The sequence below is a fragment of the Lynx rufus genome, unplaced genomic scaffold (genome assembly GCF_022079265.1).
Source record: "Lynx rufus isolate CCGP_SWC_20201006 ecotype Redwood Valley unplaced genomic scaffold, mLynRuf1.p SCAF_6, whole genome shotgun sequence".
Classification (NCBI taxonomy): Eukaryota; Metazoa; Chordata; class Mammalia; order Carnivora; family Felidae; genus Lynx; species Lynx rufus.
The window spans coordinates 144,177,590-144,249,678 of NW_025814878.1; the positions used below are offsets into that span (position 1 = coordinate 144,177,590).

Here is a 72,089-nt window from a genome sequence, read left to right on the forward strand (position 1 = left end):
ATCCTGTAGTGTGTCACTGTCTGTGAGCTGTCCCCACCATGTTCCCCAGACAGCCTGGCAATTTGGCTCCCTTTCAGCTGAGGGCAATTCTGTCACGAAGGGAATGGCTGTGAACCTTGGAGCCCACACTCATACCAACTAGGGTTTGGATTGGAGCCCCAGCAGGTAAAGAGCGTCTGGGCAGGTCACCAACAGCGTTCATACAAGAGTCCGTTCATGATCGTGTGCAAGGATAGAAGGATGGGACCTAGTGTACTTTACACACCACTGTGCAATCACACACACACACACACACACACACACACATATACACATGCACACCCAACTTTTCATTTCTCTAATTCATCAATTAAGTAAACATTCAGGTTTCTTACTATCTTTTTCTTCATCATATTGCTATTTGTACTCACTTAAAAGGATCAGCTTTTCTTGCTAACAATAAAGTCAAAACATTTGGGATGAGCACTGGGTGTTGTATGGAAACCAATTTGTCAATAAATTTCATATATAAAAAAAAATAAAAATAAAGTCAAAACATAGATGCATTGACATGATATTCACAAAATGAAAATATTCAGAAAGCTTCCCTGTTGTAATTTTCAACATAGCAATTTTAAAACTCCATGCATATTTTAGATATTTTGGTAACTGTTAAGGGAGAAATTAAATATTTAAGATGACAAATACTGACAATAATTTTTAGCATAGAGAGGAAATATAATCTAATTACACAGACAACATGGAACAATGGAAAAACATAGATGCATATATCTAATAGTTTTACATATATGCATACTGTATTATTCTATTTTTGAAGGGAATATTTTATTCCCAGTACACAGCCATATTTAATTATATTCCACATGTGTATACACAGGTGCGATGCATGTACTACATAGAATCAAATGTCTAGGAATGACTTGCTGGCATTCATAATGAACAATTACATTTAATTCTTATATTTGGTGAACTTCCACAGTTTGTTACTTTAGGCAATTGATCATATATGCAAACTATTTAGCTTTTTTGTTTCAAGAACAATAGTAACTGGAAATAAACTAACTTGACAATTCCTAGAGTAACACAGACACCAAATTATATTTCACTCACCTTTATTGACTTTCCCTGTGGATTCAAAGCTATCTCCCTAACTCCATTCCAAGTTACTGCCTAAATACACTTCTGGGGATAGGAACATGGACATGGAGAATCAGTATCTGCAGTAAATGCAAAGGCTGACTATACCAGCACTGAGTCATCCATACATTTTTCTTAAGCAAAAGGACACTTTCTCGGGATGACTTCACAGATCCTCATGTGGTACCAGAGATCTGCACGTTGGCTTTCAGAGGTAGAAGATGAAGGCAGTCACAAACTCTCAGTATCGTTCCTGAATACAATGACCTGCCCATGTGACTGTGAGACCCTTATGAGCAGGCGAGAGGGTGCTTTGACTCTGACCTGGGGCTGGGCTGGCACACAGAACCAAGTCCCTTCCCCTGCTGACATCTCTGGGGAACGGATGCCCCACACTCTTAATGAGCCCTTGTCACTGAGCTGCCCAGACATGGCAATCCTCAGGGACAATGACTATGGAGGACAAAGTCAGAGGAGACCTAATCTGTCTCTTCTATTAGTTCACATATCTCACAGAGGACAAGTATCTCGCTAGACCTCCCAGCTACCTTAGCTCCCATCTGTGAATGACCTAGTAGTTTTACAAAACACTTAAGATTTTTTCCTCACAACTGCCCAAAATATTTACATATAAATACATAAGGAAGAATCCATTCACTTACTTAATTCCAAATGTAAATATGTAAATAAATTCCTCATTTAATTTCATTCATACCAAATTATATGGATCACAAAGCTATTAACTAGGCACATTCTAACTTTTAGCACGAATATAAAAGAGGGCAACAAAATTCTACCAAACTTCTATTGTGGTTAAAGGGGAAAAAAATCTCAAATCTTCTAAACCACTATTGAGTCTATAGCTATAGGTTTTAATGATGTACTCAAACAATTTTAAAAATTACCTGTGTTTTTAATGAAATGCATATGGTTTATTTAAACTCAGCTAGTCTTTGCATTTAAGTTCAAATCGATTCTGAGTTTATCAGGAGACTTCTAAATAAACAACAAGAGACATGGAAGGAAGTAGACGGGTACTCTGTGGCTATTTCTCAAAGATCTATAACTTAGTTTCCTTTATCATTTTCAGCCTAAAGAGATACACTACCTCCTGTTAGAAACATGCTTAGATTTGAATTATCTGTTATTTCCATACCCAATAGATTCCATCTTCAAAGTTAAGGGGGGAGAACTGACAAAGACAACACCCTCTGGGTGTCCTGGAGTGGGAGGGAATTACAGATCTGCTATTAATGCTCTTCTCCCCAGGCCTCACTCGAGAAGCAAGAAAGGTCCCAAATATGCAATCTAATGTTACACCTAAAGGAGCTAGAAAAGGAACAGCAAATAAAGCCTAAGAGCAGCAGAGGAAGGGAAATAATAAAGATTAGAGAAAAATAAACTATATAGAAACAAACAACAAAAAACAGTAGAACAGACCAACCAAACTGAGGGCTGGTTCTTTGTAAGAATAAACAAAATTGATAAACTTCTAGCCAGACTTCTCAAAAAGGAGAGAGAGGAACCAAATAAATAAAATCACGAATGAAAGAGGAGAGATCACAACAAACATCAAAGAAATACAAACAATTATAAGGGAACACTTTGAAAAATTATATGCCAACAAACAGGCCATCTAGAAGATATTGACAAATTTCTAGAAACTCACAAACTACCAAAACAAAAACAGTAAGACGTAGAAAATGTGAACATACCCATAACCAGCAAAAAAACAAAAAACAAAAAAATGGAATTAGTAACCAAGAGTCCTGGGTCAGATGGCCTCCCACAGGAATTCCACCCAACATTTAAGGAAGAGTTAATACCTAGTCATCTCAAACTTTTGCAAAAAAACAAAAATGGAAGGAAAGCTTCCAATCTCATCCTATGAAGCCAGCATTACCTTGATACCAAAATCAGACAATTATCCCACTAAAAAGGAGAATTATAAGCCAGTCCCTGATGAACATGGATGCAAAAATGCTCAACAAGACATAGCAAATCAAATTCAACAGCACAATAAAGGAATTATTCATCACAACCAAGTGTGATTTATTCCTGGGCTGCAGGGCTGATTCAATATTCACATATCAATCCACTGTTCACTTAGCAATCAACGTGATATACTACATTAATCAAGAAAGGATAAGAAGCATAAGATCCTGTCAAGAGATGCATAAAAAGCATTTGACAAAATGCAGCATCCATTCTTGGTAAACACCCTCAACCACATGGGAATAGATGGGACATACCTCAACATCATAAAGACCGTATATGAAAGACCCACAGGTAATATCATCCTCTATGGGGTAAAACTGAGAGCTTTTCTTCTACACTCAGGAATAAGACAAGGATGCCCAGTCTCACCAATACTAGTTAACATAGGACAGGAAGTTTTAGCATCAACCACATACATCACAAAGAAATAAAGGGCATACAAATCGGCAAGGAAGGAGTCAAACTTTCCCTATTTGCAGATGACATGATGCTCTATGTCAAAACCTGAAAGACTCTACCAAAAACCCACTGGAACTAATACACGAATTCAGCAAAGTCACAGGGTATAAAATGAACATACAAACATCTGTTCCATTTTCATACACCAATAATGAAGCAGCAGAAAAATAAATCAAGGAATGGATCCTATTTACAATTGCACAAAAAAACCATAATTTCACCTAGAAACTAACTTAACTAAAGAGGTAAAAGATCTGTACCTTGAAAACTATAGAACACGTATGAAAGAAACTAAAGAGGACACAAAGAAAGCGATCAACCTTCCAAGCTCATGGATTAGAAGAACAAATGTTGCTAAATATCTATACCACCCAAAGCAACCTAACATTTAATGCAACCCTACCAAAATATCACCAACATTTTTCACAGAGCTAGACCAAAATATCACCAACATTTTTCACAGAGCTAGACCAACAATCCTAAAATTTCTATGGAACAATAAAGACTCAAATGTGCCAAAGCAATCCTGAGAAAGAAAAGCAAAGCTGGAGGTATCATGATTCCAGAATCAAACTCTATTACAAAGCTGTAGTCACCAAGGCAGTATGGTACTGGCATAATAAACAGACATGTAGATCAATGTAACAGAATAGAAAACCCAGAAGTGGACCCACAAGAGTATGGCCAACTAATCTTTGACAATGCAAGAAAGAATATCCAATGGGAAAAAGGCAGTCTCTTCAGCAAATGGTGCTGGGCAAACTGGACGGTGACATGCAGAAGGATGAACCTGGATCACTTCCTTACACCATACACAAAAATAAACTCAAAATGGATGAAAGAACTAAATGTAAGACAGGGAGCCATCAAAATCCTCTGGGAGAAAGCAGGCAAAAACCTCTTTGATTTTGACCTCAGCAACTTCTTACTAGACATGCCTCGGAGTCAAGGGAAACAAAAGCAAAAACAAACTATTGGGACCTCATCAGGATAAAAAGCTTCTGGAGAGTGAAGGAAACAATCAACAAAATTAAAAGGCATCCAACAAATGGGAGAGATAGTTGCAAAACATATCAGATAAAGGGATAGTATCTAAAATCTCTAAAGAACTTATGAAACTCAAATAAACCCCCCAAAAAACAAATAAACCAGGGAAGAAGTTGGCAGAAGACATGAATAGACACTTTGCCAAAGAAGACATCCAGATGACTAACAGACACATGAAAAGATGCTCAACATCACATCAAGGAAATACAAATCCAAACCACAATGAGATACCACCTCACACCTGTCAGAATGGCTAAAATGAACAACTCAGAAAATAATAGATGTTGTTGAGGACAGGGAGAAAGGGAACCCTCTTGCACTGTTGGTAGAAATACAAACTGGCACAACCACTCTGGAAAACAATATGTATGTTCCTCAAAAAATTAAAAATAGTACTACACTATGACCCAGCAATTGCACTACTGGGTATATATGCAAAAGATAAAAAAATGCTGATTTGAAGGGGCACGTGCACCCCAATGTTTATAGCAGCATTATGCACAATAGCCAAATTATAAAAAGAGCCCAAATGCCCACCGACAGATGAAGTGATAAAGAAGATGTTGTATATTGTTAGAAGGGAATACTACTCGAGATAGAAAAGAATGAAATCTTTCCATTTGCAACAACAAATGTGGATAGAACTAGAGTGTATCATGCTAAAAATAAGTCATGCAGAGAAAGACAAATACATGATTCTACTCATATGTGGAATTTAAGAAACACAACAGATGAACACAGGGGAAGGGAAGGAAAAATAAGATAAAAACAGAGAAGGAGACAAACCATAAGAGACTCTTAAATACAGAGTTAAAACTGAGAGTTACTGGAGGGGAGGTGCGTGGAGAGATGGGCTCAATGGGTGATGGGCATAATACGGCACTTGTCAGGATGAGCACTGGGTATCATACGCAAGTGATGTATCATATGTAAGTGGGTTCTACTCCTGAAATCAATACTACACTATAAGTTAACTAACATGAACTTAAATAATAAATTAAACGAAGAAGATGTGGCATATATATCTAAAGGATTATTATTCGGCCATGAGAAAGAAGGAAATCCTGCCTTTTGCAACAAAATGGATGGGTCTTGAGGGCATTATCCTAAGTGAAACCAGTCAGAAGAGAAAGACAAGGACTGTGTGATCTCACATATTTGTGGAAACCAGGAAAGCATAGCTTGTATATACAGGCAGTAGAATGGTGGTTACCAGAGACTAAGGGGTATGGGAAGTGGGAGATGTTGGACAAAAGGTACAAACACCAGTCAAAAGATGAATAAGTCCTGAGCATCTAATGTCCAGCATGGTGATTATGATTAATATTATTGTATTATCAACTTGAAAGTGGCTAGAAGAGTATATCTCAAATGTTCTCACCATGAGGAACAAATGGTAATTGTGGGGGATAAAATTAGGAATCCCCCGGGGCTACACCGATGGGTTAACAAGGCATAAAGAAACACAAAGTCATAAAATGCTCACACCTGAGTTTGGGGAAAACAGATTGGCACTCTAAGAATAGGGAGGCACAAAGGTGCCAAGAATAGGGAGGTACAAAGGCACTCCCAGATAGAGTGCCGAACCCCCAAAAGTAGAGAGAGAGAAGCAATGGCCTGAAATGGAATCGGAACACAGGTGCACAATACACAGGAATAACAAGATTAGATATTCAGGGTGAAAGCACCCCAAGTTTAGTACTACAGCAGAAAGCTGCTTTCACAGGAGGATAGGGCCAGGTTAGGTAAATTGGTGAATTGGACTATGGACCGCTGCGCTGCAGGCAAAGCAGCCTGGAATGGAGATGGTTACCAAAAGAAAAGGTGTCTTGTCAACCCTGAGGTTATTCCCCCTATTTGTCTCATCCCCTAGGCTGGCAAAGATAAACAGGCACGGCGCCTCCTGTCTGCTGTTAACAACCATCTATCTATCTGCCTGGTGCCTGGATTTTGTTTTATATTGACCCAAACCCCAAACACCGTGTATCTTCAAGACCCCCTTTTCCCCCTCACGTCCTCAAGTTAGTGTTCACAGTTTCTTTGTCTCTTTGTACATGCCCATCACATTTGTAAGCCTTCTGATCTGAACAAATATGGGGCAAGGACCCTTATTCAGGGCTCTTGTCCTTTTCCCCAGACATCAGCCATCTCTCCTTTTAATCCTGCATCCTCTCTTTTGCTAGCCAAAAGAGAACTTTAGACTTAGAGTCTATGGCAGGTAATAACGTAATGTGATAGAGGTGTTAGCTAACACAATGGTGGCAATAATTTCATTTTATATATATATATACATATATATATATATATTCACATTTGTACTTCTTAAGTTTGCTGAGTGTTCTGCATCTGTCGTATCTTAGTTTATCTAAGAAAAAATAAATAACCACAAGAGATATCATTCATTTCTTTTATCACACTTAAACTTCCTCTCCTAAGGTCATATTTTATAGCTATTTAATACAAAAATCTCCCTACAAAGTTGCTAAATGAACATGTTCTTTCATTATCCCATCTACAAACGCAGCCCTCTCATTTGTGATCCAAATTTCAATGCAGACACTGAAAGATGGCATTTCTAAATGTTTACCTTGTGTGTATGTATAATGACATCAAAATGGGGTGACTCTGTTCCATGGAGCTCTTGAGTGGTTCAAGATTCCATCAGGTACTCAAATTCTGGGTGTTTTTCTCCTTTTACTTCCTCATGTCACTTTAATTCCAAAACAGCTAGAAGAACCTTGGGGAAGAAAGGAAATGTCTCCTAACCAAAACCAGTGTCCGGTCCCTAAGGTCACCTCAGGGACCCCTTCCCCTGATCCTCTGACCTCCAGTCATTTACCCTCTCTTTTCTGCATTTACACCCAGCCCCCCTTCCCGGTGAACCACGTATCCATGCAAAGTGGTTCCCAGTCTGCACCATCAGATCTCAAACATTCCATAACACCACAAAGTGAGAGAAATCTCACCTGTGCCACAAAACAAGCATCCAAAAAGCAGTCACCTGCAAGGTGGGGAGTTGCCAGGGGTCTGTGACCTGCTCCTGCCTCCTCCGTGAGCCTGGTCAGAGCAGGACTCTGGCAAACAGTAGCTGCGAAATGTGCAGACTAGGAGGTACAGGAGGGTCTTACGGGGGTGACTGCACTCTGATGACTGATCCAGGAGTGAGTTTAGCAGGATGCAGAGGGCGTGTTCAGAGTGCAGCCACCCTACACTGCACACCCTGCCGTTATGCTAACGTGTGACAGCCCTAAGGCCAGGACAGGGCTACGAAGGTAGGGACGAATGTAACTGAGAATCTCCCTTCCCATCTTTGGGGTCACTGGTGCCACAGGGGAGGGCCTGGGGGGATGGGTTTAAATAGGTGATGGAGATTAAAGAGAGTACATGTGATGATGGAAATGTGGAATCACTATATTGTACACCAGAAAGGAATATAACACTGTAGGTTAACTCTAATGGCATTCCATTAATAATTTTAACAATAATTAATAAATAAAACAATAAAAAATTAATAAAACAATAAAAATAAATAATGTTATTCCATTAATAATTTTAACAATAAAAATTTAATTGAAAACTAAAATAATAAAAAGCAATTCTAGAGATAAAATTTTTTTGAAAAACAAAGAATTGTGTTTCAAAACGAAAACAGTATCACAATGGCAACATTACACCATGGCTTGATATCTGAATAGCTCTATCAGGATAGATGTTGGCATGTTTTCTCTTAGCAAAAATTTGTTTTTCCCCACAGTTGTCCTCCTACTTCGCGGAAAAAGATGTGATCCAGTCAGGCCACAGACGTTGTAATAGAGCAGTGATCTGACTGCGAGAAGAAGCAACAGCCTCCAGCAATTCCTAGAATCTGCTGCAATATAAATATTGAATACCGTGTTCTGGTGGTTTTTATTCTTATATTGGTATGCTTTCATGGTGTGTGTGTCACTGTCTTGCAATTAGAAACGGAACAGTGTTCCCAAATGGGGGTGAACTAAGAAAATCATGTGGAACTTTTTACACTATTAATATGCTGCAGATGGTCTAGGTACACTAACTCAGCATCTCTGAAGGCTGCACTGCGTCCATGAACTTAGAGTTTGAACACTCACTTGCATGAAAGAAGGAATTAAGGAAGCTCCCTTCAGAGTTGTCAGGGGAAATGTTGAGGACACAGAAATCATAAAGACTCTGGCATTCAAAGTCTTCCATGAAAGGGTCTTCCCCTCAGTCATCTGGAGTCATAGCCCCTACACACACCTTCCTCATTGCTCCTGTCACATCCTTGTTCCGCAGGGTATATATAAAGGGGTTGACCATAGGGGTGACGATGGTGTAGAAGAGAGAAATGAACTTGCCCTGATCCTGGGAGTACTTGTTGCTGAGCTGAAGGTAAATGTAGATGCCTGTGCCATAGAACAGGGAGACCACGGTGAGGTGGGACCCACATGTCCCAAAAGCTTTCCTCTGCCCCAAAACTGACTTTATTCTTAACATTGCCCTGACAATCTGACCATAGGAGAATGTGATTAATGCCATAGGTATGAGGACAATGATCACACTGACAGAGAAGAACTCAGACTCATTCACAGTGGTGTCAACACAGGCAAGCTTGAGCAGTGGGGGGATCTCACAAAAGAAGTGCTCTATTTTATTTCTCCCACATAGTGGTACAAGGAAGGTGAGCACCGTGTGCAATGAGGAGTTGACAAAACCAATGAACCATGATGCAGAAGCCATCAGGGCACAGAGGTGGGGGTGCATGATCACTGTGTAGTGCAGGGGCATACAGGTGGCTGCGTAGTGGTCAAATGCCATCACCCCTAACAGAATACATTCTGTGCCTCCCAACCCTAGATAGACAAACAGTTGAGCTACACAGACAGTGAAGGAGATAGACTTGTCTGCTCCCCTGAGATGTACCAGCAGCTGAGGAACAGTGCTGGTCGTGTAACACAGGTCCAGAAAGCTTAGGTTGGACAGGAAAAAGTACATGGGAGTCTGCAGGTGTGGGTCTAGGCGGGACAACGCAATGATGGTTGTGTTTCCCAGCAGGGTGAGCAGATAGAAGATCAGAAGAACCACAAGGAGGACTCGCTCCAGCTGAGGCCGGTCAGAGAAACCCAGCAGGATAAAGCCAGTGAAAGAACTTCCATTTTTCTGGTCCATTCTTTCTTACTACATGTTTCCTGTCAAGACCAAGCATTTAGCAATTTATACAATCTCTAAAAAAAAAAAAAAAAACTGTTGGTGGGTGTATATTGATCATATAAAAAGACATGGCCAAGACATTTTATCAAAACTATTTGAATAAATGATGTACCCATGAAATTTCCATAGTTTTATCAATTTAGTTCCACACTGTCACAAAAAGTAAATCATTAGTTTTTTTTTTCAGCGTTTATTTATTTTTGGGACAGAGAGAGACAGAGAATGAACGGGGGAGGGGCAGAGAGAGAGGGAGACACAGAATCGGAAACAGGCTCCAGGCTCTGAGCCATCAGCCCAGAGCCCGACACGGGGCTCGAACTCACAGACCGCGAGATCGTGACCTGGCTGAAGTCGGACGCTTAACCGACTGCGCCACCCAGGTGCCCCTCATTAGTTTTTAAGATAAAAAAAAATCAAATAATGGACCTGTGTTTGTATCAGTCATAGGAAATACAGTCTTTCAGTCTTTGCTTACTAGTACTGTAAAATGTACATACATCTCACTAAATGTAAATGGAGTGAATTCTCCAATGAAAAGACTTAGGGTATCAGAATGGATAAGAAAACAATTCCCATCATATGCTGCTTACAAAGACTCATTTTACATCTAAAGACACCTATGAATTGAAAGGAAGGGGATGGAGAACCATCTATCATGCTACTGGATGTCAAAAGAAAGCTGGTATAGCCATAGTTGTATCAGACAAACTAGATTTTAAAACAAAGACTGTCACAGGGGATGAAAGAAGGGCATTATATTATAATTAAGGGGTCTATCCATCACAAAGACCTAACGATTATAAATATTTATGCCCCCAACATTAGACACCCAAATATATAAATCACTTAATCACAAACAAAAAGAAACTCATTGATAATAATGTCATAATACTAGGGGCTTCAGTACCCCAATTACAGCAAAGGACAGATCATCTAAACATAACATCAACAAGGAAACAATGGCTTTGAGTGACACACTGGACCAGATGGAGTTAATAGATATGTTCAGAACATTTCATCCTACAGCAGCAGAATATGCATTCTTCTCCAGTGCACATGAATCATTCTCTGGAATTGATCAGATGCTGGGTCACATCAGCCCTCAACAAATACAAAAATATCAAGATCATACCATACATATTTTTGAAGTACAATGCTATGAAACTTGAAACCAACCAGAAGGAAAAATTTGCAAAGACCAAGCATACTTGGGGATTAAAGAACATCCTACTAAAGAATGAAAGGGGTAACCAAGAATTTAAGGAGGAAATTAAAAAGTATATGGTACACAATGAAGGTGAAAACATGACTGTCCAATCCTCTGGGATGCAGCAAGGGTGGTCATAAGAGGGAATATATAGCAATCTAGGCCTTCCTAAAGAAGGAAGAAAGACCTCAAATACACAACCTAATCTTACACCTAAGCGAGTTGGAAGAAGAACAGAAAATAAAGCCTCAAACCACCAGAAGACAGGAAATAATAAAGATGAAAGCAGAAATCAATGATATCAAAAGAAGAAAACCAGTAGAACAGATCAATGAGATGAGGACCTCGTTATGTGAAAGAATTAATGAAATCAATAAGCCCCTAGACAGACTGAGGGAAAAAAAAAAAGGAAAGGACTCAACTAAATCATGAATGAAAGAGGAGAGGTCACAACCAACACAGCATAAACACAAACAATAATAAGAGAATATGATGAGCAATTATACCCCAATAAAATGGGCAATCTGGAAGAAATGGACAAATTCCTAGGAACCTTATCAACTACCAAAACTGAACCAGGAGGAAATAGAAAATGTGAACACACCCATAATCTGTAAAACAATTGAATCAGTAATCAAAAATCTTCCCAAACAAGTCTAGGGTGGGATGGCTTTCCTAGGGAATTCTAGCAAACATTTAAGGAAGAGTTAACACCTACTTTTTTGAAGCTGCCCCAAAAAATAGAAATGGAAGGAAAACTTCCAAATTCATTATATGAGGTAAGCAGTACCTTGATTCCAAAACCAGATAAAGGCCCCACTAAAAAGGAGAATTACAGACGAATTTCCCTAATGAACATGGATGCAAAAATTCTCAAAAATACCAGCAAACTGGATCCAACAATACATTAAAAGAATTCTGCACCACTATCACGTGGGATTTATACCTGGGATGCAGGGCTGGTTCACTGCCCACAAATAAATCAATGTGATACATCACATTAATACAAGAAGGATAAGAACCCTATGATCCTCACAATACATGCAGAAAAAGAAAGTAAGGATAGAAGGAATAGACCTCAAGATCATAGAAGCCATATGCAAAAACCCACAGTTAATATGATCCCCAATGGGGAGAAACTGAGGGCTTTTCCCCTAAGGTCAGGAACACGGTGGGGATGTCCACTCTCTCCACTCTTATTCAGCATAGTGTTGGAAGTCCTAGCCTCAGCAATCAGACAACAAAAAGAAATAAAGGGCATTCAAATAGGCAAGGAGGAAGTCAAGAGTTTACTCATCGCAGATAACATGATAGTCTACATGGAAAAACCAACAGATTCCACCAAAAACATGCTACAACTGATACATGAGTTCAGCAAAGTCACAGGATATAAAATCAATGTATGGAAATCAGTCGCATTTCTATACACCAATAATGAAGGAGCAGAAAGAGAAATAAAGAAGTAAATGTTATTTACAATTGCCCCAAACCCCTTAAAATACCTAGGAATAAACCTAGCCAAAGAGGTGAAAGATCTCTATGCTGAAAACTGTAGAAAGCTTATGCACAAAATTGAAGAAGACACAAAGAAATGGAAAAACATTCTAGGTTCCTGGGTAGGAAGAACAAATATCACTAAAATGTCGATACTATCCAAAGAAACCTACACATTTAATGCAATCCCTCTCAAATAACACCAGTATTCCTGACAGAACTAGAACAAACAATTCTAAAATTTGTATAGAACCACAAACACCCTGAATTGCCAAAGTCATGTTGAAAAAAAAAAAACCCAAAAGTGGAAGCATCACAATTCTGGACCTTGAGCTGTATTACCAAACTGTATTCAACAAGACAGTATGGCACTGGCATGAATACAAACACATATATCCACGGAACAGAATAGAGAACCCAGAAAGGGACCCACAAACCATTAGGTATGGCCTCCTAATCTTTGACAAAGTGGGAAAGAAGATGCAATGGAATAAAGACAGTCTCTTCAGCAAATGGTGTTGGGAAAACTAGACATGCAGAAAAATGAAACTGGACCACTTTCTTACACCATACACAAAAATGAACTCTAAATGGATGAAAGACCTACGCTTAAGACAGGAAGCCATCAAAATCCTCGAGGAGAAAGCAGGCAAAACCTGTCTGATCTTGGCCACAGCAACTTCTTTCTGGACATGTCTCCAGAGGCAAGGGAAACCAAAGCAAAAATGAACTATTGGGACCTCATCAAGACAAAAAGGTCCTGCACAGCAAAGGAAACAATCAGCAAAACTAAAAGACAACAGGTGGAATGGGAGAAGATATTTGCAAATGACAGATCAGATAAAGAGTTAGTATCCAAAATCTATAAAGAACGTAGGAAACTCAACACTCCAAAATCAAATGATCCAGTGAAGAAACGGGCAGAAGACAGGAATAGACGCTTTTCCAAGGAAGACATCCATATGGCTCAGAGACACATGAAAAGATGCTCAACATCACACATCATCAGGGAAGTACAAATCCAATCCACAATGAGATACATCTCACGACCGTGAGAATGGCTAAAATTAACAACTCAGGCAACAACAGATGTTGGCGACGATGTGGAGGAAGAGGAACTCTTTTGCATCGCTGGAGGAAATGCAAACTGTTTGCAGCCACTCTGGAAAACAATTGGAGATTCCTTGAAAAATTAAAAATAGAATTACCTTATGAGGGCATTTATCCAAATGCTCTCCAAAAGTGCTGATTCCAAAGGGCACATGCACCCCAATGTGTATAGCAGCACTATCGACAATAGCCAGAGTGTAGAGAGAGCCCAAATGTCCACCAACTGATGAATGGATAAAGGAGATGTGGGATATATATATACAATGGAATATTACTCAGAGATCAACAAGAATGAAATCTTGCCATATGCAAGAACACGGATAGAAATAGAGGGCATTATGCTAAGCACAATAAGTTGGTCAAAAAAAAATACTATGATTTCACTCATATGTGGAATTTAAGGAACAAAACGGATGAACATAGGGGAAGGGAAGGAAAACTAAGATAAAAACAGAGAGGGAGGCAAACCATAAGTGACTTAAAATACAGAGAGCAAACTGAGGGTTGCCGGAATGGGAGGTGGGCAGGGGATGGCTAGATGGCTGATGGGCATAAAGGAGGGGACATGGGATGAGCACTGGGTTATAAGTTATAAGTAGGTGATGAATCATGAAATTCTATTCCTGAAATCAAACTAGAAGACGTACAATTTAGAGGAAATGGGGATGAGGGAAAAGAGGTAGAGCCATCAGAAAGAGGAGCAGAGAGGGAGAGACGTTCTTAGAAATACATACCTCATGATTCCACACCACTGGATTTGCACACATCTTACGTGTTTTAAAATATAGTACAACAGAATCTCCAAAATGCATTCAGATATAAGGATTTATGACCTAGAATACACTTCTTCGAAGAATTCAGTTACATTCAAAATCTCACTACTAGTTCTGCAAATAAACATTTCGGCAACATTGCCTCTGTAACTAAAGGATTGTATTTGTGAAAGCTACACCAGATTTTTCTTCTTCTTCCTTGTTGTTGCTGTTGCTGTTATGGTAGTAAAACAAGTAAAAATCTATCAGAGAGACCCTGAAAACACCACCGTTGAGTGACAGTGCTTCCCTTTTGACCCACAGATGCTTAAAAATACCAGTTTAATGAGGACATTATTTTTTGTTTTATATGGATCCATTTATTTTTTAATTTTTTATATTGATCCATTTTATTTATTTTATTTTTTTAATTTATTGTCAAATTGGTTTCCATACAACACCCAGTGCTCATCCCAAAAGGTGCCTTCCTCAATACCCATCACCCACCCTCCCCTCCCGCCCACCCCCCATCAGCTCTCAGTTTGTTCTCAGTTTTTAAGAGTCTCTTATGCTTTGGCTCTCTCCCACTCTAACCTCTTTTTTTGTTGTTGTTGTTTTTTCCTTCCCCTCCCCCATGGGTTTCTGTTAAATTTCTCAGGATCCACTTAAGAGTGAAAACATATGGTATCTGTCTTTCTCTGTATGGCTTATTTCACTTAGCATAACACTCTCCAGTTCCATCCATGTTGTTACAAAGGGCCATATTTCATTATTTCTCATTGCCACATAGTACTCCATTGTGTATATAAACCACAATTTCTTTATCCATTTAATGGGGACATTTTTAATGCCCCTAAGACTTTTGAAGTCTAGCACAAAATCATTCCTAATACAGTGAATTAAAATGGTATTTGATACAGTCTCAATGTGCAACAACCTCTCACATTGGATGCCTGTTCTCTCACTTATTACTGTCAAATAGTATTCTGTGAGATGTCACTTCAATTATGTTCTTTTTTTGATGGTAATTAGTATAGAGAATGTCATTTTTTTGTTTTGTATATTCTGTTTATTTTTATTTTACCTAATAACATTTTCTCTCTATATACAACTTGAATATCCCCTAACTCACACCTGGTCAGAAAAGGGAATAGAAACAAACCATGTTTCCATCTCATAAACACACCATAAGAATAAAATAATGAGGGGCTTCTGGGTGGCTCAGTCAGTTAGGCGTCCAACTCTTGATTTGGGCTCAGGTCATGATCTCACAGTTTGTGAGTTTGAGCCCCACATTGGGTTCTGCACACAGTGTGGAGCCTGCTTGGGATTCTGTCTTCCTCTCTCTCTGCCCTTCCCCCAGCCACACACTCTCTCTCAAAAATAAATACATAAACATTACAAAAAGATATATACCTAAAAAGCTTCTGCACAGCAAAGGAAACAACCAACAAAACTAAAAGGCAACCAACGGAATGGGAAAAGATATTTGCAAATGACATATCGGACAAAGGGCTAGTATCCAAAATCTATAAAGAGCTCACCAAACTCCACACCCGAAAAACAAATAACCCAGTGAAGAAAGGGGCAGAAAACATGAATAGACACTTCTCTAAAGAAGACATCTGGATGGCCAACAGGCACATGAAAAGATGCTCAAGGGGCGCCTGGGTGGCGCAGTCGGTTAAGCGTCCGACTTCAGCCAGGTCACAATCTTGCGGCCCGTGAGTTCGAGCCCCACGTCAGGCTCTGGGCTGATGGCTCAGAGCCTGGAGCCTGTTTCCGATTCTGTGTCTCCCTCTCTCTCTGCCCCTCCCTCGTTCATGCTCTGTCTCTCTCTGTCCCAAAAATAAATAAACGTTGAAAAAAAAATTAAAAAAAAAAAAAAGAAAAGATGCTCAATGTCACTCCTCATCATGGAAATACAAATCAAAACCACACTCATATCACCTCACACCAGTCAGAGCGGCTAAAATGAACAAATCAAGAGACTATAGATGCTGGAGAGTATGTGGAGAAATGGGAACCCTCTTGCACTGTTGGTGGGAATGCAAACTGGTGAAGCCACTCTGGAAAACAGTGTGGAGGTTCCTCACAAAACTAAAAATAGACCTACCCTATGACCCAGCAGTAGCACTGCTAGGAATTTGCCCAAGGGATACAGGAGTACTGATGCATAGGGGCACTTGTACCCCAATGTTTATGGCAGCACTCTCAACAATAGCCAAATTATGGAAAGAGCCTAAATGTTCATCAGCTGATGAATGGATAAAGAAATCGTGGTTTACATACACAATGGAATACTATGTGGCAATGAGAAAGAATGAAATATGGCCTTTTGTAGCAACATGGATGGAAGCAGAGAGTGTTATACTAAGTGAAATAAGTCATACAAAGAAGGACAGATACCATATGTTTTCACTCTTATGTGGATCCTGAGAAACTTAACAGAAGTCTATGGGGGAGGGGAAGAAAAAAAAAGAAGTTAGAGAGGGAGAGAGCCAAAGCATAAGAGACTCTTAAAACTGAGAATCAACTGAGGGCTGATGGGGGGTGGGAGGGAGGAGAGGGTGGGTAACGGGTATTGAGGAGGGCACCTTTTGGGACGACCACTGGGTGTTGTATGGAAACCAATTTGACAATAAATTTCATTAAAAACTAAATAAATAAAAAATAAAAACATATGAGAGCATATTTACCAAGTAACTCATGCTGGCTGTAATATATTATTGCTAAAGTGAAAAAAAAGAATGCATTCACTTGCTTAATATTAAATGTAAATATGTAAATACATTCTTCATTTAATTTCATTCATAACCAATGTTATGGAATCACAGAGCTAATAATTAGGCACATTCTAATCTTTAGTGTGAATATAAATGAGGGCCACCAAATTCTACCAAACTTCAAATGTGGCTGGGGGAGAAAAACCTCAAATCCTTTGAAACACTGTACAGTTTATAGCCATTGGTTTTAATGGTGTCCTCAAATAATTTAAAATATTATCTTGTTGTTAATAAAATGTACATGGTTTATTTAAATTAAACTAGTCTTTGTATTTAAGTTCAAATTGATTATGAGTTCATCAGGAGACTTACAAATAATCAATAAGAAAAATGGAGGGAAGTTGATGGGTACTTTGTTGCTGTTTCTCAAAGATCCGTAACTTCCAGTTTCCTTTAGCATATTCTGCCTAAGGGGATAAACTATCTCCTTCTAAAAAGATTCTTAGACTTGGATTTTCTCAGTTATTCACATTCCAGGAGGATCCCATCCTGATAGTTATGTGGAGAACTGACACTCTGGGCATCCTGAGGAGGGAAAGAATTACAACCCTGCTATTATGCTTTTCTTCTCAGGCCTCACTCAAGAGGAAGAAAAGTCCCAAATACACAATCTAACCTTGTACCTAAAGAAGCTAGAAAAAGAACAGCATAAAACCTAAGGCCAGGAGCCAAATGGTAGAACAGCATGGAAGGTTTTTTTGGCATCTCGTGTCTCTGAAATGCAGCCAGATCAACATTAAATCAACTACACACCTGAAAAACTGATTTGAGGATTAACACAACAATCTGCACCACCTGAACCACAGAACTTGGCAGGTACACAACGCAGAGAGGTGAACTGAGGAAGAGAGAAGCTGCAAAGGGCAGGGAGCCATTTTTGTGTGTGGAGAGAGGACGGAGTTGAGGGCAGAGTACAGGAAAAACACCCCCCAAAGCAGCTGGAGAGAAAGTGGAAACAGCTGAGCAACTGAACTAAAAAGGGAGAAAGGAGAAAGGAGACAGTTTAAATTCCATTAAGACTCTATAAACACGGTGGGGCACAGAGTCTGCAACGCCACAGCTCGATACCTGGAGGTGCTCTGGTGGGAAGGGCGAATCCCCAGGAGCAGAGTCGGGTCTGAGCCACATGGGGAGAAGCAGTCCCCCAGCTGGAAGGACATTCGGTAGAGGCTGTGCAGCCACCTGGTCCCAGTGGACCCTGGGAGAACAACCACATTTGCTGGTACTAGAACAAGGTCCTTAAGGGTGAAGCCTGGTGCCAGATGTGTGTTGTGATTTTTCATAATCCCTGAAACGCTGCTGCTACACAATCACGGGAACATTTTCTGGGGTGGGCTGGCACCCAGAGGCAGTCTCTGGGCATTGGCAGCAGCGCGGTCTCACCAACATTCTTGGGGGTGGGCCAGCACCCGACCATTGCTCAGCAAGCCCCTCCCAGAGAGGATCTGAGCAGGTCAAGATAAAACTCAAGAGGGAGGTGTCACCTGGCAGCCTGACAGCTTGTTCACGGACAGTGTAGAAGCCGGGAGTGGATGGAAGCCGGAGACAAATGACGGGTGTGTGATTGCTGGTCCAGGAGAACAGAGTTCCGATACCAGAGGCTGGGTAGCTGGGTGATGCCATTTTCACCCCTCCCATGCATACGCGTACGTACCTGCAGGTGCCAGAAGAGTCCACCCCAGTCAGCTAAGTAGCACCATCTAGTGGAGAACAGAGCCATTACAATAAACCCCATCCAATTTGAGCAACCTCCCTCTTCAGGAACACAAATATCTCTGCCAGCTTAGTTTAGGGACTATAAATTACTTCATAGTCTGACTTCTAAGGGAAAACGATATAATTTCAATCGTATTTCAGTCTATTGGCTGGCCCGTCTATTCAATTTTATTCCTTTTTTTTCTCTTTTTGATTTCTTTTTCTTGAACACAGAAACAGAAAATTTTATTTTTATTTTGAAGTTTTATTAAAAATATTTTACTTAGCTTTTTCTACTATATTTTGTACATTTTTGTAAATTTTTCAAATTCTATTTTACTTCCATCATTTCATTTTATTCTATTTCATTGTATTCATTTTTTCAAATTTTCAAATGTTTTCCTTTTTCTTCCTTCCCCTTTTTCTCCAATCTATCAAGCTCCTTTCAACAACCAGACCAAAACACACATAGGATCTAGCATCATTTATTGGATTTTTGTGTCTGTGTGTGTTGTTTTTAATTTTTAATTTTAATTTTAATTTTTCTTTACCTTACTATTTCCTTTTCTCCCTTCAAAATGACGGGGGGGGATGAATTCACCCCAAGTGAAAGAGCAGGAAGAAACGACAGCCAGGAACTTAATCAACACAGGTACAAGCAAGATGTGTGAACCACAATTTAGAATCACAATAGTAAGAATACTAGCTAGGGTTGAAAACAGATTAGAATCCCTCTCTGCATAGGTAAAAGACGTAAAAGCTAGTCAGGATGAAATAAAAAATGCTCTAACTGAGCTGCAGTCTTGAATAGATGCCAAGGCAGTAAGGATGGATTAGTCAGACCAGAGTATCACCAATATAGAGGACAAACTTATGGAGAATAATGAAGCAGAAAAAAAGAGGAAGATTATGGCAAAAGAGCACAATTTAAGAATTATAAAATCAGTGACTCATTAAAAAGGAACATCAAAATCATAGGGGTCCCAGAAAATGAAGAGAGAAAAAAAAGGGGTAGAAGGGTTATGTGATAACCCTTCCCCAAATCATAGCAGAAAACTTTCCTAACCTGAGGAAAGACACAGTCACCAAAATCCAGGAAGCACAGAGGACTCCTATTAGATGCAACAAAAACCGAGCATCAACAAGGCATATCATAGTCAAGTTCACAAAATACCCAGGCAAGGAGAGAATCATGAAAGCAGCAAGGGAAATAAAAAAAGTCCTTAACCTGCAAGGGAACACAGATCATGTTTGCAGAAGACGGATCCACAGAAACTTGACAGGCCAGAAATGAGTGGCAGGATATATTCAGTGTGCTGAATCAGAAAAATATGCAGCCAAGAATTCTTTATCCAGCAAGGCTGTCATTCAAAATAGAAGGAGAAATAAAAAGTTTCCCAGACAAACAAAAATTAAAGGAATTCATGATCACTAAACCAGCCCTGCAAGAAACTTTCAGGGGGACTCTCTGAGGGGAGAAAAGATGGAGGGGGTGGGAGGCCAAAAGCCACAAAGACTAGAAAGTACCAGAGAACACCACCATAAACTCCAACTCTACAAGCAACATAATGACAATAAATTCTTACCTTTCAGTACTCACTCTAAATGTCAATGGACTAAATGCTTCAATCAAAAGACAGAGGGAAACATTATGGATAAGAAAACAAGATCCATCTGTATGCTGTTTACAAGAGACCCACTTTAGACCTAAAGACACATTCAGATTAAAGGTAAGGGGATGGAGAACCATCTATCATGCTAATGGTCAACAAAAGAAAGCTGGAGTAACCATACTTACATCAAACAATCTATACATTAAAATAAAGACTGTAACAAAAAATGAAGTAGGACATATATCATAATTAAGGGGTCTATCCACCAAGAAGACTTAACAATTGTAAATAGTTATGCTCCAAATATGATAGCACCCAAAAATATATATCAGTTAATCACAAACATAAAGAAACTCATTGATAATAATAACATAATAGTAGGGGACTTCAACACCCCTCTTACAACAATGGACAGATCATATAAACAGAAAATCAACAAGAAAACAATAGCTTTGAATGACACATTGGAAGAGATGGACTAGAGAAATATATCCAGAACATTTCATCCTAAAGCAGTGGAATATATATTCTTCTCTAGTGCACATGGAAAGCTCTCCAGAATAGATCACATACTAAAACACAAATCAGTCATCAACTAGTACAAAAAGATCAAGATCATACCGTGTGTATTTTCAGACCACAACACTGTGAAACTTGAAATCAACCATAAGAACAAATTTGGAAAGATAACAAACACTTAGAGACTAAAGAACATCCTACTAAAGAATGAATGGGCTAACCAAGAAGTTAAAGAGGAAATTAACAAGTACACGGAAAACAATGAAAATGATAACACCACAGCTCAAAACCTCTGGAACACAGAAAGGCAGACATAAGAGGGAAGTATATAGGAAACAAGGCCTTCCTAAAGAAGGAAGACAGGTCTCAGATACACAACCTAATCTTACACATTAAAGAGCTGGAAAAAGAACAGAAACCCTAAACCAGCAGAAGAAGGGAAATAATAAAGATTAGAGCAGAAACAGATACTATTGAAACCAAAAGAAAAAAAACCATAGAACAGATCAATGACACCAGAAGTTGGTTCTTTGAAAGAATTAACAAAATTGATCAACCTATAGCCAGTTTGATCAAGAAGAAAAAGGAAATGACCCAAACAAAGTCAAGAATGAAAGAGGAGAGATCACAACCAACACAACAGAAATAAAAACAATAATAAGAGAATATTATGAACAATTATATGCCAATAAAATGGGCAATCTAGAAGTAGTGGACAAATTCCTACAAACATATAAACCACCAAAACTGACACAGGAAGAAACAGAAAATTTGAACAGACACATAACCAGTAAAGTAATCAAATTATTAATCAAAAACTCCCCAAAAAACAAGAGTCCAGGGCCAGATGGCTTTCCAGGAGAATTATACCAAATATTTAAGGAAGAGTTAACACCTATTCTCTTGAAACTGTACCAAAAAATAGAAATTGAAGGAAAACGTCCAAACTCTTTCTATGAAGCCAGCATTACCTTAATTCCACAACCAGACAAAGACCCCACTAAGAAGGACAAGTACAGACAAATTTCCCTGATGAACATGGACGCAAAAATCCTCAACAAGATAGGAGCCAAGTGGATCCAACAATACATTAAAAAAATTATTCACCACGACCAAGTGGGATTTATACCTGGGATGCAGGCTAGTTCAATATCCACAAAACAATCAGTGTGATTCATCACATCAATAAAAGAAAGGACAAGAACCATATGATCCTCTCAATGGATGCCAAGCGAGCATTTGACAAAATACAGCATCCTTTCTTGACAAAAACCCTCAAGAAAGTAGGGATAGAAGGAGCATACCTTGAGATCATAAAAGCCATATATGAAGGACCCAATGCTAATATCCTCAATGGGGGAAAACTGAGAGCTTTCTCCCTAAGGGCAGGAACAAGACAGAGATGTCCACTCTCACCACTGTTATTCAACAGAGTATTGGAAGTCTTAGCCTCAGCAATCAGACAACACAAAGAAATAAAAGGCATCCAAATTGGCCAGACAGAGATCAAACTTTCACTCTTTGCAGGTGACATGATACTTTATATGGAAAACCCAAAAGATTCCACCAAAAAACTGCTACAACTGACCCACGAATTCAGCAAAGTTGCAGGATATAAAATCAATGCACAGAAATCGGTTGCATTCCTATACACCATCAATGAAGCGACAGAAAGAGAAATCAAGGAATCGATCCCATATACAATTGCACCAAAAACCTAAAATACCTAGGAATAAACCTAACCAAAGAGGTGAAAAATCCATATGCTGAAAACTATGGAAAGATTATGAAAGAAATTCAAGAAGATACCAAAAAATGGAAAAATATTCCATACTCCTGGATAAGAAGAAAAAATATTGCTAAAATGTCAATACTACCCAAAGCTATCTATATATTCGATGCAATACCTATAAAAATAACAACAGCATTCTTCACAGAGCTAGAAAAAACAATTCTAAAATTTGTATGGAACCAGAAAAGACCCCGAATAGCCAAAGCAATCTTGAAAAGAAAACCAAAACTGGAGGCATCACAATCCCAGACTTCAAGCTGATTACAAAGCTTTAATTTTCAAGACAGTACGGTACTGGCACAAAAACAGACACTCAGATCAATGGATCAGAATAAAGAACCCAGAAATGGACCCAAAATGTATGGCCAACTAATGTTTGACAAAGCAGGAAAGAATATCCAATGGAATAAAGACAGTCTCTTCAGCAAGTGGTGCTGGGAAAACTGGACAGCAACATGCAGAAAAATGAACCTGGACCACTTTCTTACACCACACACAAAAATAAACTCAAAATGGAGGAAAGTCCTAAATGTAAGACAGGAAGCCATCAAAATCCTAGAGGGAAAGCAGTAAAAACCTCCTTGACCTTGGCCACAGCAAATTCTTACCCAACACATCTCTGTAGGCTGGGAAACAAAAACAAAAATGAACTACTGGGACCTCATCAAAATAAAAACCTTCTGCGCAGCGAAGGAAACAATCAGCAAAACTAAAAGGCAACCAAGGGAATGGAGGAAGAAACGACATATCAGATAAAGGGTTAGTATCCAAAGTTCTGTAAAGAACTTATCAAACTCAACACCCAAAAAACAAATAATACAGTGAAGAAATGAGCAACAGACATGAATAGACACTTCTTCAAAGAAGACATCCAGATGGTCAATTGACACATTAGAAAATATTCAACAACACTCATCATCAGGGAGATACAAATCAAAACCACAATGAGATACCACCTCACGCCTGTCAGAATGGTTAACATTAACAACTCAGGCAACGACAGATGTTAGCAAGGATGTGGAGAAAGGGGATCTCTGTTGCATTGCTGGTGGGAATGCAAACTGGTGCAGCCACTCTGGAAAACAGTATGGAGGTTCTTCAAAAAATTTAAATTGAACTACCCTATGACCCAGCAATTGCTCTATTAGGTATTTACCCAAGGCATACAGGTATGCTGTTTCAAAGGGACACATGCACCCCATTGTTCATAGCAGAGCTATCGACAATAGCCAAAGTATGGAAAGAGTCCAAATGTCCATCGATGGAAGAATGGATAAAGAAGATGTGGTGTGTGTGTATGTATGTATACACACACACACACACACACACACACACACACACATACACACACACACACAATGGAGTACTACTCAGCCATCAAAAAGAATGAAATTTTGCCATTTACGCCTATGTGGATGCAACTAGAGGGTATTATTCTAAGTGAAATTAGTCAGTCAGTGAAACACGAATATCATATAATTTCACTCATATGAGTACTTTAAGATACAAAACAGATGAACATAAGGGAAAGGAAGCAAAAATAATATAAAAACAGGGAGGGGGACAAAACATAAGAGACACTTAAATATGGAGAACAAACAGAGGGTTACTAGAGGATTTCGGGAGGGGGATGGGCTAAATGGGTAAGGGGCATTAAGGAATCGACTCGTGAAATCATTGTTGCACTATAGGATAACTAACTTGAATGTAAATTAATATATATTTAAAAGTAAAAATGTTAAAATTTAAAAAAGCCTAAGGCCAGCAGAAGGGAAATAATAAAGATTAGAGCAGAAATAAATGATATCGAAAGAAACAAACAAAACACAGTAGACCAGCTCACTGAAACTAAGAGATGGTTCTTTGGAAGAATAAACAAAATTGATAAACCTCAAGCCAGACTTATCAAAAAAGAAGACAGAGGAACCAAATGAATAAATCATGAATTAAAGAGTAGTGATCACAATCAACTTTGTTGAAATACAAACAATTATAAGAGAATACTATGAAAAACTATATGCCAGTAAACTGGCCATCTGGAAGATACTGACAAATTTCTAGAAACTCACAAACTACCAAACAGAAACGGGAACACATAGAAAATTTTAACAGACCATAACCAGCAAAGAAATGGAATTCGTAATCACAAATCTCCCAACAAACAAGAGTCCTGGGTCAGATGGCCTCCCAGGGGAATTCTACCAGACATTTAAAGAACAGTTAATACCTATTCTTCTCAAACTATTGCAAAAAACAGAAATCGAAGGAGGGCTTCCAATCTCATCCCATGAAGCCAGAATTACCTTGATTCCAAAAGCAAAGAACCCCCTGCCCCCTAAGAAGGAGAATAACAGGTCAGTATCCCTGATGACCTGGATGCAAAAATTCTCAACCAGATAGATATAGCAAACTGAATTCAACAGTAAATTAAAGGAATTATTCACCAAGATCAAGTGTGATTTATTCCTGGGCTGCAGGGCTGGTTCACTATTTGCATAGCCATCCACTATGCACATGTCAATCAACATGATATACTACAGTAATCAAAGAAAGGATAGGAACCATATGATCCCATCAACCGATGCAGAAAACACATTTGACAAAATACAGCATCCATCCTTTTTTTGATGGGGGATGAGGAAAACTATATTTATTTTATTTACTTTTACATGTAAATTTTAATTCCAGTAATTAACATACAGTGTAGTATGACTTTCAGGTATACAAGATTACTATTCAACAATTCTATACATTACTCAGTGTTCCTCATGGTAAGTGTACTCAATCCCCTTCACCTATTTCACCCTCCCCCCACCCACCTACCCCTTGGTAACTATCAGTTTATTCTTAATATTTAAGAGTCGGGTTTCTTTTGATTTGCCTCTTTTTATTTTGTTCTTTTGTTTTGTTTATTAAATTCCACATATGAGTGAAAACAAATATTATATGTTTTTCTCTGTCTTTATTTCACTTAGCTTTATACTTCCTACATGCATCCACATTTTTTTAATTTAAATTTTAGTAAGTGAACATACAGTGCAATATTGGTTTCAGTAATAGAATTTAGTGATTCATCACTTTCATACAACACCCAGTGCTCATCACAAGTGCCCTCCTTAGTACCCATCACCCATCTAGCCCATCTCCCACCCAACTCCCTCCACCAACCCTCAGTTTGTTCCCTATCATTAAGAGTGTCTTGTGATTTATTTCCCGTCTTCTCTCTCCCAACACTTCCCATATGTTCATCTGTTTTGTGTCTTAAATTCCACATATGAGTAATATCATATGGTATTTGTCTTTCTCTGATTGACTTATTTCACTTAGCAGAATACATTCTAGCTCTATCCACATCATTGCAAATGGCAAGATTTTACTCTTTTTTGATGGCTGACTAATATTCCATGGCATATATATATATATATATATATATATATATATATATGCCCACATCTTCTGTTTAATATAATCTATTGTCAAGTTGGCTAATATACTGTGTGTAGTGTGCTCTTGATATGGGGGATAGATTCCCGTGATTCATCACTTACCCACTGCTTATCCCACAAGTGCCCTCCTCAATGCCCATCACCAATTTTCCTCTCTCCCCCAACCATCCCCCCCCATTACCCTCAGTTTGTTCTCTGTATTTAAGAGTCTCTTACAGTTTGCCTCCATATCTCTCTATTTGTACCTCTATTTTCCCATTCCCTTCCCCCGTGGTCTTCTGTTAAGTTTCTCAACTTCCACATAGGAGTGAAAACATATATCTTTCTCTGACTGACTTATTTCACTTAGGATAATACACTCCAGTTCCATCCACATTGCGGCAAATGTCAGGATTTCATTCTTTCTCATTGCCAAGTAGTATTCCATTGTATATATACACCATATCTTCTTTATCCATTCCTCAGTTGATGGACATTTAGGCTCTTTCCATTGTTTACCTATTGTTGAAAGCACCAGCATCCATTCTTAATAAAAACCATCAACCACATAGGAATACATGGGACATACCTCAACATTATGAAGGCCATATATGAAAGACCCACAGCTAATATCATCCTTTATGGGGTAAAACTGAGAGCCTTTCTTCTACAGACAGGAATAAGACAAGGATACTCAGTCCCACCATTACGAGTTAACACAGGACAGGAACTTTTAGCCTCAGCAACATACAACAAAAAGAAATAAAGGGTATACAGATCAGCAAGGGAGGAGTCAAACGTTCACTATTTGCAGATGACATGATATTCTACGTAGAAACCTGAAAAACACTCCAACAAAAGCTAGTGGAACTAATCCTGAATTCAGGAAGGTCACAGCATAGAAAATCAACATACAAGAATCTGTTGCATTTCTACACACCAATAAGGAAGTAGCAGAAAAAGAAATCAAGGAATGGATCCCATTTACAATTGCACCAAAAACCATAAGATAACCTAGGAATAAACCTAACTAAAGAGGTAAAAGATCTGTACCCTGAAAACTATAGAACACTTACGAAAGAAATGAAAGAAAGACACAAAGAAAGGGAACAACGTTTCATGCTCATAGATTGGAAGAACAAATATTGTTAAATATCCACACCACCAAAAGCAACATACACATTTAATGCAACCCCTATATATATATCACCAGCATTTTTCACAGAGCTAGAACAATCCTAAAATTGCTATGGAACCATAAAGACTCAGATGTGTCAAAGCAATCCTGAGAGAGAAAAGCAAAGCTGGAGGTATCATGATTATAGACTCAAGCTATATTACAAAGTTCTAGTCGGGAGTACAGTATGGTACTGCCATAATGAACAGAAATGTAGATCAATGGAACAAAACAGAAAACCAGAAATGGACCCATAAGTGTATGGCCAACTAATATTTGACAAAGCAGGAAAGAATATCCAATGGAAAAAAGACATTCTCTTCAACAAATGGTGTTGGGAAAACTGGACAGTGACAAGCAGAAGAATGACCCTGGACCACTTTCTTACACCATGCTAAAAAATAAACTCAAAATGGATGAAACACCAAAATGTAAGACAGGGACCATCAAAATCCTAGAGGGGAACACAAACAGCAACCCCTTTGAACTCGACTGGAACAACTTCTTACTAGACATGTCTCTGGAGTCAAGGGAAACAAAAGCAAAAATGAACTATTGGGGCCTCATCAAGATAAAACGCTTCTGCACAGCAAAGGAAACAATCAACAAAATTAAAAAGCTTCTGAAAACTGGAAGGGATATTTTCACATGACATATCAGATAAAGGGATAGTATACAAAATCTCTAAAGAACTTATCAAACTCAAATAATAAACCCAAGAAACAAATAATCCAGAGAAGAAATTGGCAGAAGACCTGAATAGACACCTTTCCAAAGAAGACAATCAGATGACTAATAGATACATGAAAAGATGCTCAACATCTCATCAAGGAAATACAAATCCAAACCACAATGAGATACCACCTCACCCCTGTCAGAATGGCTAAAGTGAACAACTCAGAAAACAACAGTTGTTGACAAGAATGGGGAGAAAGGCGACCCTGTTACACTACTGGTGGGAATACAAACTGGTGCAGCCACTCAAAAACAGTATGTAGGTTCCTCAAAAAAATTAAAAATAGACCTTATGTCCCAGCCATTGCATTACTAGGTATGTATCCAAAAGATACAAAAATGCTGATTCGAGGGGGACACATGCACCCCAATGTTTATATGGCAGCATTATCAACAATAACCAAGTTATTGAAGAAGATAAAAAGAAATGGAAAAACATTCCATGCTCATGGATTGGAAGGATAAATATTGTTAAAATGTCAATACTACCTAAAGCAATCTACACATTCAGCGCAATCCCAATCACAATTGCAACAGCATTTTCCTCAAAACTAGAGCAAACAATCCTAAAATTTGTTTGGAACCACAAAAAATGTACTGTTCATGACAATAATATGTACAAAAACTCAGATCCATAACACAAAACATATTTATATGCAAACTGAGCTTTAATTAAGATCTAAAGGCTACAATGTCACATTCACTTGTTATGAGATGTTTATATTTATTATTCATCATTCAGAATTGTATGTTATTTCATAATGCGATGGCTATATGTAAAGCTTAGACATATTGAGATTTTTAATACTTAATATACATTTTATTCATTCCTTAAATTTTCTCCTGGTGAACCTAAACAAGCACCATAGAACATGGGATTTCCTGGAAAATGAAGGTCATTTTTCATATTTTTATAATATATCCCTGCGTTCAAATTGTATGGAATCTTTGGCAGATGTGACATACAAAAGCCTTAATCACTTCATGCCTGGATCAAACAATTTGTAAATTGGTATGAAGAAAGGATCTAAATATATTTTACCTTTGAAACATTTGCTGCATTACTGTAGGTTTAAAAAAAAGTAGAATATAAAAAGTACTTTTGTCATTCGATGTGTTCAAAACTCATTTTTTTAATGTTTATTCATTTTTGAGAGAGAGAGATCATATGAGCAGGGGAGGGAGACACAGAATCTGAAGCAGGCTCCAGGCTGAGCTGACAGAACAAAGCCCAAGCAGGGCTTGAACCCACAAACCATGAGATAATGACCTGAACAGAAGTCAGACACCCGACCGACTGAGCCACTCAGGTGCCCATTCAAAAGTCATTTTTAATGAATGAGGTGGCTCATCATAAATTCAAGGGAGGTGCACACCTCACATTGCACAGCATTACACACATTACACATAAGCATCACCTGCTGTATTGCTACCTGATGCTCCCAATGTCCCTGGGATGAGTGCATCATGCCATCGCCCCCTATGACATGAAGTCTATGTAAAATTACTGTCACACAGGTACGGTCACACTGGGGCCTAATATCTGAATGACTGTGTCAAGATTGGTGTTCCCAGGATTTTCTCTGACCTAAATTTCACCTATCCCGTGGTTCCCCACCAATTCTGTCAAGAAGCTGTGATACAGTCAACTTACAGCCTTCTAACAGAGCCATGATCAAATGCAAGAATAAGTGATATGCCTCCGGAAATTGCTAGAATGTGCTAAAATGTTAATATTTCTTACACTGTTTTTGTGGTTCCTATTCTTATTTTGACTACGCCTTTTATGCTATGGACCTAAATGTCTTTGCCAATTAGAATAGTACACCCAAAAGGGGAAGAAATAAGAAAAACCTGTGCAGGTTTTTAAAATATTAATATGATGGAGATGCACTGGGACACTAAATCAGCCTCTCTGGAGGTTGCAATGAATCCGTGAGCTTGGATTTTGAACATTCATTGCATAAAAGAATGAGGTAAGGGGGAAACTGGGTTAGCTCAATTTGTTCAGCATTCAACACTTGATTTTGGCTCTGATCATGATCTCACACTTCGTGAGTTTAAGCCCTGCATCAGGTTTTCTACTAACAATGCAGACCCTGACTAGGATTCTCTCTCTTTCTCTCCCTCTGTCTCTGTTCCTCCTCTACTCTCTCTTCCTCCCTCCCTCTCTCTCTTTCTCTCTCTCTATCTCTTTCTCTCTCTCAATAAATAAACTTTTTTAAAAAAAGTTTTAAAACAGAAAATGTTACTTAAAAAGAAGAATGAGGTAAGGAAATTCCCTTGAGAGTTGTCAGGGGAAATGTTGGACGACACGTAAAGGACACACAATCTTAAAGCCTCTGACATTCAAAGTGTTCCATCAAAGAGTCTTCACCCCAGTCATCTGGAGTCATAGTCCCAACAGAACACCTTCTTCATTGCACCCGTCACATCTTTGTTCCGCAGGGTATATATGAAGGGGTTGACTGTGGGGGTGACAATGGTGTAGAAGAGAGAAATGAACTTGCCCTGATCCTGGGAGTGGTTGTTGCTGGGCTGCAGGTAAGCATAGATGGCCGTGCCATAGAACAGGGAGACCACGGTGAGGTGGGACCCACATGTCCCAAACACTTTCCTCTGTCCTGCGGCTGACTTTATTCCTAACACTGCTCTGATGATCTGACCATAGGAGAATGTGATTAATGCCACAGGTATGAAAAGAAAGACCATACTGAAAAATAAGATCTCAGACTCATACACAGTGGTGTCAACACAGGCAAGCTTGAGCAATGGGGGAACCTCACAAAAGAAGTGGTCTATTTTATTCTTCCCACAAAGTGGTACAAGAAAAATGAGCACCGTCTGCAATGAGGAGTAGGCAAAACCCGTGAACCATGATGCAGAGGCCATCAGGGCACAGAGACGGGGGTGCATGATCACTGTGTAGTGCAGGGGCCTGCAGACGGCTGCGTAGCGGTCAAATGCCATCACCCCTAACAGAATGCATTCTGTGCATCCCAACCCTAAAGCAATGAACAGCTGAGCTACACAGCCAGCAAAGGAGATAGACTTGTCTGGTCCCCTGAGATGAACCAGCAGCTGAGGAACAGTGCTGGTCGTGTAACACAGGTCCAGAAAGCTTAGGTTGGACAGGAAAAAGTACATGGGAGTCTGCAGGTGTGGGTCCAGGCGGGACAACGCAATGATGCTTGTGTTTCCCAGCAGGGTGAGCAGATAGAAGATCAGAAGAACCGCAAAGAGGACTCGCTCCAGCTGAGGCCGGTCAGAGAAACCCAGCAGGATAAAGCCCGTGAAAGAACTTCCATTTTTCGGGTCCATCTTTTCTTACCACATGTTTCCTGTCAACAGCAAGTATTTAGCAATTTTTAAAAGCAATCTTCAAAGCAATAAAATGTTGGCAGGATGTGAATTTAGCATGTTATAAGACAGGGCATGGCATTGTACAAGTAACTCTTTGAATAAATCATGAACTCATGAAATTGTCATAGGTCATACCAATTAATTCTATATTGTCACAAAAGAAAATTATAATATTTAATGTAAGAAAAATCAAATAATTGACCTGTGTCTGCATCAGTCATAGGTACAAAGTGTATTTCATTCTCAGCCTAGTAGGCTGAAAGTACTATAAAATATGTGTGTGCACCCCCATATTTATAGCAGCACTATCAACAATAGCCAAAGTATGGAAAGAGCCCATATGTCCACCAATGGATGAATGGATAAAGAATTGTGTATATATATATACACAATGGAGTATTACTCAGCAATCAAAAAAAAAGAAATCATGCCATTTGCAACTATGTGGATGGAACTGGGGGGTATTATGCTAAATGAAATTAGAGAAAGACAAAAATCATATGACTTCACTCATATGAGGACTTTAAGAGACAAAACAGATGAACATAAGGGAAGGGAAGCAAAAATAATATAAAAACAGGGAGGGGGACAAAACATAAGAGACTCTTAAATACAGAGAACAAACAGGGTTGCTGGAGGGACTGTGGGAGGGGGAAGGGCTAAATGGGTAAGGGGCTTAAGAAATCTACTCCTGAAATCATTGTTGCACTATATGCTAACTAATTTGGATATAAATTCAAAAAAATAAAAAAGAGAATTTAAAATCAATAAAATAAATTAAATAAAATAAAAATATGTGTGCATTTCAGAGAAAATGGGGATAAGGGAAAAGAGGGAGGGAAATCAGAAAGAATAGGAAAGTGATGCATACAGAGTGATAGTCAGCATTTTTAAAATTTTTTCTAATGTTTATTTATCTTTGAGAGAGAGACAAAGGCAGAGTGCAAGTGGGGACATGGGGGAGAGAAGAAGACACAGAACTGAACCAGGCTCCAGGCTCCTAGCTGTCAGCACAGAGCCCAACATGGAGCTTGAACTCACAAACAGTGAGATCTTGACCACAGCCGAAGTCAGACCCTTCACCGACTGAGCCACCCAGGCACCCCAGATTCATTATTTTTCATATGTATCTCATAATTGCACACAACTGGAATACACACACCACACATGGCACAGGTCATGATACAACATGATCTCGAAAATAAATTCAGTTATACGAATCTATGCCCTGGAATATATTTCTACAAAGAATTCAGTTACATTCAACACAGTGCTACTAGTTCTGCATACAAACAAATATCAGGTTTCTGTGTGTGTGTGTGGAAGTAAAACAAATACTCAATGAGAGAAAACCTGACAACAACACCATTCAAACAGTGCTCAATGTTAACCCCCAAGATGCTTAAAATTACCATGCCAATTTAACAGGAACTCTGAAAATTCATCGGCTGTGCAGAGTCCTTTGGAATCAGAACTCTAAAATCCAGGGACCAACACTTAACTCTTCCTTCTGCAGATTTGTGTTTCACACATTACTCCATTAGAGTAATTACACCACCCTTCATAAAATTCCTCAAAGAGGTAGGATTACTCCATATCACCATTCTAGTCACAACATTTTAAAGCATTATCCAAATGGGTAACTTATGTACAAAGTGTAATGCTTTGCATCATTGCCTAGGATAAAATAATTACTTGGGTAAATATATAGAGATAAACACAGATACATTCTCAAAGCCATGACAAGTCGAAGAGTTATAATGCAAACCTTAACTTAGTACAAGGAAAGGCCCAAAGGAAAGGATATATTGGTAGTATACAAACTCTCCATCACCCATGTATATTATATGAATGATCACCATTCTGGAAGCTAGCCTGCAGAGACAGTCACTCTAGACCAAACACGATGCCAGCTCTAAGGCTCTAAGGCTCGTCTGATGGCCATTTCCATCCAGCTGCGCAGTACTGAACGAGCATAGTAACACACGAACGAGAGAGGCATCAGGACACGAGTATTTCAGTTCTTTCGTATCCAGAAGGGTAGCCATCCAGCACATTTTTAACTCTTCCAAGAGATTTAAAATATGACGCAAGTTTCTTTCAAACCAATGTGTGAAAGAAACGGGTACAAATCTGGCATAAAATAAATGTTGATAGCAATGGAATAAAAGATGCGGTAATTCACATTTTTATACCTCCTTTGATTTCCTATGAAGATGTGACCAGTGGTATCCACAAAACAAAATCTATGCACCAACAATTTCTTAATAGAATTAATTATAAATGTATCAGGGACAGTCTAAATGTGCAACAACGGGGAATATCCCCGCACTCACACGTTCTCAGAAGAGTAAACAAAAACAAACCGTGGTTCGTTCTCATGCACACGTGCACAAATATACACACATCCATCTGAAACACATTGCTGACACATTTTTATTGCTTTGATTTTTTCAGTCTATTTATTATTTTGTGTGAGAGAGAGTGAGCACAAGCAGGGGAGGGACAGAGTGAGATGGAGAGGGAGAGATGCAGAGACCCAGAAAGATAATCCCAAGCAAGCTCCTCACTGTCAGCACAGAGCCCAACCTCACACCTCTGAGACCATTACCTGAGCCAAAATCAAGTGTCGGAGGCTTAACCAACTTAGACACAAAAAGCCCAGCTGACAAACTATTTAATTTTCCTAATAAAGGAAACACTCATGAAAGTGAAGGAGAGCAAACAGAAAATGCTAACTCATCCAAACAAAATACCAATATAATACTGCACCATTAGAATAAAATAATGATATATTTTAATAGTCCATATGGATAAGGACTAGGAAGACAGTTGAGAAAAGATAAAGAGGTGGTGAAATGAACTTGTACAAATTTCTTGCTGCTTCACAATATTATATGTGTATGGATGGGTTTTAATATATTTATATTAATTTATATTTAAATATATATTTATATTTATATAAATATATATTTATATATAGGACATATATGCAGAATGTAGAAAGCAGCTCTCATGAAATAATCTGATCCAGGAAATCCAGTTCTAAAAATTACACACAAATTATTACTTTGCACACAAAACAATACTTTAAAAGGACATGTTATATATAGAAAGAGAGAAAAAAATATTAGTTAAAATAAAAACAGATTTTGCAAAAAAAAGTGGCATTCTATACAATAATTACCATCAAAAAAGTATATACTTGAAAGAACATCTCACAAGAACTCAATTTACAATAACGAGAAAACAGGCATCAAATGAAAGACGTTAAATGCTTACTACTGACAGACCTAAGGTAATAGAGCAATTACCCTAAGTGTTCAATGCTACATGTAACTCTAAACGTTTTGGTGGAAGAATACAAATGTCCACAAAACCAGATGCTCAGTGTGCATACTACACAGTTTAAAGACAAAAGACCTCAATATAATGTGTCCATTTAAGGTGTTGTTTCAAACATATAACATTCACTGATATGTTTGACATAAACACGCTGCCCTATCCAGTTCCTGAATGAATCCTGAAAAAGTGGGGGCAAGATTTGTGCAGCCTCAGTGCTACGACTGAATCGCTGTTGCTTTCTTGATGCTTCTGTCTCATGGGTCTGAGCTGACCTCAGACATATGAGAACAGGCCCTCGATGATGAGGGAGGATGAGCAAATGAGGGGAATGGAATCACTAGACAGATGTGATGAACACTGACAGGGCTGTAGGGCAGGTCCTGTGGAAGAAGACAATGAAGTAGGATTTCCAGGGCGTGTTGTTTATTCAGAGAATGCTCTCGGGATAAACGGGGTGAGGGAAGGAAAACAGCAGAGAATGTTGCTAAGCAAGGATGTGGTCTCCAGTGGAACAGAGCAGGAACCTGATCCCATGAGAAGCTGGCCAGAACTCTCCAGCAGAACCATCCATCTGTGATGGTAGAAATACTCTGTCTTCACTGCCCAATACTATGCCCACTCTCTACCTGTCATACCTGAGCATTTTAAATGTCCTATCCAAGAAATAGTGGTGCCTGGGAAGCTCAGTCATGAAGCATCCAACTTTGGCTCATGGCATGACCTCACGATTTGTGGGTTAGAGCCCAACGTCGGGCTCGGTGTTGACAGCTTAGAGAATGGAGCTTGCTTCGGTTCTGTATCTCCTCTCTATCCATCCCCTGCATACACTTTTGTCTATCTGTCTGTCTGTCTCTCACTCTCTCAAGAATAAACATTTTAAAAATTATTTAAGTAAATAAATTAAAATAAAATATCCTAGCTAAGAAACTGAATGCTTCACTTTACTTAATTTTAATACATTTAAATTTAAATAGCTTCCTGTGTGTACTTACTACTGAATCGGACAATATGACTCTGGAGCGTGAATTGCATCAGATTCAGGCCTACCTTGGCATTGGCACCTTTTGTACCTCCCATAGTCTGTCACTGGCTGTGAGCTGCCCCAACCTGTTTCCCCAGACTGCCTGGCTATGTGGCTCCCTTTCAGCTGAGGACAATTCTCTCAAGAAGGGAATGGCTGTGAACCGTGGAGCCCACACTCATACCAACTAGGGTTTGGATTGGAGCCCCAGCAGGTAAAGAGCATCTGAGCAGGTCACCAACAGCGTTCATATGAGAGTCCATTCATGATCCTGTGCAAGGATAGAAGGATGGAAACTCGTGTCCTTTATGCATCACCTAAGTGCAACCACACACAGAGAAACACACGTGCCCCCCCACACACACACATACACACACACAACACACTGTGTCAAGTAAAACATTCAGGTTTTTTGCTACTTTTTTCCTCATCATTTGCTTACTTATATGCACTTGAAGGATCAGCTTTCTTGTTAACAATAAAATCAAACTAAAGATTCATGGACAGAATATACACCAAATGGAACTTCCCTGATGTAATTTTCAACATAGCATTTAAAAACTCCATACATATTTTAGATATATTGGTAACTGGTAAGGGATAAAATAAATATTTATATTAATAAATATTGATATATTAGCATAGAGAGGAAATATTATCTAATTTCACAGACAACATGGAACAAAGGGAAAGCATGGAGGCATACAGTCTGATAGTTTTACACATACAGATTCTCTACTAACCTGTTACTGAAGGCAAATGTTATTCCCACTAAACATGCATATCTGATTATTTTCCACATGTGCACAGAGTGGGGCGATGCATGTACTACAATACAATCAAACGTCTAGGAATGACTTGGTGGCATCAATAATGAACAATTACATTTAGTTCTTAAATTTTGTGAACTTCCACAGTCTGTTGTATTAGACAATTGACCATATGCAAACCATTTAGCTTTTTTTTTTTTTGCTAAAAAAATTGTCTTGCAATTTGCAAGAACAATTGCAACTGGAAATTAACTTGCCGATTCCTACAGCAACACAGAGACCAAGTTATGTTTCACTCACCTGTATTCACCTTCCTTGTGTATTAAAAGCTGTTTCCCTAACTCTTCTCCAAGTTACTGCCTAAATACAGTTCTGGAGATAGGAACATGGACATGTAGAACCATGTCTGCAGTAAATGCAAAGGTTGACTATACCCACACTGGCTCATCCATAACTTTTTTTAAGGAAAAGGACACCTTCTCAGAAAGACTTCACAGGTCTTCATGTGGCACCAGAGATCTGCACTTTGCCTCTCGGAGGTAGAGGATGAAGGCAGTCACAGACTCGAAGTATAGTGTCCCGAGTACAATGACCTGTCTGTGCGACAGTGAGACCCTTACAAGCATGTGAGAGGGTGCCTTGATTCTGAACTCTGGCTGGGCTTGCACAGAGAATCAAGTCCCTTCCCCTGATGACATCTCTGGGGAACGGATGCCCCACACTCTTAATGAGCCCATGTCACTGAGCTGCCCAGACATGGCAATCCTCAGGGACAATGACTATGGAGGACAATGCCAGAGGAGACCTAATCTGTCTTTTCTATTAGTCACATATCTGACAGAGGACAAGTAACTCCCTAGACCTCCCCAGCTAACTTAGTTCCCATCTGTGAATGACCTACATGTTTTACAATACACTTAAGATTTTCTTCCTCACAACTGCACAAAATATATACATATAAATATGTAAGGAAGAATCCATTCACTTGATTAATTTTAAATGTAACTATGTAAATACATTTTTCATTTAATTTCATTCATAACCAATTATACAGGATCACAGAGCTAATAATTAAGCACATCTAATCTTTAGCATGAATATAGAAAAGGGCCACCAAATTCTATCAAACTTCTAATGTGGTTAGAGGGAAAAAACTCAAATCCTATAAAACGCTGTACATTTTACAACCATTGGTTTTAATGGTGTCCTCAAATAATTTAAAAAATTACCTGCGTTGTTAATATGTGTACATGGTTTATTTAAATTCAGCTAGTATTTGCATTTAAGCTCAAATTGATTTTGAGTTTATCAGGAGACTTACAAATACTCAATAAGAAAAATGGAAGAAAATTGATGGGTACTTTGTGCCCATTTCTCAAAGATCCATAACTTCCAGTTTCATTTACCATGTTCTGCCTAAGCAGATAAACTAGGTCCTGCTAAAACTTAGACTTGGATGTTCTCAGGTATTCACATACCAGGTAGATCCCATCCTGATAGTAATGGGGAGAACTGACACTCTGGATGTCCTGAGGAGGGAGAGAATGACAGACCTGCCAGTTCCCAGGCCACACTCGACAGGAAGAAAGGCCCCAAATACATAATCTAACCTTTCACCTAAAGAAGCTAGCAAAGGAACTGCATGAAGCCTAAGGCAAGCAGAAGAAGGGATATAGTAAACATTAGATCAGAAATAAATGATATAGAAACAAAAAACACAGTAGACCAGTTCCTTGAAACTAAGAGCTGGTTCTTTGGAAGAATAAACAAAATTGATAAACCTCTAGCCAGACTTCTCAAAAAGAAGAGAGAGGAACCAAATAAATAAATCATGAATAAAAGAGGAGAGATCATAACCAGCTTTGTAGAAATACAATTATAAGAGAATACTATGAAAACCGATTTGCCAACAAACTGGCCATCTGGAAGACATTGAACAACTCCTAGAAACTCACAAACTACAAGATCTGCAACATGGCAGAGAAGTAGGGGGATCCATACTTCCTGAATCTCTCAAAGTGTAGAGGACAAAGGACTTTGAACACCAGAACCTGGGAGGAAAAGAGGCTGAATCTACCAGGAAGAAAATGGGAAAGCTGGAGAAAAGATGGGTGGGTGGCTGTGAACAACGGGAGATCAAAAAAAAAAAAAAAGGCCGAGTGGGTATGGAGGGGAGGGACCCCCTTCTGCAGAGAGACAAAAGGAAAAGAAAGAGAGGCCAGGGAAGTGTAGGACTGCATCTGGACAAGAGAAAGAAAAGGAAAAGGCAGCCGTCTCCCTGGAGTACTGTGGGAAAAGACAAAGCCTGCCTGTGTCAGCCTGTGTCTGCCACCCCGGGGCTCAGCGGTGAGGGCAGCGGCTCAGTCGGCAGTAGAAGAAGGCAATCCTCCCTGAAGTGCGGGCAGCACAGGCAAAGCCAGCTGGGACCACATATCGGCCATACTGAGAGGCGCTCCCCCAGTGCCAGAGTTCACACAGAAGGACTTTGAATCCTGTCTGCACCCGCGGCACAGTGAGGGCGACTCAAACAGAGTCCACCAGGTCTGGCTCCATGAAGAAGAGACTGGGGGATCACCATTCCCTCCCCCCACCAACACACCACCAAGGCGGGGACTCAGGGATCACTCCCTGGGCCCGTAGTGGAGGTGGGTCCAGTTGCCCCAAGCCACGCCCCTTTGCACTGGGAAACTGTCTATCCACCAGAGAGGCACAGACCCTGCGACAGCTACTCCCCACAAGCACAGCAGCATTGCCCGGATTCACTCTAGGTCAATTCTGGATATCTGGATAGATACAGAGATAGATAGATAGATAGAGATAGAGATAGAGATAGAGATAGAGATAGAGATAGAGATAGAGATAGAGATAGAGATAGATAGAGAGATAGATAGATAGATAGATAGATAGATAGATAGATATTCTTCCCCCCATTTCTCCTCCTTATCTCTTCCCTCCCCTAAGCTGGTTACTCTGGTTACTGGTTTCTGTAAACAGACATATTTAATCCATTCTCTTGATACATGTTCTACACCTCCTTCTTTACACTCCTTTCTCTCTCTCTGGAATAACCAAGCCGTATAGGTTCTCTGCTGGGTACCTTTATCTTCGTTTCGTTTTCCCCACTTCCTTCTTTATTTTCCTTTCTCTCTCTCTCTGCATTAAGCCTCTTAGTCTCTCTGCCTAGTCAATGCTTATTTTTTCTTCTTCCCCCTCCTCTGGTCATTCCTCTCTTTGTATCTGCTCTTCCAACAGCACCGCCTCCACCCCTTCTGTATGTGTAGTCGGTGCCTGGGGGTTTTTGTTTTACTCCTTAGTTTTTTGTTTTTGTTTATTTGTTTGTTTCTGTTATTTCTTTATGTGTTTGAGTGTTTTTGGCCCCGGTTTGTCTATCTGTTTTCCTTTACGGGGCTACTCCAAGGAACAAATCAAGGAGGATCCAAAATACCACTATGAGCAGGGTAATAAAATAACCAAAGTCACAACAACACAGAGCAAGTAACAATCTCTAAAAAACACCTCCTGAAGGGCCAGGCCCTGGACACTGTATGGCCCTCTTTTAATAGAGCAGTGCTCGCAGGTGCAGAGCACACAACAAGCTTTTAAAACACATAAAGGACAAAAAACTAGCCAAAATGATGAAACAGAAGCATTCTCCTCAAAAGAAACTCCAGGAAGTAGCGACAGCTAATGAATTGATCAAAACCGATTTAAGGAAAATAAAAGAACAAGAATTTAGAATAACAGGGGCGCCTGGATGGCTCAGTCGGCTGAGCGTCCGACTTCAGCTCAGGTCATGATCTCGCACTCTGTGAGTTCGAGCCCCTCATCAGGCACTGTGCTGACAGCTCAGAGCCTGGAGCCTGCTTCAGATTCTGTGTTTCCCTCTTTCTCTCTGCCCCTCCCGTGCTCATACTCTGTCTCTCTCTGCCTCTAAAATAAATAAAAACATTTTTAAAAAATTAAAAGAAAAGAATTTAGAGTAATAGTCATAAAATTAATCGCTGGGCTTGAAAACAGCATAGAGACAGCAGAGACTCTATTGCTACATAGACCAAGGGACTAAAAAATAATCAGGAGGAATTAAAAAATTCTATAAATGAGGTGCAAAATAAAATGGAGGCAAGGGGCACATATTCAAGAGACAGAGGGGAAAATAGGTGAATTAGAAGGCAAAATTATGGAAAAAGAGGAAGCTGAGAAAAAGAAAGAAAAAACTCCAAGAATACAAGGGGAGAATTAGAGAACTAAGTGACGCAGTAAAACGGAACAATATCCTTATCATAGGAATTCCAGAAGGAGAAGAGAGAGGCAAAGGGGTTAAAGGTATACTTGAACAAATCATACCTGAGAACTTCCCCTATGTGAGGAAGGAAATGGGCATTAAAATGCAAGAGGCACAGAGAACTCCTTTCAGATGTAAGTTGAATCAATCTTCTGCATGACATATCATAGTGAAACTGGCAAAATACAAGGATAAAAAGAAAATTCTGAAAGCAGCTAGGGATAAACACGCCCTACCATACAAAGGTAGACACATAAGGGTAGTAGCAGACCTAGCTACTGAAACTTGACAGGCCAGAAGGGAATGGCAGGAAATCTTCAATGTGATGAATGGAAAAAATATGCAGCCAAGAATCCTTTACCCAGCAGGTCTGTCATTCAGAATAGAAGGAGAGATGGTTTTCTCAAACAAAAACCGAAGGAATTCATCACCACTAAACCAGCCCTACAACAGATCCTAAGGGGGACTCTGTGAGTGAAATGTTGCAAGGACCACAAAGTATCAGAGGCATCACTACAAGCATGAAACCTACAGACATCACAATGACTCTAAACTCATATCTTTCTATAATAACACTGAATGTAAATGGACTAAATGCTCCAACCAAAATACGTAGGGTATCAGAATGGATTTAAAAAAAAAACAAGACCCATCTATTTGCTGTCTACAAGAGACTCATTTTAAACCTGAGGACACCATCAGATTGAAAGTGAGGGGATGCAGAACTATCTGTCACACTACTGGAAGTCAAAAGAAAGCTGGATTAGCCTTACTTATATCAGACAAACTAGACTTTAAATTAAAGGCTATAACAAGAGATGATGAAGGGCATTATATAATAATTACAGGGTCTATCCATCAGGAAGAGCTAACAATTATAAATGTCTATATGACGAATACAGAGGCCCCCAAATATATAAAACAATTAATCACAAACATAATCAACCTTATTGATAAGAATGTGGTAATTGCAGGGGACTTTAATACTCCACTTACAACATTGGATAGATCATCTAGACAGAGAATCAATAAAGAAACAAGGGCCCTGAATGATACATTGCATCAGATGGACTTGACAGATATATTTAGAACTCAGCATCCCAAAGCAACAGAATATACTTTCTTCTCGAGTGCACATGGAACATTCTCCAAGACAGATCACATACTGTGTCACAAGACAGCCCTTCATAAGTACAAAAGAATTGAGATCATACCATGCACACTTTCAGACCACAATGCTATGAAACTTGAAATCAACCACAGGAAAAAGTCTGGAAAACCTCCAAAAGCATGGAGGGGAAAGAACATTCTACTAAAGTATGAATGGGACAACCAAGCAATTAGAGAAGAAATTAAAAGATATATGAAAACAAATGAAAATGAAAATGCAACATTCCAAACGCTTTGGGATGCAGCGAAGGCAGTCCTGAGAGGAAGATACATTGCAATCCAAGCCTATCTCAGGAATCAAGAAAAATCCCAAATACAAAACCTAACAGCACACCTAAAGGAAATAGAAGCAGAACAGCAAAGACAGACTAAATCCAGCAGAAGAAGAGAAATAATAAAGATCAGAGCAGAAATAAACAATATAGAATCTAACAAAAACTGTAGAGCAGATCAATGAAACCAGAGTTGTTTTTCTGAAAAAATAAACAAAATTGATAAACCTCTAGCCAGGATTCTCAAAAAGAAAAGGAAGGGGACCCAAATGGATAAAATCATGAATGAGAATGGAATTATTGCATCCAATCGCTCAGAAACACAAGCAATTATCAGGGAATACTATGAAAGATTATGTGCCAACAAACTGGACAACCTGGAAGAAATGGACAAATTCCTAAGCACCCACACACTTCCAAAACTCAAATGGGAAGAAACAGAAAATTTGAACAGACCCATAACCGCAAATAAACTGAATCAGTTATCAAAAATCTCCCAACAAATAAGAGTTCAGGACCAGATGGCTTCCCTGGGGAATTCTACCAGACATTTAAAGCAGAGGTAATACCTATCCTTCTCAAGCTGTTCCAAAAAATAGAAAAGGAAGGAAAACTTCCAGGCTCATTCTATGAAGCCAGCATTACTTTGATTCACAAACCAGACAGAGACCCAGCAGAAAAATAGAACGACATGCCAATATCCCTGATGAATATGGATGCAAAAATTCTCAACAACATACTAGCAAATCGAATTCAACAGCATATAAAAAGATTTATCCACCCTGATCAAGTGGGATTCATTCCTGGGCTGCAGGGCTGGTTCAATATTTGCAAATCAATCAATGAGATACATCACATTAATAAAGGAAAAGAAAAGAACCATATGATCCTGTCAATCGATGCAGAAAAAGCATTTGACAAAACACAGCATCCTTTCTTGATTAAAACACTCAAGAAAATCAGGATAGAAGGAACATACCTCCACATCATAAAAGCCATATATGAAAGACCCACAGCTAATATCATCCTCAAGGGGGACAAACATAGATTTCCCCCTGATCAGGAACACCATAGGGATGTCCACTCTCATCACTATTCTTTTCCATAGTACTGGAACTCCTAGCCTCAGCAATCAGACAGCAGAAAGAAATAAAAAGTATACACACTGGCAAAGAATAAGTCAAACTCTCACTCTTCACAGATGACATGATACTGTACATGGAAAACTCAAAAGACTCCACCAAAAAACTGTTAGGACTGATTCATGAATTTGGCAAAGTCGCAGGATATAAAATCAACATACAGGAATCAGTTGCGTTTCTATACACCAATAATGAGGCAGCAGAAGGGGAAATCAATGAATTTATCTCATTTATAATTACACCAAAAACCACAAGAAACAGGAATAAACGTAACCAAAAAGATAAAAGATCCACATGCTGAAAATTATACAGCACTTATGAATAAATTGAAGAAGACACAAAGAATTAGAAAAACATTCCATGCTCATGGGGCACTGGGTGGTTCAGTCAACTAAGCATCCGACATCAGCCCAGGTCATGAACTCATGGTTCATGAGTTTCAGCCCCACATTGGGCTCTGCACTGACAGCTTGGAGCCTGGAGCTTGCTTCAAATTCTGCATCTCCCTCTCTCTCTCTGCCCCTGCCCCACTCACATTCTGTCTCTCCTTCTCTCAAAAATAAATAAAGACTTAAAAAATTTTTAAATGAAAACATTACATACTCATCGCTGAGTAATCCTCAACAAAGCAGGAAAAAGTATCCAAAGGAAAAAAGACAGTCTCTTTCACAAATGGTGTTAGGAAAACTGGCATACAGAAGTGGCATATAGAAGAAAGAAACTGGACCACTTTCTTACACCATACAGAAAATTAAATCCAAAAGGGATGAAAGACCTAAATGTGAGACAAGAAACCATCAAAATCCTAGAGGAGAACACAGGCAACAACCTCTTTGACCTGGCCATCGCAACTTCCTACTAGACATGTCTCCAGAGGCAAGGGAAACAAAAGCCAAAATGGGACTTCTTCAACATAAACATCCTTTGCATACAAAACTAAAAGGCAGCCTACAGAATAAGAGATGTTTGCAAATGATATAATGGATAAAAGGCTAGTTCCAAAATCTAAAAAGAACGTATCAAACTCAACACCTTAAAGGTAAATAATCCACTTAAGAAATGGGCAGAAGACATGAACAGGCATTTCTCCAAATGAGACATCCAGATGGCTAACAGACACATGAAAATATGCTCAGCATCACTCATCATCAGTGAAATACAAATCAAAACCACAATGAAATACCACCTCACACATGTCAGAATGGCTAAAAATAACAACTCAGAAAACAACAGATGTTAGTGAAATGTGTATAAAAGGGAATGCTCTTACGCTGTTGGTGGGAATGCAAACTGGTATAGCCACTCTAGAGAACAGTATGGTGGTTCCTCAAAAATCTAAAAGGAGAACTACCCTATGACCCAGCAATTGCACTACTAGTTATTTACCCATGGGATACAAAAATACAGATTTGAAGGGGTACACACACCCACAGATTTATAGTAGCATTATCAACAATAGCCAAATTATGGAGAGAGCCTAAGTGTCCGTTAACTGATGAATGGATAATAAGTGGTATACACACACACACACACAATGGAATATTACTCGGCCGTCAAAAATAGAGGAATCTTGCCATTTGCAACCACATGAAAGGAGCTAGAGTGTGCTAAGCAAAATAAGTCAGCCATAAAAAGACAAACACCATACGATTTCATTCATATGTGGAATTTAAGAATCAAAACAGATGAACATAAGGAAGGGGGTTAAAAGAGAGAGGGCAACAAATCATAAGAGACTTAAATATGAGAACAAACTGAGAGGGGAGGTGGGTGTGGGATGGGCTAGATGGCTGATGGGCATTAGGGAGGGTACTTGTGATGAGCACTGGGCGTGTATGTAAGTGACAAATCACTGAATTCTACTCCTAAAATCAATATTGCATTGTATGTTAACTAATTAGAATTTAAATTTAAAAATGAATAGAAAAAAAGAAGATATATAGATATATATAGATATAGATATCCATATATCTATATCTCTTCTTAGATGATATCTATTTATCTATATCTCTTATATATATAGATATATAGATATATATAGATTTTATATATATATATGTGTGTGTGTGTATGTGTGTGTGTGTGTATATATATATATAAAATGTTACTCAACAATCAAAAAGAATGGTGTCTTGCCATTTGCAACCACGTGGATGGAACTAGAGTGTATTATGCTAAGCGAAATAAGTCAGTCAGAAAAAGACACATCATATGAGTACACTCATAGGTGGAATTTAAGAAACAAAAAAAAGGAACATATGGGAGGGTGAAAGCAATTAAGAAAAAAGAAACAAACCACAAGAGGCTAAAGGAGAACAAACTAAAGGTTGATGGGGTGGAGGCAGATGGGGGATGGGCTAGATGGAGGATGGGCATTAAGGAGGGTACTTGTGATGAGCACTGGGTGTTATATGTAAGTAATCAATCACTGGATTCTACTTCTGAAACAGGGGTGCCTGCGTGGCACAGTCAGTTAAGTGTCCAACATCCACTCAGCTCATGGTTCCAGGTCCAAATCAGGCTCTCTGCTCTTGGCAAAGAGCCTCCTTCAGATCTTCCATCCCTCTCTCTTTCTGCCTCTCTCTCACGCACACTCTCTCTCTTTCAAAATAAACACTTAAGGGCACCTGAATGGCACAGTGGGTTAATTGACCAACTCTTGATTTCAGCTCAGGTCATGATCTCACGGATCATGAGTTCAAGTCCCACATTGGGCTCCACAGCTCACAGTGCAGAGCCTGCTTGAGACTCTCTCTCTCCCTCTCTATCTGCCTCCTCTATGCATGTTGTCTCTCTCTCTCTCTCTCTCAAAATAAATAAATAAATTTTAAAGAAAAATGAACATTTCAAAACATTCTACTACTGGGGCTTCTGGGTGGCTCGGTCAGTTGAGTGTCCGACTTCAGCTCAGGCCATGATCTCCCAGTCTGTGGGTTCGAGCTCCATGTCAGACTCTGTGCTGACAGCTCAGAGCCAGGAGTCTACTTCCCATTCTGTGTCTCCCCCTCTCCCTGCCCCTCCACCACTTGTGCTCCATCTGTCTCTTAAAAACTAAATAAACATTTAAAAAATTTTTAACAAAAAAAATTCTAATGACATAAATCAAAAATAAATCAAAAATTAAAAAAAATATGGAGGAGCCAAGATTGCAACAGGACAGAAGGCTCTTTTTTTTTTGCATCTCTCATCCCTGATATGCAGCCAGATAAACACTAATCCATCTTGCACATCTAGAAAACTTATTTGAGGATTAACACAACAATATGCAAATCCTAAACCACAAACTAAACAGGCACACAGAGCAGAGAGGTGAACTGGAGGAGAGAGAAGCTACAGAGGGCAGGGAGCTGTTTTTGCTTGTAGGGAAAGGACAGGGGGCAGGGAGAGTACAGGAAAAGCACCCACACACACACTTGAAGCAGCTGGGCTGGAGAGAAAGTGTAAGTGTGGAAACAGGCATAAGGGACTGAACAAAAAAGGGAAAAAGGAGAAAGAAGAGGGGTTAAATTCCATTAAGAATTTATAAACAAGGGAACGCAGAGTTGGAAACTCCACAGCTCAATACCTGGCTGTGCTCTGGTGGGAAGGGTGACCCCTGGAGCAGAAAGCAAGTCCAAGGGGTCCTCTGGTCACATGGTGAGAGGCGGTTCCCCTGCTGGGAGGACATGGGGTAGAGGCTGCGTGGCCACCTGACAGCAAAGGTCCCATAGGACCCTGGAAAACAACCACATTTGCTGGTGCTGGAACAAGGTCATTAAGGATAAAGCCTGGCACCAGATATGTGTTGTGATTTTCCATAATCCCTGAAACGTTGCTGCTACAAGATCATGTAAACTTTTTCTGGGGTGGGTAGGCACCCAGATGGTCTCCAGGCATCAACAACAGCACGGTCTCACAAACATTCCAGGGAGCCGGCTGGCAATTGCTTGGTGAGACCTTCCCCCAGAGGGTTGGAATAGGTGACAGCTGCAGTCCCTCAAAAGTGAGGGTTTGGGAAACACAGCCACATCAGAGATAAAACTCAGGGGGAGGTGCCACCTGGCAGCCTGACAGCTTGGTCATGGACAGTGTAGAAGCAGGGAGTGGGCAGAAGCTGGAGACAAGGAGGAGACTTGATTGCTGGTCAGGGAGAGTACAGATTCTGATACTAAAGACTGGGTAGTTGGGTGACATCATTTTCACCTCTCCTGTGCATAAACCTCCACACCTACAGGCACCAAAGCAATCCACCCCAGTAAGCTAAGCAGTGCCATCTAGTGGAGAACAATGTCATTACACTAAACCGTGACCAACTGGGCCAACCTCACTCTTCAGGAACACCACCAATATCTCTACCTGCTTAGTTTATGACCTATAAACTGCTTCATAATATAATTTATAGGGGAAAGTGGATGTAATTTCAATCGTATTTAATTCTGTTCACTGGTCCATCTATTCCATTTATTTCTTTTTCTTTTCTTTTCAAATTCTTGAATAAAGGAGAAAAAATTTATTTTTATTTTACATTTTTATTAGAAAGATTTTTATTTTTTTCTACTATAGTTTTTACTTTTGAAAATTTTTTCAATTCCATTTTACTTTATTTCATTTTATTCTATATCATTGTATTCATTTCTTGAAATTGTCAAACTTTTTTTTTCCTTTTTTTTTTTCTTTTCCTCTCTTTCCCTGTTTTCACTAATCTATCAAGCTTCTTTCAACACCTGACCAAAACACACTTAGGATATAGCATCTTTTATTTGAATTTTTTTGTGTTTTTTTATTTTTATTTTTATTTTTTTACATCAATTCCGTTTCCTCCTTCAAAAAGATGAAATGAAGGAATTCACCCCAGAAGAAAGAACAGGAAGAATGACAGCCAGGAACTTAATCAACACAGATACAAGCATGATGTCTGAACCAGAATTTAGAGGCATGGCACTCTTGAATGGAAGCCATGGCAACAAGCATAGATGAATCAGAGCAGCGAATCACTGATATAGGGGACAAGCTTATTAAGAAAAATGAAGAAAAAAAAGAGAGAGTCTAAGGCAAAAGAGAATGAAGTAAGATTTAGAGACCCAGTGACTCATTGAAAAGGAATAACATCAGAATAATAGCAGTCCCAGATGATGAAGAGAGAGAAAAAGGGATAGGAAGTTACGTGAGCAAATCATAGAAGAAAACTTTCCTAACCTGGGGAAAGACAAAGACATCAAAATCCAGGAAGCACAGAGAACTCCCATTAGATTCAACAAAAACTGACCATCAACAATGTATATCAATTCAAATTTACAAAATACTCAGGCAAAGAAAGATTCATGAAAGCATAAAGGGAAAAAAGTCATTAACCTACAAGGGAAGACAAATCATGTCCTAGCAGACCTATCCACAGAAACTTGGTGGCCAGCAGGAGTGCCAGGATATATTCAACGTGATGAATCAGAAAAATATGCAGCCAAGAAGTTTCCCTGCCAAACAAACAAAGGAGTTTGTGACCACTAAAACAGCCCTGCAAGAAATTTTCAGGGCGATGCTCTAAGAGAAGAAAAGAGCAAACAAACAAACAAACAAAACAAAACAAAAGAAAACAAAACAAAAACCAAGAAGACCAAAGGCAACAAAGACTAAAAGGAACAGAGAACACCACCAGAAACTCCAACTCCACAGTAAATTCATAACTTTCAGAACTCACTATAAATGTCACTGGACTAAACATTCCAATCAAAAGACATAGGGTAACAGAATGGATAAGAGAAGAAGATCCATTTATATATATTTACAAAAGACCCATTTTAGACCTAAAGACACCTTAATATTGAAAGTAAGGGGATGGAGAAGCATCTATCATACTAATGGTCACAAAAAGAAAGCCAGAGTAGCCATACTTATATTAGACAATCTAGATTTTAAACTAAAGACTGTAACAAGAAATGAAGAAGGGCATTATATCATAATTAAGGGATCTATCCACCAAGAAGATCTCACAACTGTAAGCATTTATGCTCCAAATGTGAAAGCACTCAAATATATAAAGCAATTAATCACAACACAAAAAAACTCATTGTTAATAACACCATAATAGTAAGGGACTTCAGCACCCCAATGACAGCAATGCACAGATCATCTAGACAGAAAATCAACAAGGAAACAATGGTTATAAATGACACACTACACCGGATGGACTTAACAGATATATTCAGAATATTTCATCCTAACGTACCAGAATACACATTCTTCTCAAGTGCACATGAAACATTCTCCAGAATAGATCACATAACGGGACACAAATCAGCCCTCAAAAACTACAAAAAGATCAAGATGATACCATGCATATGTTCAGACCACCACACTATGAAACTCAAATCAACCACAAGAAAAAATGTGGAAACATAACAAACAGTTGGAGGAAGTTGAAAAGTACATGGAAGCCAATGAAAATGATAACACCACAGCCCAGAACCTCTGGGATGCAGCAAAAATATTCATAAGAGGAAACTATATACCAATGCAAACCTTCCCAAAGAAGGAAGAAAGGTCTCAGATACACACCTAACCTGACACCTTAAAGAGCTGGAAAAAGAAGAGCAAGTAAAACCAAAAAACAGCAGATAATATGAAATACTAAAAACAAGAGCATAAATCAATGCTATCAAAAAAAAAAAATCAGTAGAATAGATCGATGAAACCAGAAGATGGTTCTTTGACAGAATTAACAAAACTGATAAACCCATATCCAGTTTGATGAAAAAGTAAAGGACCCAAATAAATAAAATCAAGAATCACAGAGGACAGATCACAACCAACACAGCAGAAATACAATCAATAATAAGAGAATATTATGAGCAATTATATACCAATGAAATCGGCAATCTGGAAGAAAAGGACAAATTCCCAGAAACATATAAACTATCAAAACTGGAAAAGGAAGAAACAGAAAATTTGAACACACCCATAACCAGTAAAGACAACGAATTAGTAATCAAAAGTCTCCCAAAAAACAAGAGTCCAGGCCTGGTTGGCTTTAGGGGAATTCTACTAGATATTTAAAGAAGAGTTAACACCTATTCTTTTGAAGCCATACCAAAAATAGAAATGGAAGGAAACCTTACAAACTGATTCTCTGCAGCCAGCATTACCTTGATTCTAAAACCAGACAAAGAACCCACACAAAAGGAGAATTACAGAACAATTTCCCTGATAAATATGGATGCAAAAGTCCTCAACAAGATACCAGCCAACCAAATCAGACAATGCATTAAACGAATTATTCACCACACCAAGTGGGATTTATACCTGGGATGCAGGGCTGTTTCAACAGCCACAAATCAATCAATGTTATACGTGATATCAATAAAAGAAAGGACAAGAACCACATGATTGTCTCGAAAGACACAGAGAAACCATTTGACAAAACACGGCACACTTTCTTGATAAAAACCCTCAAGGGGCGCCTGGGTGGCGCAGTCGGTTAAGCGTCCGACTTCAGCCAGGTCACGATCTCGCGGTCCGTGAGTTCGAGCCCCGCGTCGGGCTCTGGGCTGATGGCTCAGAGCCTGGAGCCTGTTTCCCATTCTGTGTCTCCCTCTCTCTCTGGCCCTCCCCCGTTCATGCTCTGTCTCTCTCTCTGTCCCAAAAATAAATAAACGTTGAAAAAAAAAAATTAAAAAAAAAAAAAAACCCTCAAGAAAGTAGGGATAGAAAGTTCATACCTCAAGATTCAAAAAGCCATATATGAAAGACCCACTGCTAATATCTTTCTCAATGGGGAAAAGAAAGACCTTTCCCCCTAAGTTCAGGAACACGACAGGGATGTCCACTCTCACCACTGTTATTCAACATGCCATTGGAAGTTTTGGCCTCAGCAATCAGAAGCCACAAGGGAATAAAACGCATCCAAAGTGGCCAGGAGGAAGTCAAACTTTCACTCTTAGCAATGACATAAAACTCTATGTGGAAAACACAACATATTCTACTGAAAAACTGCTAGAACTGATCCATGAATTCAGCAAAGTCACAGGATATAAAATCACTGCACAGAAATCGGTTGCATTCCTATACACCGATAATGAAGCAACAGTAAGAGAAATCAGGAATCGATCCCATTGACAAGTGCACAAAAAACCATTAAATACCTAGAAATGTACCTAACCATGAGGTGAAAAAAATATACACTGAAAACTATACAAAGCTTAAGAAATTGAAGAACAAAGAAATGGAAAAATATTCCATGCTCCGGGAATGGAAGAACAAAGATTGTTAAAACATCAATACTCCCCAAAGCAATCTACATATGCAAGGAAATCCCTATCAAGACAACACCAGGATTCTTCACAGAGCTAGAACAAACAATCCTAAAATTTGTATGGAACCAGAAAACACCCCAAATTCCGAAAACAATCTTGAAAAAGAAAACTAAAGCTGGAGGCATCACAATCCAGGATTTCAAAATGGATTACAGCATAACTGAATGAGCCACCCAGGTGCCTGGGTACAATATGATTTTTGATAAAAGGATTATAATAGAGATCTTCAATGAAGATAACAAAGCTCAGAGAAATTTAGTGAAAACAAGTAGTCAAAGACAATACAAATGCAGAATTCCAAACTGGCTTAGAATGTGGGATTTGATTCCTACCTTACCATTTCTCTACAGTGCTCCAACGTCCTACTTGTTACAAAGCCAAAAGAGCAATCATCCCCTAATTAATGGCACCTGCCTCACAGGCTTGTTTTGGGGAATGAATAAACCATGCAAAGCATTTCTGGAAAAAAATAAGATGTATTACAAAACTGTAATCATCAAGACGGTATGGTACTGACACAAAAACAGACAATCAGATCAATGGAACAGAATGGAACCCAGAAATGGACCCACAATTATATGGCCACCGAACCTTTGACAAAGCAGGAAAGGATATCCAGTGGAATAAAGACGGTCTTTCCAGGAGATGGTGCTGTGACAACTGGACAGCGACATGCAGAAAAATGAACCTGGGCCACTTTCTTACACCATACACAAAAATAAACTCAAAATGGATGAAGGACCTAACTGTAAGACAGGAAGCCATCAAAATCCTAGAGGATAAAGCAGATAAAAACCTCTTTGACTTAGGCAGCAGCAACTTCTCACTCAATACATCTCCAGAGGCAAGGGAAACACAAGCGAAAAAGAACTATCAAGAACTCATCAAAATAAAAATCTTCTGGTATTTATCCAAGGGATACAGGTGTGTTTTTTCAAAGGGATACATGCACCCCCATGTTTATAGCAGCACTATCAACAATAGCCAAAGTATGGAAAGAGCCCAAATGTCCACTGATGGATGAATGGATAAAGAAGATGTGGTATATATATATATATATATAATGGAGTATTACTCGGCAATCAAAAAGAATGAAATCTTGCCATTTGCAACTACATGGATGTAATTGGAGGGTATTATGATAAGCAAAATCAGTCAGAGAATGACAAATATCATATGACTTCACTCATATGAGGACTTTAAGAGACAAAACAGATGAACATAAGGGAAAGGAAACAAAAATAATATAAAAACAGGGAGGGAGACATATAAGAAACTCATAAATATGGAGAACAGAGGGTTACTAGAGGGGGTGTGGGAGAGAGAATGGGCTAAATGGTAAGAAATCTACTCCTGAAATCATTGTTGCACTATATGCTAACTAATTTCAATGTGAATTTTAAAAAATAAAAAATAAAATTAAAAAAAGAAATTTATAAAGGTGTTATACATTCAAATTACAAATAATCTAATTAAAAAATGGACAGAATACATGAATAGATATTCTCCAAAAAGACATCCAGATGGCAAAAAAACACTTCAAAAGATGCTCAACATCACTGATTATCAGTTAAATACAAATCAAAAACACAATGATATATCACTTCATCCATGTCAGAAAGGCTAAAATCAACAACACACGAACAACAGGTGTTGTCAAGGATATATAGAAATGGGAACTCTCTTGCACTGTTGAATCCATGAATTCAGAGTTTGAACACCAGGTTGCTTAAAACAAAGAGGTAAGGTAATTCTCTTGAGAGTCGTCAGGGGATATGTTGGAGGAAATGTGGAGGACACAAAATCTTAAAGCCTCTGACATTCAAAGTCTTCCATGAAGGCTCTTCCCCCCAGTCATATGGAGCCCCTACAGAAAACCTTCTTCATTGCTCCCATCACATCCTTGTTCCGCAGTGTATATATGAAGGGGTTGACCATGGGGGTGACGATGGTGTAGAAGAGAGAAATGAACTTGCCCTGATCCTGGGAGTGGTTGTTGCTGGGCTGCAGGTAAGCATAGATGGCCGTGCCATAGAACAGGGAGACCACTGTGAGGTGAGACCCACATGTCCCAAACACTTTCCTCTGTCCTGCGGCTGACTTTATTCTTAACACTGCCCTGACTATCCGACCATAGGAGAATGTGATTAATGCCACAGGTATGAAAAGAAAGATCATACTGAAAAATAAGATCTCAGACTCATACACAGTGGTGTCAACACAGGCAAGCTTGAGCAATGGGGGGACCTCACAAAAGAAGTGGTCTATTTTATTTCTCCCACAAAGTGGTACAAGAAAAATGAGCACCGTCTCCAATGAGGAGTTGGCAAAACCAGTGAACCACGATGCAGAAGCCATCAGGGCACAGAGACGGGGGTGCACGATCACTGTGTAGTGCAGGGGCCTGCAGACGGCTGCATAGCGGTCAAATGCCATCACCCCTAACAGAATGCATTCTGTGCATCCCAACCATAGAGAGACGAAGAGCTGAGCTACACAGCCAGCGAAGGAGATAGACTTGTCTGGTCCCCTGAGATGAACCAGCAGCTGAGGAACAGTGCTGGTCGTGTAACACAGGTCCAGAAAGCTTAGGTTGGACAGGAAAAAGTACATGGGAGTCTGCAGGTGTGGGTCCAGGCGGGACAACGCAATGATGCTTGTGTTTCCCAGCAGGGTGAGCAGATAGAAGATCAGAAGAACCACAAAGAGGACTCGCTCCAGCTGAGGCCGATCAGAGAAACCCAGCAGGATAAAGCCAGTGAAAGAACTTCCATTTTTCTGGTCCATTCTTTCTTACCACATGCTTCCTGTCAAGACCAAGTATTTAGCAATTTTTAAAAGAAATCTTCAAAAAAAAAGTTGGCAGGAGGTGGATTTATCATGCTATAAGACAGGACATGACATTTTATAAGTAACTATTTGAATAAATGATGTACTCATGAAATTGATCAATTAGTTCCAATTTAGTTCCACATTACCACAAAAAGTAAATCATTAACATTTAATGTAAGATAAATCACATAATGGGCCTGTGTCTGCATCAGTCATAGTTACAAAAGGTCTTTTGTAGGCTTAAAGTGCTACAAATATATGTGTGCATTTCAGAGAAAATGGGGATGAGGGAAAAGACGAAGGAAAATCAGAAAGAATAGGAAAGAGATGCAGACAGAGGGAGATTCAGCATCTTTAAAAGTCTTTTTCTGATGTTTATTTATCTTTGATAGGGAGATAAAGACAGAGTCCAGGCAGAGGAGGAGAAGAGACAAAAGAAGACACAGAATCTGAGGCCGGCTCCAGGTTTCCAGCTGTCATCACAGAGTCAGACATGGAGCTTGAACAGCGAGATCTTGACCAGAGCCGAAATCAGACCCTTAACCGACTGAGCAACCCAGGTACTCCAGATTCATTATCTTTCATATGTATCTCATAATTCCACACACCTGGAATGCACACCACACATGTCACAGGTTATGATACAACATGATCTCTAAAATAAATTCAGTTATAGGAATCTATGCCCTGGAATTTATTTCTACAAAGAATTCAGTTACATTCAACACATTGCTTCTAGTTCTGCATACAAACATATATCAGGTTTCTTTTTGTGTGTATGGTAGTCAAACAATTAAATACTCAATCAGAGAGAACCTGACAACACCACCATTCAAATAGTTTTTAACTTTTGCAAGATGCTTAAAATTACCATACCAATTTAACAGGAACTCTGAAAATTCATTGGCTAAGCAGAGTCCTTTGGAATCAGAATTCTAAAATACAGTGGTTAGCACTTTCCTCTTCCTTCTGCCGATTTCTGTTTCACACATTACTCCATTTAGCATTCAAAAAATTCCTGAAAGAGGTAGGATTACTCCATGTCACCATTCTAATCAGAACATTTTAAATCATTATCCAAATGTGTAATCTATGTACAAAGGGTAATGCTTTGCATCATTTCCAATGATAAAATAATTACTTGGGTAAATATATAAAGACAGATACATTCTCAAAGCAATGACAGCTCAAAGAGCTATAATGCAAAACTTATCATAGTACAAGGACAGGCATAAAGGAAAGGATATATTGGTATTATACAAACTCTCCGACACCCATGTATATTATATTAAAGATCACCATTCTGGAATCTAGCTTGCAGAGATAGTCACACTAGATCAAACTTAAAGCTATGCCAGCTCTAAGGCTCTAGGGCTCGTCTGATGACCTTTCCCACCCAACTGCGCAGTACTGAATGAGCATAGTAACATATGAACGAAAGGGCATCAGGGCACGAGTATTTCAGTTCTTTCATATTCAGAAGGGTAGGCATCCAGTACATTTCTGACTCTTCCAAGAGTTTTAAAATATGAAGGCAAGTTTCTTTCAAACCAATGTGTGAGAGAAACGGGTACAAATCTGGCATAAAATAAATGGTCATAGAAATGGAATAAAGGATGCGGCAATTCACACTGTTTTATACCTCCTTTGATTTCCTATAAAGATGTGACCAGTGGTATCCACAAAACGAAATCTATGTGCCAACAGTTTCTTAATAGAATTAATTACAAAGGTATCGGGGACAGTCTAAATGTGCAACAACAGGGAATATCCCCACACTCACACCTTCTCAGAAGAGCAAATAAAAACAAGGGGCGCCTGGGTGGCGCAGTCGGTTAAGCGTCCGACTTCAGCCAGGTCACGATCTCGCGGTCCGGGAGTTCGAGCCCCGCGTCGGGCTCTGGGCTGATGGCTCAGAGCCTGGAGCCTGTTTCCGATTCTGTGTCTCCCTCTCTCTCTGCCCCTCCCCCGTTCATGCTCTGTCTCTCTGTCCCAAAAATAAATAAACGTTGAAAAAAAAATTTTTTTTTAAAAAACAAACCGTGGTTCATTCTCATGCACACGTGCACAAATATACATACATACATCTGAAACACATTGCTGACACATTTTTCTTTAATTTTTAAGTATATTTATTATTATTATTTTGTGAGAGAGAGACAGAGAGAGAGAGAGAGAGAACAAGCAGGGGAGGGACAGAGTGAGATGGAGAGGGAGAGATGTAGAGACAAAGAGACAGAATCCCAAGCAAGCCACTCACTATCAGCACAGAGCCTGACCTCACACCTCTGAGACCATGACCTGAGCTGAAATCAAGAGTCAGAGGCCTAACAAATTGAACCACCAAGAGCCCCCACTGACAAACTCTTTAATGTGCCTGATAAAGGAAACACTCACCAAAGTGAAGGAGGGCAAACATAAAATGCTAACTCATCCAAACAAAATGCCAATATACTATTGCACCATCAGAATAAAAAATGATATATTTTAACACTATCGTTTCGATAAGGACTAGGAAGACAGTTGAGAAAAGATAAAGAGTTGGTGAAATGAACTTGTACAAATTTCTTGCTGCTTTACAGGGGTTAATGTGTGGGTTTTAATATATATATATATATTTATAATATATAATATATATAATATTATATTATTATATAATTATAATATAATTATATATATTTAATATATATAATTATAATATAATTATATATATTATAATATGTATATTATATACACACACATATATATAATTAATATAAACATATGAATGCAAACTGCAGCTGTCATGAAATGATATCATACAGGAAAATCCATTTCTAAAAATTACACATAAATTATTACTTTGCATACAAAAAATAAATACTAGAAAAGGACATGTGTTATGTATAGAAAGAGAGAAAAAATTATTAGTTAAAATAAAAACAGATTCTGCAAAACAAAACAAGTGGTATTCTATGTAATAATTACCATCAAAAAAAGTATATAATTGAAATGACACCTCACAAGAACTCAATTTACAGTAACGAGAAAACAGGCATCAAATGAAAGACGTTAAATGCTTACTACTGACAGACCTAAGGTAATAGAGCAATTACCCTAAGTGTTCAATGCTACATGTAACTCTAAACGTTTCAGTGGAAGAATACATATTCCACAAAACCAGATGCTCAGTATGCATACTACACAGTTTAAAGACAAAAAACTTCAATATAATATCTCCATTTAAGATATTTCAAATATATAACATTCACTGATATATTTGACATACACACGCTGCCCTATCTGGTTCCTGAATGAATCCGGAAAAATTGCAGGCAAGATTTGCGCAGCCTCAGTGCTACGACTGAATCGCTGTTGCTTGCTTGATGCTTCTGTCTCATGGGTCTGAGCTGACCTCAGACATATGAGAACAGGCCCCTGATGACGAGGAAGGACGAGAAAATGAAGGATACAGCCATCACTACATAGAAAATGACAGATGTGATGAACACTGACAGGGTTGTAGGGTAGGTTCTGTGGAAGAAGACAATGAAGTAGGATTTCCATGGCATGTTATTTATTCAGGGAATGCTCTCAGGATAAACGGGGTGAGGGTGGAAGACAGCAGAGAATGTTCCTAAGCAAGGATGTGGTCTCCAGTGGAACAGAGCAGGAGCCTGATCCCATGAGAAGCTGGCCAGAACTCTCCAGCAGAACCATCCATCTGTGATGGTAGAAATACTCTGTCCTCACTGTCCAATACTATGCCCACTCTCCACCTGTCATGCCTGAGCATTTAAAATGCTCTAGCTATGAATCTCAGGGTGCCTGGGTAGCTCAGTCAGTTAAGCATCCAACTTAGGCTCAGGTCATGATCTCATGGTTCGTGGGTTCGAGCCCTACATCAGGTTCAGTTCTGGCAGCGCAGAGCCTGGAACCTGCTTTGGATTCCATGTCTCCCTCTCTCTCTGTCCCTCCCCTGCGTGCTCGCTCTCTCTCTCTCTCTCTCTCTGTCTCTCTCTCTCTCTCTCAAGAATAAACATGACATCGCTTCTCGGCCTTTTGGCTAAGATCAAGTGAAGAATAAACATTACAAACATTTAAATATAAATAAATAAATAAACCCTAGCTAAGAAACTGAACTTTACGTTTTATTTAATTTTAATAAATTTGAATTGAAATAGCTTCCTGTGGAGACTTATTACTGTATTGAACAGAACGGCTCTGTAGCATGGATTGCATCAGATTTAGTCCTGCCTTGGTACCTTCTGTACATCCCATAAGTCTGTCACTAGCTGTGAGCTGCCCCCACCATGTTCTCCAGATCACCTGGCACCATAGCTCCCTTTCAGCTGAGGACAATTCTGTCACGAAGGGAATGGCTGTGAACCTTGGAGCCCACACTCATACCAACTAGGGTTTGGATTGGAGCCCCAGCAGGTAAAGAGCGTCTGGGCAGGTCACCAACAGCGTTCATACAAGAGTCCGTTCATGATCGTGTGCAAGGATAGAAGGATGGAACCTACTGTACTTTACACATCACCTTAGGGCAATTACACATACACACACAAACAAAACACATACACACACACACATACAGACATACACACACACACACAACACGCTGTGTCATTTCCCAAATTCATCACTCAAGTAAAACATTCAGGTTTTTCACTACTGTTCTCTTCATCATTTTGCTATTTGTATGCAGTGGAAGGATCGGCTTTCTTGTTAACAATAAAGTCAAAATAAAGATACATGGACAGAATATAAACCAAATGGAACTTCTCTGATGTAATTTTCAACGTACCATTTAAAAACTCCATACATATTTTAGATATTTTGGTAACTGGTAAGGGAAAAAATAAATATTTAAGACAATAAATGCTGACAATAATTTTTCAGCATAGAGAGGAAGTATTATCTAATTTCACAGACAACATGGAACAAAGGGAAAGCATGGAGGCATACAGTCTGATAGTTTTACACATAAGCATTCTCTATCAACCTATTACTGAAGGCAAATGTTATTCCCACTAAACATGCATATTTAATGATTTTCCACATGTGCATAGAGTGGTGTGATGCATGTACTACAAAAGAATCAAATGTCTACGAATGACTAGAGGCATCCATCATGAACAATTGCATTTAGTTCTTAAATTTTGTGAACTTCCACAGTCTGTTGCATTAGACAATTGGCCACATCCAAACCATTTAGCTTTTTTTTTTTTGTTTCTTTTGAGAACAATTACAACTGGAAATAAACTAACTTGCCGATTCCTAGAGCAACACAGAGACCAACTTATATTTCACTCATCTTTATTCACCTTCCCTGTGGATTCAAAGTTATTTCCTTACCTCCATTCCAAGTCACTGCCTAAATACAACTTTGGGGATAGGAACACGGACATGTAGAATCAGTGTCTGCAGTAGATGCAAAGGTTGACTATACCAACACTAGGTCATCCATAGCTTTTTCTTAAGGAAAAGGACACCTTCTCAGAATGACTTCATAGGTCCTCATGTGGCACCAGAGATCTACACTTTGCCTTTCAAAGGTAAAAAGATGAAGGCAGTCACAGACCCTCCGTATGGTGTCCCAAGGACAATGACCTGCCTGTGTGACAGTAAGACCCTTACAAGCAGGCCAGAGGGTGCCATGACTCTGAGCTGTGGCTGGGCTGGCACAGAGAAACAAATCCCTTCCCCTGTTGATGTCTCTGGGGAATGGATGCCCCACACTCTTAATGAGCCCACGTCACTGAGGTGCCCAGACATGGCAATCCTCAGGGACAATGACTATGGAGGACAATGCCAGAGGAGACCTAATCTTTCTCTTCTATTAGTTCACGTGTCTGACAGAGGACAATAACTCCCTAGACCTCCCCAGCTACCTTAGCTCCCACTTGTGAATGACCCAGATGTTTTATAAACCACTTAAGATTTTTTTCCTCACAATTGCCCAATATATTTACATATAAACATGTAAGGAAGAATCCATTCACTTGCTTAATTTCAAATGTAAATATGTAAATATATTCTTCATTTAATTTCATTTATAACCAATTATACAGAATCACAGAGCTAATAATTAGGCACATTCTAATCTTTAACATGAATATAAAGGAAGGCCACCAAATTCTACCTATCTTCTAATGTGGCTAGGGGAAAAAACTCAAATCCTCTAAAACATTTTACAGTTGATAGCCATTGGATTTAATGGTGTCCTCATAATTTAAAAAATTACCTGTGTTGTTAATATGTGTACATGGTTTATTTAAATTCAGGTAGTCTTGGGCATCTGGGTGGCTCAGTCAGTTAAGCGTCTGACTTCGGTCATGATCTCGCTGTCTGTGAGTTCAAGCCCCGCATCAGGTTCTGTGCTGACAGCTCAGAGCCTGCAGCCTGTTTCAGATTCTGTGTCTCCCTCTCTCTCTGACACTCCCTCATTCATGCTCTGTCTCTCTCTGTCTCAAAGATAAATAAACGTTTAAAAAAAAACTTAAATTCAGCTAGTCTTTGGATTTAAGCTCATATTCGTTTTGAGTTTATCAGGAGACTTACAAGTAATCAATAAGAAAAATGTAAGAAAATTGATGGGTACTTTGTGGCTATTTCTCAAAGATCCATAATTTCCAGTTTCGTTTATCATGTTCTGCCTAAGGAGATAAACTACCTCCTGCTAGAAATATTCTTAGACTTGGATTTTCTCAGGTATTCACATACCAGGTAGATGCCCTCCTGATAGTTATATGGAGAACTGACACTCTGGGTGTCCTGAAGAGGGAGGGAATTACAGACCTGCTATTATGCTTTTCTCCTCAGGCCTCACTCAGGAGGCAAGAAAGGTCTCAAAACACAATCTAACCTTGCACCTAAAGAAGCTAGAAAATGAAGAACATAGGGGTGCCTGGGTGGCTCAGTTGTTAACCATCCGCCTTCGGCTCAGGTCATGATCTCGCGGTCCGTGAGTTCGAGCCCTGCTTCGGGCTCCATGCTGACAGCTCAGAGCCTGGAGCCTGCTTCAGATTCTGTGTCTCCCTCTCTCTCTCTGACCCTCCCCTGTTCATGCTCTGTCTCAAAAATAAATAAACATTAAAGAAATTTTTAAAAATAAAATGAAGAGCATAAAGCTTTAGGCCAGCAGAAGAAGGGAAATAATAAAGATTAGAGCAGAAATAAATGATATCGAAACAAACAAAATACAATAGACCAGTTCATTGAAACTAAGAGATGGTTCTTTGGAAGAATAAACAAAATTGATAAACCTCAAGCCAGACTTATCAAAAAGAAGACAGAGGAACCAAATGAATAAAACATGAATTAAAGAGTAGTGATCACAATCAACTTTGTTGAAATACAAACAATTATAAGAGAATACTATGAAAAACTATATGCCAGTAAACTGGCCATCTGGAAGATACTGACAAATTTCTAGAAACTCACAAACTACCAAACAGAAACGGGAACACATAGAAAATTTTAACAGACCATAACCAGCAAAGAAATGGAATTCGTAATCACAAATCTCCCAACAAACAAGAGTCCTGGGTCAGATGGCCTCCCAGGGGAATTCTACCAGACATTTAAGGAACAGTTAATACCTATTCTCAAACTGTTGCAAAAAAAACAGAAATCGAAGGAGGGCTTCCAATCTCATCCCATGAAGCCAGCATTACCTTGATTCCAAAAGCAGACAAAGAACCCCCTGCCCCCTAAGAAGGAGAATAACAGGCCAGTATCCCTGATGACCTGGATGCAAAAATTCTCAACCAGATAGATATAGAAAACTGAATTCAACAGTAAATTAAAGGAATTATTCACCAAGATCAAGTGTGATTTATTCCTGGGCTGCAGGGCTGGTTCACTATTTGCATAGCCATCCACTATGCACATGTCAATCAACATGATATACTACACTAATCAAAGAAAGGATAGGAACCATATGATCCTGTCAACCGAGGCAGAAAACACATTTGACAAAATACAGCATCCATCTTTTTTTTGGTGGGGGATGAGGAAAACTATATTTATTTTGTTTACTTTTACATGTAAATTTTAATTCCAGTAATTAACATACAGTGTGGATGACTTTCAGGTATACAAGATTACTATTCAACAATTCTATATGTTACTCAGTGTTCCTCATGGTAAGTGTACTCAATCCTCTTCACCTATTTCACCCTCCCCCCACCCACCTTCCCTTTGGTAACTATCAGTTTATTCTTTTTTTTTTTTTCAGGAGAAATGGATATGTTTTATTTTATTTTTTTTATATATATGAAATTTATTGACAAATTGGTTTCCATACAACACCCAGTGCTCATCCCAAAAGGTGCCCTCCTCAATACCCATCACCTACCCTCCCCTCCCTCCCACCCCCCATCAACCCTCAGTTTGTTCTCAGTTTTTAACAGTCTCTTATGCTTTGGCTCTCTCCCACTCTAACCTCTTTTTTTTTTCCCTTCCCCTCCCCCATGGGTTCCTGTTAAGTTTCTCAGGATCCACATAAGAGTGAAACCATATGGTATCTGTCTTTCTCTGTATGGCTTATTTCACTTAGCATTACACTTTCTAGTTCCATCCACGTTGCTACAAAAGGCCATATTTCATTCTTTCTCATTGCCACATAGTATTCCATTGTGTATATATACCACAATTTCTTTATCCATTCATCAGTTGATGGACATTTAGGCTCTTTCCATAATTTGGCTATTGTTGAGAGTGCTGCTATGAACATTGGGGTACAAGTGCCCCTATGCATCAGTACTCCTGTATCCCTTGGGTAAATTCCTAGCAGTGCTATTGCTGGGTCATAGGGTAGGTCTATTTTTAATTTTCTGAGGAACCTCCACACTGCTTTCCAGAGCGGCTGCACCAATTTGCATTCCCACCAACAGTGCAAGAGGGTTCCCGTTTCTCCACATCCTCTCCAGCATCTATAGTCTCCTGATTTGTTCATTTTGGCCACTCTGACTGGCGTGAGGTGATACCTGAGTGTGGTTTTGATTTGTATTTCCCTGATAAGGAGCGACGCTGAACATCTTTTCATGTGCCTGTTGGCCATCTGGATGTCTTCTTTAGAGAAGTGTCTATTCATGTTTTCTGCCCATTTCTTCACTGGGTTATTTGTTTTTCGGGTGTGGAGTTTGGTGAGCTCTTTATAGATTTTAGATACTAGCCCTTTGTCCGATATGTCATTTGCAACTATCTTTTCCCATTCCGTTGGTTGCCTTTTAGTTTTGTTGGTTGTTTCCTTTGCTGTGCAGAAGCTTTTTATCTTCATAAGGTCCCAGTAATTCACTTTTGCTTTTAATTCCCTTGCCTTTGGGGATGTGTCAAGTAAGAGATTGCTACGGCTGAGGTCAGAGAGGTCTTTTCCTGCTTTCTCCTCTAAGGTTCTGATGGTTTCCTGTCTCACATTTAGGTCCTTTATCCATTTTGAGTTTATTTTTGTAAATGGTGTGAGAAAGTGGTCTAGTTTCAACCTTCTGCATGTTGCTGTCCAGGTCTCCCAGCACCATTTGTTAAAGAGGCTGTCTTTTTTCCATTGGATGTTCTTTCCTGCTTTGTCAAAGATGAGTTGGCCATACGTTTGTGGGTCTAGTTCTGGGGTTTCTATTCTATTCCATTGGTCTGTGTGTCTGTTTTTGTGCCAATACCATGCTGTCTTGATGATGACAGCTTTGTAGTCGAGGCTAAAGTCTGGGATTGTGATGCCTCCTGCTTTGGTCTTCTTCTTCAAAATTCCTTTGGCTATTCGGGGCCTTTTGTGGTTCCATATGAATTTTAGGATTGCTTGTTCTAGTTTCGAGAAGAATGCTGGTGCAATTTTGATTGGGATTGCATTGAATGTGTAGATAGCTTTGGGTAGTATTGACATTTTGACAATATTTATTTTTCCAATCCATGAGCAGGGAATGTCTTTCCATTTCTTTAAATCTTCTTCAATTACCTTCATAAGCTTTCTATAGTTTTCAGCATACAGATCCTTTACATCTTTGGTTAGATTTATTCCTAGGTATTTTATGCTTCTTGGTGCAATTGTGAATGGGATCAGTTTCTTTATTTGTCTTTCTGTGGCTTCATTGTTAGTGTATAAGAATGCAACTGATTTCTGTACATTGATTTTGTATCCTGCGACTTTGCTGAATTCATGTATCAGTTCTAGCAGACTTTTGGTGGAGTCTATCGGATTTTCCATGTATAATATCATGTCATCTGCAAAAAGCGAAAGCTTGACTTCATCTTTGCCAATTTTGATGCCTTTGATTTCCTTTTGTTGTCTGATTGCTGATGCTAGAACTTCCAGCACTATGTTAAACAACAGCGGTGAGAGTGGGCATCCCTGTCGTGTTCCTGATCTCAGGGAAAAAGCTCTCAGTTTTTCCCCGTTGAGGATGATGTTAGCTGTGGGCTTTTCATAAATGGCTTTTATGATCTTTAAGTATGTTCCTTCTATCCCGACTTTCTCAAGGGTTTTTATTAAGAAAGGGTGCTGAATTTTGTCAAAGGCCTTTTCTGCATCGATTGACAGGATCATATGGTTCTTCTCTTTTTTGTTGTTAATGTGATGTATCACGTTGATTGATTTGCGAATGTTGAACCAGCCCTGCATCCCAGGAATGAATCCCACTTGATCATGGTGAATAATTCTTTTTATATGCTGTTGAATTCGATTTGCTAGTATCTTATTGAGAATTTTGGCATCCATATTCATCAGGGATATTGGCCTGTAGTTCTCTTTTTTTACTGGGTCTCTGTCTGGTTTAGGAATCAAAGTAATACTGGCTTCATAGAATGAGTCTGGAAGTTTTCCTTCCCTTTCTATTTCTTGGAATAGCTTGAGAAGGATAGGTATTATCTCTGCTTTAAACGTCTGGTAGAACTCCCCTGGGAAGCCATCTGGTCCTGGACTCTTATTTGTTGGGAGATTTTTGATAACCAATTCAATTTCTTCGCTGGTTATGGGTCTGTTCAAGCTTTCTATTTCCTCCTGATTGAGTTTTGGAAGAGTGTGGGTGTTCAGGAATTTGTCCATTTCTTCCAGGTTGTCCAATTTGTTGGCATGTAATTTTTCATAGTATTCCCTGATAATTGTTTGTATCTCTGAGGGATTGGTTGTCATAATTCCATTTTCATTCATGATTTTATCTATTTGGGTCATCTCCCTTTTCTTTTTGAGAAGCCTGGCTAGAGGTTTGTCAATTTTGTTTATTTTTTCAAAAAACCAACTCTTGGTTTCGTTGATCTGCTCTACAGTTTTTTAGATTCTATATTGTTTATTTCTGCTCTGATCTTTATTATTTCTCTTCTTCTGCTGGGTTTAGGCTGTCTTTGCTCTTCTGCTTCTATTTCCTTTAGGTGTGCTGTTAGATTTTGTATTTGGGATTTTTCTTGTTTCTTGAGATAGGCCTGGATTGCAATGTATTTTCCTCTCAGGACTGCCTTCGCTGCGTCCCAAAGCGTTTGGATTGTTGTATTTTCATTTTCGTTTGTTTCCATATATTTTTTGATTTCTTCTCTAATTGCCTGGTTGACCCACTCATTCGTTAGTAGGGTGTTCTTTAACCTCCATGCTTTTGGAGGTTTTCCAGACTTTTTCCTGTGGTTGATTTCAAGCTTCATAGCATTGTGGTCTGAAAGTATGCATGGTATAATTTCAATTCTTGTAAACTTATGAAGGGCTGTTTTGTGACCCAGTATATGATCTATCTTGGAGAATGTTCCATGTGCACTCGAGAAGAAAGTATATTCTGTTGCTTTGGGATGCAGAGTTCTAAATATATCTGTCAAGTCCATCTGATCCAATGTCTCATTCAGGGCCCTTGTTTCTTTATTGACCGTGTGTCTAGATGATCTATCCATTTCTGTAAGTGGGGTGTTAAAGTCCCCAGCAATTACCACATTCTTATCAATAAGGTTGCTTATGTTTATGAGTAATTGTTTTATATATTTGGGGGCTCCGGTATTCGGCGCATAGACATTTATAATTGTTAGCTCTTCCTGATGGATAGACCCTGTAACTATTTAAAATTTTTTTTTTCAACGTTTATTTATTTTTGGGACAGAGAGAGACAGAGCATGAACGGGGGAGGGGCAGAGAGAGAGGGAGACACAGAATCAGAAACAGGCTCCAGGCTCTGAGCCATCAGCCCAGAGCCCGACGCGGGGCTCGAACTCCCAGACCGTGAGATCGTGACCTGGCCGAAGTCGGACGCTTAACCGACTGCGCCACCCAGGCGCCCCAAGACCCTGTAACTATTATATAATGTCCTTCTTCATCTCTTGTTACAGCCTTTAATTTAAAGTCTAGTTTGTCTGATATAAGTACGGCTACTCCAGCTTTCTTTTGGCTTCCAGTAGCATGATAAATAGTTCTCCATCCCCTCACTCTGAATCTAAAGGTGTCCTCAGGTCTAAAATGAGTCTCTTGTAGACAGCAAATAGATGGGTCTTGTTTTTTTATCCATTCTGATACCCTATGTCTTTTGGTTGGCGCATTTAATCCATTTACATTCAGTGTTATTATAGAAAGATACGGGTTTAGAGTCATTGTGATGTCCGTAGGTTTCATGCTTGTAGTGATGTCTCTGGTACTTTGTCTCACAGGGTCCCCCTTAGGATCTCTTGTAGGGCTGGTTTAGTGGTGACAAATTCCTTCAGTTTTTGTTTGTTTGGGAAGACCTTTATCTCTCCTTCTATTCTAAATGACAGACTTGCTGGATAAAGGATTCTCGGCTGCATATTTTTGCTGTCTAGCACCCTGAAAATCTCGTGCCAATTCTTTCTGGCCTGCCAAGTTTCAAAAGAGAGATCAGTCACGAGTCTTATAGGTCTCCCTTTATATGTGAGGGCACGTTTACCCCTTGCTGCTTTCAGAATTTTCTCTTTATCCTTGTATTTTGCCAGTTTCACTATGATATGTCGTGCAGAAGATCGATTCAAGTTACGTCTGAAGGGAGTTCTCTGTGCCTCTTGGATTTCAATGCCTTTTTCCTTCCCCAGTTCAGGGAAGTTCTCAGCTATTATTTCTTCAAGTACCCCTTCAGCACCTTTCCCTCTCTCTTCCTCCTCTGGGATACCAATTATGCGTATATTATTTCTTTTTAGTGTATCACTTAGTTCTCTAATTTTCCCCTCATACTCCTGGATTTTTTTATCTCTCTTTTTCTCAGCTTCCTCTTTTTCCATAACTTTATCTTCTAGTTCACCTATTCTCTCCTCTGCCTCTTCCATCCGAGCCGTGGTGGTTTGCATTTTGTTTTCCATTTCATTTAAAGCGTTTTTCAGCTCCTCGTGACTGTTCCTTAGTCCCTTGATCTCTGTAGCAAGAGATTCTCTGCTGTCCTGTATGCTGTTTTCCAGCCCAGCGATTAGTTTTATGACTATTATTCTAAATTCACTTTCTGTTATATTATTTAAATCCTTTTTGATCAGCTCATTAGCTGTTGTTATTTCCTGGAGATTCTTCTGAGGGGAATTCTTCCGCTTGGTCATTTTGGATAGTCCCTGGTGTGGTGAGGACCTGCAGGACACTTCCCCTGTGCTGTGGTGTATAACTGGAGTTGGTGGGCGGGGCCGCAGTCAGTCCTGATGTCTGCCCCCAGCCCACTGCTGGGGCCACAGTCAGACTGGTGTGTGCCTTCTCTTCCCCTCTCCTAGGGGCGGGATTCACTGTGGGGTGGCGTGGCCCGTCTGGGCTACTTGCACACTGCCAGGCTTGTGATGCTGGGGATCTGGCGTATTAGCTGGGGTGGGAAGGCAAGGTGCACGGCGGCAGGGGGGGCAGGCTTAGCTCGCTTCTCCTTAGGTGATCCACTTCAGGAGGGGCCCTGTGGCAGCCGGAGGGAGTCAGATCCGCTGCCGGAGGTTTGGCTCCGCAGAAGCACAGAGTTGGGTGTTCTCGCGGAGCGAGCAATTTCCCTGGCCGGAGCCGGTTCCCTTTGGGATTTTGGCTGGGGGATGGGCGGGGGAGATGGCGCTGGCGAGCGCCTTTGTTCCCCGCCAAACTGAGCTCTGTCGTCCGGGGGCTCCGCAGCTCACCCTCCCTTTGTCCTCCAGCCTTCCCGCTTTCCGAGCAGAGCTGTTAACTTATGACCTCCCAGACGCTAAGTCGCACTTGCTGTCGGAACACAGTCCGTCAGGCCCCTCCGCTTTTGCAAGCCGGACTCGGGGGCTCTGCTTGGCCGGCGAGCCGCCCCTCCGCCCCGGCTCCCTCCCGCCAGTCCGTGGAGCGCGCACCGCCTCGCCGCCCTTCCTACCCTCTTCCGTGGGCCTCTCGTCTGTACTTGGGTCCGGTGACTCCGTTCTGCTAATCCTCTGGCAGTTTTCTGGGTTATTTAGGCAGGTGTAGGTGGAATCTAAGTGATCAGCAGGACGCGCGGTGAGCCCAGCGTCCTCCTACGCCGCCATCTTCCTCTCAACCTCCCCAGTTTATTCTTAATATTTAAGAGTTGGGTTTCTTTTGATGTGCCTCTTTTTATTTTGTTCTTTTGTTTATTAAATTCCACATATTAGTAAACTCAAATAATATATGTCTTTCTCTGACTCTCTTTATTTCATTTAGCTTTATACTTCCTACGTCCACCCACTTTTTTTTTTAATTTAAATTATAGTCAGTTATACAGTGCAATATTGGTTTCAGGAATAGAATTTAGTGATTCATCACTTTCATACAACACCCAGGGCTCATCATAACAAGTTGCCCTCCTTAGTACCCATCACCCATCTAGCCCATCTCCCACCCACCTCCCTCCATAGACCCTCAGCCTGTTCTCTTTAGCTAAGAGTCTCTTGTGGTTTGTCTCTCTCCCTCTATGTAACTATTTTTCCCCTTCCCTTCCCCCATGGTCTTCTGTTAAGTTTCTCAACTTCCACATAGGAGTGAAAACATATGGTATCTGCCTTTCTCTGACTGACCTATTTCACTTAGCATAATACCCTCTAGTTCCATCCATGTTGCTGCAAATGTCAGGATTTCATTCTTTCTCATTGCCAAGTAGTATCCCACTGTATATATAAACCACATCTTTAACCATTCCTCAGTTGATGGACATTTAGGCTCTTTCCATAGTTTACCTATTGTTGAAAGCACCAGCATCCATTCTTAATAAAAACCATCAACCACATAGGAATACATGGGACATACCTCAACATTATGAAGGCCATATATGAAAGACCCACAGCTAATATCATCCTTTATGGGGTAAAACTGAGAGCCTTTCTTCTACAGACAGGAATAAGACAAGGATACTCAGTCCCACCATTACGAGTTAACACAGGACAGGAACTTTTAGCCTCAGCAACATACAACAAAAAGAAATAAAGGGTATACAGATCAGCAAGGGAGGAGTCAAACGTTCACTATTTGCAGATGACATGATATTCTACGTAGAAACCTGAAAAACACTCCAACAAAAGCTAGTGGAACTAATCCTGAATTCAGGAAGGTCACAGCATAGAAAATCAACATACAAGAATCTGTTGCATTTCTACACACCAATAAGGAAGTAGCAGAAAAAGAAATCAAGGAATGGATCCCATTTACAATTGCACCAAAAACCATAAGATAACCTAGGAATAAACCTAACTAAAGAGGTAAAAGATCTGTACCCTGAAAACTATAGAACACTTACGAAAGAAATGAAAGACACAAAGAAAGGGAACAACGTTTCATGCTTATAGATTGGAAGAACAAATATTGTTAAATATCCACACCACCAAAAGCAACATACACATTTAATGCAACCCCTATAAATATATCACCAGCATTTTTCACAGAGCTAGAACAATCCTAAAATTGCTATGGAACCATAAAGACTCAGATGTGTCAAAGCAATCCTGAGAGAGAAAAGCAAAGCTGGAGGTATCATGATTATAGACTCAAGCTATATTACAAAGTTGTAGTTGGGAGTACAGTATGGTACTGCCATAATGAACAGAAATGTAGATCAATGGAACAAAACAGAAAACCAGAAATGGACCCATAAGTGTATGGCCAACTAATATTTGACAAAGCAGGAAAGAATATCCAATGGAAAAAAGACATTCTCTTCAACAAATGGTGTTGGGAAAACTGGACAGTGACATGCAGAAAAATGACCCTGGACCACTTTCTTACACCATGCTAAAAAATAAACTCAAAATGGATGAAACACCAAAATGTAAGACAGGGACCATCAAAATCCCAGAGGGGAACACAAACAGCAACCTCTTTGAACTCGGCTGGAACAACTTCTTACTAGACATGTCTCTGGAGTCAAGGGAAACAAAAGCAAAAATGAACTATTAGGGCCTCATCAAGATAAAACGCTTCTGCACCACAAAGGAAACAACCAACAAAATTAAAAAGCTTCTGACAACTGGAGGGATATTTTCAAATGACATACCAGATAAAGGGATAGTATACAAAATCTCTAAAGAACTTACCAAACTCAAATAGCAAATAATCCAGGAGAGAAATTGGCAGAAGACCTGAATAGACACCTTTCCAAAGAAGACAATCAGATAACTAATAGACACATGAAAAGATGCTCAACATCACATCAAGGAAATACAAATCCAAACCACAATGAGATACCACGTCACCCCTGTCAGAATGGCTAGAATGAAAAACTCAGAAAACAACAGTTGTTGACAAGAATGGGGAGAGAGGGAACCTGTTACACTATTGGTGGGAATACAAACTGGTGCAGCCACTCAAAAACAGTATGTAGGTTCCTCAAAAAAATTAAAAATAGACCTTACACCCCAACCATTGCATTACTAGGTATGTATCCAAAAGATACAAAAATGATGATTCCAAGAGGGCCTATGCACCCCAATGTTTATAGCAGCATTATCAACAATAGCCAAATTATGAAAAGAGCCCAAATGTCCACTGACAGATGAATGGATACAGATGTCATATATTGCTACAATGGAATACTTACTACAAGGTGATGAAAAAGAATGAAATCTTGCCATTTGCAACAACCTGAATGGAACTAAAGTGCATTATGCTAAGCAAAGTAGGTCATGCAGAGAAGGACAAATATCATATGATTACACTCATGTATGGAATGTAAGAAATGCAACAAATGAAAATAGGGGAAGGAAAGGAAAAATAAAACCAGAGAGAGAGGCAAACTGTAAGAGGCTCTTAAATACAGAGTTAAAACTGAGAGTTATTGGAGGAGAGGAAGGTGGGGGGATAGGCTCAATGGGTGATGGGCAGAATGAAGGCACTTGTGATGAGCACTGGGTGTCATATGTAAGCGATGAATTATTGGGTTCTACTCCTGAAATCAATAATACACCATATGTTAACAAATGTGAATTTAAATAATAAATTAAAAAAAGATGTGGCATACATATCAAATGATTATTATTCAGCCATGAGAAAGAAGGAAATCCTGCCTTTTGTGACAACATGGATGGACCTTGTGTGCATTATGCTAAATGAAAGAAGTCAGAAGAGAAAGACAACG

The 72,089-nt window shown here is 39.4% G+C and overlaps 2 protein-coding genes and 1 pseudogene across 2 annotated transcripts; all 3 read right to left on the minus strand.

The window, feature by feature from the left end:
• Positions 1 to 8,869: 8,869 nt before the first annotated feature.
• Positions 8,870 to 9,807, minus strand: LOC124528445 (putative olfactory receptor 2B8; annotated as a pseudogene).
• Positions 9,808 to 30,536: 20,729 nt separating this feature from the next.
• On the minus strand, positions 30,537 to 31,475 carry LOC124528443 (putative olfactory receptor 2B8). Its single transcript, XM_047102067.1, has one exon. It carries the CDS (start codon positions 31,473 to 31,475, stop codon positions 30,537 to 30,539), a length of 939 nt encoding a protein of 312 aa, XP_046958023.1.
• Positions 31,476 to 53,658: 22,183 nt separating this feature from the next.
• Positions 53,659 to 54,591, minus strand: LOC124528447 (putative olfactory receptor 2B8). Its single transcript, XM_047102070.1, has one exon. It carries the CDS (start codon positions 54,589 to 54,591, stop codon positions 53,659 to 53,661), a length of 933 nt encoding a protein of 310 aa, XP_046958026.1.
• Between the last annotated feature and the right edge of the window lie 17,498 nt (positions 54,592 to 72,089).

Coding starts and splice junctions, on each gene's coding strand:
- LOC124528443 (XM_047102067.1), bottom strand. CDS start 31,475: ATGGACCCGAAAAATGGAAGTTCTTTCACGGGCTTTATCCTGCTGGGT.
- LOC124528447 (XM_047102070.1), bottom strand. CDS start 54,591: ATGGACCAGAAAAATGGAAGTTCTTTCACTGGCTTTATCCTGCTGGGT.